Genomic DNA, 70891 nt, shown 5'->3' with positions numbered 1-70891 from the left:
CTAGACCCGTGGGAGCCAAGCCAATTCCGGAGTCTAATTATAGTTGTGCCCCTAAGAGAGGGCGCAAGGAGCGAAACCCTAAGGAAAGGGATAATTATGGACGTTCTGGTCCATATTCTCACCCTAAAGAGGAAGGAAACCGCCAAGATAGGCGTGCACGGAACCATAGAGGTAAACGTGTGAAGAGAGAGAGAGAGGCCAAGCCTTCGACTATGGTGGTGACGCCACCAAAGAAAGAATCAGTCCCCAAAGCGCTCTTAAAGCGCCTCGATCAAGGGAACCTGACCATAAAGATGCTTGTCTTAGGTGTGGACTACCCGGACATTGGGCAAGGGCGTGTAAGGCATCCCAGAATGTTGCAAACGCGTACAAGATGTATCGTGAAGCAAGGGAGGCACGTTACATGGAACAAGAAGATCAAGATGGCGATCTCGATCTAAGGGTGGAAGACTTCAAGGATCAAGACCCAAAAACTGGCGATTTTGATTAAGTCTTTTTTATTTTCCAAGAGATGTAGGCAATTGCCATATTATTTTTGTAGTAAATGCCAATGGTTTAGTTTTTCTTCAAAGTAGGCTCACCCAAAGTAAGTGTGATGTCTAGGAAGGTTTTGAGATAAGTGGTACTTAAGCGAGCCTTGCTCCACCGACATCTCTCTACTCACCTGGTCACATTTGCTTTGGAGCTACCGAAAGAAGTTAGACGACTACCATTGTTTTGCATTAGCTAGTTTTTTTTGGATTAGATTCTCTCAAGTGAAAAAGACAATGATGTAATTCCGTTGGCTTATTAATAAAAGTTGAGTTCTTTTCTTTATGACTCCTTTTTAATTATGAGATTTTTCTTTTAGGAATGGATTCTGGAGAACTGCAATGTCTTGCGGATAGTGCGACTACGCACACCATTCTCCGCCATAGGCAATTATTCTTGGAGATGTTGCCTATATATTCCTCTATGACTACGATGGCTGGGCCATCAGGGTTAATTCAAGGACATGAAATGACCAAATTCTTTTTGCCAAATGGCACCTTGATTAATGTCGCAGAAGCTCTCTACGCTCCTAAGGCAAATCTAAACTTATTGATCTTTAAAGATATCCGAGCCAACAGATTCCATGTGGAAACGCATACTGGGAACGGAAAAGAGTTCCTTTGCATTACCTCTAATGACTGCGGACGAAAGCGCATCTTAGATAATGGACACCTTGAATCCTTCACTAAAGCACTTTGGAGCCTAGCCTTTTGCAACACTGTTTGGTGCATCTGGACATTCGAGAAACAAGGTAAGATTTGATCAAGTTGTTTTCTCTTTTGAACGTTTTAAGCAGATTTTCTTATCTCTCTCATGGAATTTGCTGCGCTTTGCTTTAAACCTTGTTCTCAATCAAGGGGTTCCCTTCCAATTTTTGCTTTACTGGGACTTTTACCTTTGAGATTGCAGGCCCCTAGTTTCACTAGGGTAACCTGGCAACCCTCACCGTGGCTTTGGATCAAATTAAACACTGATGGTTCTTTCAGAGACCTTAACACAACAAGCTTTGGTGGTATTTTTCATGATTATGAGGGGCTTTTTCTAGGTGCCTTGGCTCATAGGGTGGAAGTTCTTAGTGCACTAAAGCTTCAAGGATTGCTTGCGCTTGCAGTTGGACTCACATCTGGCTTGAAACTGACTCATCCCTTATGATGCATTATTTTCATATGCCAATCCTAATTCCTTGGTGTATGAGAATAGCTTGGCTTAATTGTTTATATATTATATGTAATATGCACTTTCGGGTCACTCATATATATTGTGAAGGTAAGAGTTGAGCAAACAAATTGGCAAACTATGGTGCTTCTCATGAGGGTTCCATATGGTGGAATACGCTACCATCTTTTCTGGAGAGTGATGTAGGATTGAGTGGTCAACTACCACTAGACCTGCAATTAAGGCAATTAACTCTGCAATCAGTATGGCGATAAATGTCGGTCATAAAAGCGGCGATTATTACGACTTTAACTACGATAATAACTACGCACAATGATTACGACTATAAATGCGCGATGATGATCGTCGTAAATGTGTCATGATTAATCGTTATTAATGCATTATTAATCATCGTCATAAGTATATATGTAAGTAATTGCAGCCATAGAGGCGGAAATAATGACAGTTTGTCCCCCAAGTAAGTCATCGCCTATATAAAGGCGGTCCGACGTCCAGGTAAACCATCTCATTCCGACTATTCCTATTCCACTTGACTAAGAAACGTACTAACTTAGGCATCAGAGGGTTTTCTACAGGTACCCCCCCTTCGAGCCGATGGTCAAACTCCAAGTCAATGCTCCGAGGAACCTTCTCGATCATTCCTGGTTAGCTCTCGCTCCAATTCGCATTCATTGGTGAGTCAAAATTCTCTTCGGAATTTTTCGTCACCTACAAGTGATTACGGGAGAGACTTGTACTATATCCTTTCGTATAGGTTCTAGTTCCCATTTGTTGTTTTGTTCTTTATTTTTGGTGCTTTATTGTTTCAGTTTGTACATGAAGAGGCTTGTCTCTTCCATGGTTATTTTTTGGTTGTTGTCCCCCTAATCTTATGTACTTTTGCTTTTTCATCTATCAATAAAATGGATCTAAGGGACGGGCAGTGGGCTCCCAAAGAGTGGCAGACCCTTCGCCTTCTAGCTTGAAGTGGCCTTGTGCCCTATAGTGTTTGCATTTGAGGAGCTAATATCGTCTAATTATTAAACCTATTAACTTTCAATAAATGCAAATTACTCACAGATTGACTAGGAAAGCTCTGCATATGGTGCAAGCTATGTATTGTCAAGAAGTAGGACCTCCATGGCTCCACGAGATTATTGTGAATGGAGAGTAACTTTGATAATGAGATTTTCCCAATGGTTGTATTACACTATTACTTTTGAGTTAATATAGTTCATATTGCAAATAATAAAAAAAAAACTTCCAATAAACGCAAATTTCTCTCCATCTTCTGTGAGTTGTTCTCTTTTGAAATTCAATTTTTGTTATATGTGGATGGAAAATGGTCAACTATCCCAAAATTATTTTGCAACACTTTCGCATTTAGAACCGCTTTTGGGTTTATACTTTATCCTATTCCTAATGACATCCCCGATATTTACTATTGTTCTAAAATCATTACACGTGTCCAGAATTGTAAAAGAGGCTAGCTTACACTTTTTCACCTTAATTATCTTTGTTCGATCAACTCTTGCTATAAATACATGTTGAAGTTCTTAAATGAAATCATTGCTCTTTATAGGCTCTAGTAGCACCATACATATAGTCATAGTATGGCTCTTCGATGGTTTCTCCTTCTTAGCCTCATTGGAAGTATTCTACTTGTTGATGTTACTCAGTCAGCTGCTCAGGATGCCCGAAAGGTATATCTCCCAGGTTCTATTAGTCATATTCAACTAAATTAACTGATCTTCGCTTATACATTTGATATGTAAAGTTTCGATAAGATCAATTTGCCTTTTGTAAAGCTTTATATCACTTAAAGTCAATCAATCTTGCAATTGGATGCAGACTTATATTGTGTATATGGGTGACAAGCCAAAGAACGGGGTGCCAGTAACACCTGATTTTCATGTGAATATTCTAAGAGACGTAGTTGACAGCAGCATTAATAATGATATTGCACATGAATCTCTGCTTCTTCATAGCTACAAGAGAAGTTTCCATGGTTTTGCTGCAATGCTCACTGAACAAGAAGCACAAAAACTGGCTGGTATTCCTGCAACCCTACCTTTGCTTTGAATAAATATTACTAGTACTCGTATGCGAATAGATGACTTAGTGTACGTACACATAAATATTATAATTTATATATGCATGTGTTAAAATATATGATCGAATGTATGTATACAGGAATGGAGGGTGTAGTGTCTGTCTTCCCAAGCAAAAAGAGGAGCATCAAAACAACAAAGTCACTGTGTTCGCTTGGCAATCGAATGTGTTAAAATATATCATCACTTGAACGTATATATATGTTCTGCCAAGATCTACCACTAGTGTATATGTAAATAACTTCATATAATTATGTGCGTACTCAAAAGATGTTTTTATTTAATTAATAGTACGTATACATATAAATCAACAAATATAGACTTAAGGCACTCTCCAAATTTAGCATTTGCTTTTGCTTACATTTTTAATACTCACACCCCTAGCCTATTAGTTAAACTGCAACATAGACAATGATGGGGCTCCTGACTTAGAAAGCATCATCATCCCAACCAAAGGCGCAGAGACTATATTTGATTTCTCAATCGGCCCTTTTACTATGACAACAAAAGATTTCTTCTGCCCGAGAGATGTGAACGACAACATACTTGGATTCACACTGATTTTGAGTCTAGATGGAGCCACCACTTTAGCACTGTATGTGGAATCCGACGATCCAAAATTAGTGACAGTCCTATGGAAGACCCCATTGACGAATTTCGGATCCTTGATAGAAAGAGCAAAAGAAGATAGTTCAGGTTATTGGCTGTTTCTTTATTAGATTTTGATGAGCAGCTACTCTTGTCCCTAGCTATGGTTTTCAATAGTTTGCCACTGTATCCTTGTGAACACAAAAAATATACGTAGTCTTTTCCATCAAGATCGTATATCAAACTATAATATGGAGCCCTAGAAGGGTTTATTAGGCCAGCTCCGTATGCAAATTTAGCGTCGGGGCTGATATTGGCACTCATAGGTTTAGCTGCAAAAGAATGAAAATACAGAACAATGGTTAGTTTTTTTTTTCTTGGTCCTAACTAGTCTAATATTTTGCAACATGACACTACTATCCCACAGGAGATCGAAAACTCTTCTTTGCAAATTATACAAATAAACCAGTAGTGATGAGAGCCGACTGGATAACAGCCGGTGACCATTTAGGATGAAATGATTTGACATATGCAGCTACGGCCGTAGCATGAAGACACGCCATTGATGTCCCAGTTTCTAAATAGTATCATTGAAGCCAGCTATAATGCTACCACCAATTCGGTGATATGCTGCTAGAATGTTGGTTCCTGGAGCTGCTAAATCTGCCCGCAAGGCCAAGGCTATATAAAACTATTAAACATGTTCTACTTTATCATCTACAATATCATTCCTCTTGGTAGAGCCTAGATATACAATTAAGATTTCATTTTGATCGAATCAAGCTAGTCACCTTGAGAATGTTGGGATTCACCGGATTTGGACCCCTTAATTAGTAGGAGGGCACATATAGAGCCAATACATCATTAGTATCTTCACTTTTTCAAATAGTTACAGTTGCGTCCCTATAAAAATAAAGATTAGTTAACATGCATATCTTAATATCTACGTTAATTAAGCTTCTTCTTAGTTTCTTAATTACTTTGTTTTGTTTATGTATATTTGTAAATGTTGCTATTTTCTTTCAATTTGACGTGAGATGCGGGCACACGTATAGAGGGCCAACCAGTACATCGAAATTTTTTTGGCCCATCAGAACAACTCCGGTTGCACCACCCAATATGGCCCCACCCCATCCCCATCCGTATCGAGACCGTGATCACAAGACACAGTTTTATCTTTGATCAAATCTTCTTCTAATTAGCTATTTATGTAACAAAACCTGTAATTAATTTAGTAACATCAAATATCAAATATGATACACCATATGCAGTTTTGTGAGCAATTCTGTGGCCAACTTTCTTCAATGTATTCAAGAATGACAACGGACTCGATCACTGCCGACTCAGGAATGGGTTTGCTGCCATACATGGAGAAGCACTGGTACCCCGCCTTCTTGTAAACTGCAGTAGCAGTTCACTCGTTGGAAACGACGTCGTCTTCTACAAATATAATCATATTTTACACCCTTCAGTTTGAGATCCCAGATCACCCTGTAAACGAAGGGGCTTGGCCAGAATACTAGCTAGTAGCTTCACTTGATCTTCCATTGTTTGAAACTTTGAATCAAAGTTGAGTCTTATGGACTTTTGGTGCCAGGCAAAGTTAATATTTGTAGCATTATATTTGTATTTTTTGGCTTGGGCGATAAGATTCGAGGGTTTGTAGATCAAAAGTTTTAATAAAAGTTTTAATCTTTTTGAATCTTAATTATATTAAATATACATGATCATTCCACAACACAGGAATTCTTTAAACCTCCCATTTCTTTTCTTGAAAAGCAGGAAAGATGTGATTGAATGCAAATTGATGCTGACTAATTGAATACTAATTTGTATGTGGAATTTGCACAATGGCGTGGCAAATCAAATTGTTTATGAACGTCACAGCTTCGAGGACGGTGGAATGGGAACCAATTAAAACGAAGTTTAAGAGATCAAAGGAAGGTTTCATTTTACTTTTTTATTCTCATTCTGGACTTTTCATTGCTTTGTTTTGCACTTAGTCTGAAAATGTGTGTACCTTTAATGTATTATGAGTGACAACTCTTTTAAATGACCTTAATTTTATAAGCAAGTCGTTCTTACTAAATTGTATAATGAATGATATTTTTAACTCAAAAAATTAAAAACACATATACGAAACCCTGTTAACGAGTTTTTTGTGGCAACACGTACACATTTTCCCAAGAAAGGGTTTGGAGATGAGCTCCAACTTCCAATTTTGATTCTTATCTCTCTCTCTAGCCATTTGATTAAACATAAAAGATAAAATAATAATTTGTCGACAAATTTCTTAATTCCATCGTGATTGATAGAATCCACCTTCTCTAAAGTGCAAGAAGTGTGAATTAAGTATTGTAAAGGCATATTAGAAGGGGGATGCATGAGCCAAGTACGTTAGTACCTCTTACCACATATGATCTTCAATAATATAGATGATTTATTCAAAAAAATAAGTAGTAGTAGTAGTAGTACTAGTAGACGTACATAAACGATTTATTCCATTTTTTTTTGTAATAATAGTAGTAGCAGTACTAGTAAAAATAACCCAGACTGAAAGGTAGCCAAGTATTATGACATACTACTGACTAGATAGAACTTGCAGCCAATAGCAATTTCTCTCTTGAATGTTTGTAATGGGCAAGCAGTTTTCCACGATCGGGAAGGTTGTCTTTCACCACAGGCACTTGCTTGAAATTCTGAGCCCATGCGTGCAAGCGAGGCAAACTGCTGGCCTCTAAAACCTTCACTCCTACGACTTCTTCAATGCACTCAAGCCAGTAGGCTAGCATTCCAAATGCAATGTCCACCAAACCTATAGTATTGTCACCACCAAAAAATTTCTGGTCTCCAAGGCCTTGTTCTTCCATGATTTTCAGGACTTCATGGAACTCTTTTGCCTTTTCGGCTTCTTCTCCGATAGCTCTGACATATGCAAAGATAGCGGGCCTTATCTACAGAAAACCGAAAGAGGAATATAAACAGAGGAGATAGTATGCATTGTATATAACCAGATTTTTATTTTTAATTTTTTAATTTGAGGGATAACATGTAAGACTCATTATATGGTTTTGTTTCGATGATCTAAATCATTCAGACGAATTGGAGTTCATTTAACTATTATTTAGAAATTATCCTGATTAACGATTAGTATTTGACAAATTGTGTTCGTCTATTTTGATCAGTCAACTCGATTGCATAGTGGGTGCTCTGTTCATTCATATAAGAGATAAATTTACCTTATCTACTCCAAATTGCATCCAAAAACGAGCCAAGGCTTTTTCATGAGGATCTTTTGGAAGCAAGGGATTTTGTGGCCAAGTTTCTTCAATGTATTCGAGGATGACAAGGGACTCAGCAATTGATTTGCCGCCATGGACAAGCACTGGGACATTCTTGCGGACTGGGTTGTACTGCAGTAGCAGTTCACTCTTGTTGGAAAGATCTTCTTCTATATAATCGAATTTCACACCCTTCAGTTTGAGAGCCCAGATCACTCTGTAAACGAAGGAGCTTGGCCAGAATCCCAGTAGCTTCACTTCTTCCATTGTCGAATGTCGATCAATAATGTTCGAATCAAACTTGGTGTGTTTTGGTGTGAGGCAATTATTAAAGTCAATTTATAGCAACATGTTAGTACTTAGTTGCTTGGGCAGTAAGATTCAAGTTTCAAAATGTTAATAATGTATGACAAATCTGATAGGAGCATTTTAATGTGGTATTTTAATAGTTAATTCCTCACATTTTGCTTAGTTAATTCCTTAACGAATCGATTTTTAACTCAATTTCTATTTTCTTACGTACATTGGAGTAAATGATGGTGAAATGAGCATTAGGTCCACACTTACCTATAAATGGTGGAGAAAAATGGAAATGTACTAAAATGTCAATTTTACACATTTTCCTACTCCGGCTAGGAGAAACCAAGCCAAGCAAGGAAGAAGGAGCGGCCGCCGGACCAAATGAACTTCAAATGAGCTGAAACTTTCCAGATCCATTCTAGACAGCCCAAGGATCATTTCTTATGAAGAGTGCAAGAACTTTTGTTGAGTGGAAGGCCTTCAAACAATCAGCCCAATTTTCTACAGAAGCAAAACTGGAAAACTGGACCTGTAAGAGGTCCAGCAGCATTTTCGGCCCAACCACATGGAATAAAAATATGAAATTTTACCAGGGTGATCTACACTCATAATGGAACATTTTTTATGAAGAGGTCATAGTGAAATTGGGAATGCTTGTTGGAGAAATAATTGAAGGAATAAAAGGGCAGAAACTGATCTAAAAACAGCTCAACACCACATGTTCATGTTTCCTACCCACATGAAGAAAGCTAGATGCTTTTCTCTTTTTCCTTGGATATATTTTTCTGCTCCAATAGATCATCATCACTTCCATACTTCTGCACATTCATGCCTTACTTTCATTTCATCATTACTCCATCTTTTCCATATTTTACAAACCACTTTCATTATTTTTCTTCCATTTATCATTTCACTCTTCTTTTTCTTCCCTATATAAACACCTTCTCCTCTCACTCTAAAAAGAATTCCTTCATCCATTTCATCTTCTTTGTCTCTCCATTTCCATTCCATTTTTCTCTCCATTCTCTAGTTGCAAAATTCTGCGTTTTCAAGTAAGAAGAAGAAGAAGAAGAAGGAGCCGGGAATATCATATCCTCCATCGTCCACCTTGAAGGCTTGCTTCCAAGATTCAAGATTTCAACGTTTCAAGCACTCCATCTCCATCTCCAACTCACGGTGTAATTCATTCTTTTTCCTTATTTAATTTCGTAGGAATTTGTTTCTAGTTAACAATAACATTAAGGGCAAAGTTTAAGCCCAATTTCTATGTTTGAATATAAATTGTGATTTCTTTATGTTGATTTTTATGTTGCTTATGTGAGATTGCTTAATTGATCTTGGATTATGGAAAACTTTTATATGTATGTGTTCTTTGATGGCCAACTTAGGATATATGCATGTAATTGGTGCTAGATTTAAGTAGTAAAGGCTTTGGACAAAAGTCGAAATCAATTAAGGAGGATTGCAAATAGATGGACTTTTTCATACTAGGTTGTGCACTTTGGTTGACATCCTTTCTTTGTTCTTCATGCATTGAATGTGTTCTTGATTAGCTAGCTTTCTAGACTATGATTGCATGTTCAATAGGTTTAATTTAGGTGCTTTCACTTAGATTAAATATTCAAGGAAAGTAAAATATGGGAAATCATTTGCTTCGAATGTTTCACATGGTCAACTTATTTCTCATGACATAGATAATCAACTATAGGAATTGTAATTGGATTTCATTCATATGATTGTAGTTTTGATCTTTGTTTCTTGTGTTCCTCCCTTGTATATGTGTTTTTACACTTTCTTTATTTCATTTAATTTTAATTCCAATTCTATAATCTCAAAACCCCCCTTTTTATATTAACTTGTATATATTTTTATTCTTTATTTTATTTTTGTACATAATACTTTTTACTTTATTATTTTAATTCTTTATTTGTTTTTGACAATGACAGGTGTACCCTCAATCCCCGGAATAGAACGATCCCTATTTGCTTATACTACTAACGATGTTTTCAGGGTTAAATTATGCGCTTGCTTTGAGCGTATCAATTTTTGGCGCCGTTGCCGGGGAATTGAAAAATCACTTGTTTTTGTTTATAATTGTTGTATATAAACTGTTTGATACTTAGTTTAAATTAACTAGGTTGTTTTTTTTATTGTTGAATACGAGTTTAATTGTGAGTTGTAAATTAAAGAAGGAATAGGTGAAGTCGTGTTTATTAATATTGGCCTAAACCCCTTATTGGTACCTAGTTCAGGTCCCTTAAGGTTGAGGGCGGCCTTTATTAACATTCATTGAACTGTCTAACACACTTAGGACCTTTTACATCCTAGTAAGAATATCCTATGTGAGATGGTGTCTAGGAAGGGGACAACGTTCATGACGGGTTTTTGAATCCAGAAGTGCTTATAAATGGGCTTAGCTCATGCCAAAATGGATTTTTCCTCTCGTGTTCACCCTCCCCTACCTGGCCATTTCAGTAAGGTTGCCCAACGGATGTAGGAGGGACTTTGTGTCTAGACGACTATACTTGGGCCGCACGTCCACTTGATTTACCGCTTGGAATTAGATTTGATATCAATAATGTTTATAACAAAAGAAATACTTGTGCATACTCTTTACGTGTAAATTATTTTGTTGTTTCACACTTTATACTTGTAAAAATACTTTTTACGTTTTATACTCACTTGTGTACTTAACTTGTGTCTTATGTACAAAATACTTGTTAATTATACTTGTAGTTTGTAATTCATAGTTACTTGTTTATTTTTTTTGTATTTCTTTGTTAATATTAAGTTACTAACTTTATTTAATGTAGGTACCGTCTGGCTGCAAGACGTAAAATACAAGCGCTGCTTGGGAGGCAACCCAATTCAGAATATAATCAGATTTGCTTTCTCTTCCCCTTTTACTCCTCCATTTTCTTTTTGTTTTAGTAGTTATTTTCGTAAATTCCATCCCTATATGCTTACTTATTTCATTGCATGCTTTTAATTGATTACATTGAGGATAATGCAATATTTAAGTGTGGGGGAAGGGATTTATATTTTTGTCTTTCATTTTGAATCCTATAAATATTTTTGTCTTTCATTTTGTGTCCTATAAATATTTTTGAGTCCTATATTTTTTAATAATAATAAAAAAAAATAAAAATAAAATAAAAATAAAAATAAAAATAAAATAAAATGCATTCATTCAGTCTTATTAAATTCAGCTTTTTACAAAAAAAAAAAAAATAATAATAAAAAAAAAAAATTTAAAAAAAAAATAATAATAATAAAAAAAAAAAAAAATGCATTCATTCAGTCTTATTAATTTCAGCTATTTACAAAAAAAAAAAAAAAAAAAAAAAATAATAATAATAATAATAATAATACTCTATACTAAGCCATGTCTGCATCTCTGTAGGAGTTGAGGCTGAGCTCAAGGGAAATGTGAGAGCCACCGCCATAACCGCTACCTCCCTCGGAAGTAGTCTTCATGATGCCCAAGATGTCCTCACCATGCATGGGGAACAATGGAAGGGTTTCAATCTCCTGGTGATCTCCTCCTCGTTGTTGCTGGGATGTTTGTCCTCCTGTTGTGCCAAAAGAGTTGTACTGGTATTAGTGTTGAAGTGTGAGGAAGAATATGAAACAAAATTTAAATCAAGAAATCATTCATTACCAGTAGAATCGGTGGAACCAAAGTTGAGATTAATGGATCTACCATCATCAGTAGAACTAGTGGACCCAAAATTGATGTCAATGGATCCACCAGCTGGCCCAAAATTGATGTCGATGGATCCACCAGCACCAGTAGAACCAGTGGACCCAAAATTGAGATCAATGGATCCACCAGTACCAGGAGAACTAGTTCCCATGGGCACTTGAGCAGCCTGATTGCACCTCTTCATCTGCTTCTCTCGAGCCCTGACATTCTGGAACCAAAAATAAATGTTCTTGCCCTCAACATGTCCATACTGGTTCAGCTGGAGACAGATCTCGTGAATATGCTCTGTAGTTGGGCGCTTAACTCCCTTGTCGTAGTAAAGATCCTTGAGGATCCTTATTTGATCTGGAGTAGGAACCCACCTGGCACGGCTTCGCCAGAAATCTGTGTTGGCACTACTCCCGGCTACTTGGTTGTTTCCTCCATCCTCGATTTGTTGCTGGGTTTGTAGCTCCATCAGTTGCAGAGTTCGTGGTTCCATGGTGATGGGTTGAGGGGATGTGAAGATCGAAGAGTAAAGTTGTCAAGTGTTTGAAGGAGTTGTTGTTAAAGGGATTAAGGATGATGATGGTGTGTTGGAGATCTGAAAGTTCAGAGGAAAGATGGGATTGAATCAATTAGATGGGAGAGAAGATCAGAAGAGAAGGATTGAATCGAAGAAGAAATATTTTGAGTTTTGAAAGAAGAGGAAAAGCTGAAGAGTTGGGAGAGAGGGGCTGGAACTCAGGAGAGATTTTCGTTCCTTTGGAGTGAACAGTTGCGCCCTCAGAATGCACCTATTTATAGAGCGAGGTGAGCAGATCTCCACCGTTGGATGGACGATTCCTGTGATTCATTCTACGCGTTGGATTAAAGTCGCCCTGAAACCCGGAAAAGTTGTTGGCGCGTGGAGAGCGTGTAAGGGGACCGAGGGAATCTCGAGGCGCTGTGGCGGACAGCTGTAGCCGAAAGCAGATTTGACTGTCGTAAATCACGGAAGGGATAAGCCGTGACACAAGTGGGCCGTACTTGGGCCTGTCTCGGATCAAGGCATCACTGTAGCTGTGGGTGGAGGCCTGATGGGCCGAGTTTCTGAAACAGTTTTGGATGAGTTGGGCCGGATTTCTGTAACAGTTTTGGATACGTTGGGCCGAGTTTCTGAAACAGTCTTGGATGTTTTGTGCCGAATTGTTGAAACAGTTGAAACAGTTGGTTTAAATAAAAGGATTGGTATGGATAATAACGTGAGCAGCCGTGCTCGAGTGGTTGAGTGTAAAGTTCGTGTACAAGAGGTCTGAGGTTCGAACCTTGCCTCTCGTTTATTTTTATTATGTTCGTTTATGACATAATAAGTATAAAATTTGTACACATTATATTAAGCACAGCTTGTGCTCCAGTGGTTGGGGACAAAGGTTTCGTGTAGCAAGTTAAGGTTTCGAACCTTGCCTCCCCCGTTTTTTTTTTTTTTTTTATTTATGTCACTCCATCAGAACCCTCCTCCGAAGGCTGAAACCAGCAAGAAGGCTGCCACTCGCCCGCATACCGCTCCTCCAAAGGAGTAAATGGAGGTACAAGTCTAGGCTGAAAGACTTTAAACATTAAGCGCTGCATGGGAGGCAACCCATTTCAACCGTAGCTGTGGAGGAGCCATCAACGCAGATTTGCTCTCTTAAACTCTATCTCCTCTATTACTATTTTCTGATTGTATCTTTGTTATTTGCGTTTTTAGTTTTTGTTTTTAGGTTTTCTTGAGTTAATCATTCCATTCACATGATAATTGTTCATTGCATGCTCTAACTTGTTTAACATTGAGGACAATGTATGATTTAAGTGTGGGGGGAAGGATTAATGCTTGTAGTTAGTTTTTGTCATAAAAAGAAAACAAAACAAAAAAATCGAAAAATGTCAGAAATATAAAAAATTTCGTTGCTTTTGTTTTTGTTTTGAGTCTTAGGATGCCTTTCAACTGTCTGGGATGATTCTATATCTCTGAAATCATGACTAAAAGAGGATCACAACATTGAGATGATTTTAAACATGGTATTCTTTGGTTAATTGAGATATATGAAAAATGTGTGCCTTGTAGTGGATATGGATTGCATGACCTTGGTACAGAATATGAGCATGTTAAGATGAGTTGTGATTCATAAAGCCATGTGAGATAATTGAACCATGTCCCTTTTTCTTGGAGTGAAATGAAAAATATATTCTTAATTTCTTGGCGATGTTTTGATGATCTCATTATTCTTTCATCTTGATTGACTGCTTGCCATAGATTAAGTTTAATGGACTAGAGAATGCTAGAATTCGCTCTTGTGCTTGTTGAGACGTGATATCAATACATGGCCCTGATTTTGGAAGGGATAGAGGTTCTCTAGGAATTACCACCATTGCCAAATAAACTTGTGTCCCCATTTGTGCCCGTCGTGGGACCCCCCTAGATAAGCCCCTTTGAGCCTACTTTGAGCCTTTTCGTTCATCACCCTTAAAATCCTTAACCATGAAGCTTAGTATAGTTACAACCCTACCCTTTGTTCTAAGGACTTAGTGGAGCTATCTTTTGAGACATACTACATGGGTTTGGTGCTAAGGATGAAGATTGAGAAGAGGTGAAAGTTCAAGTGTGGGGATAGACTTGTCCATAAAGAAAAAGATATGTTGAAGCCGTGAAAAATGAAAAGAAAAGAGAAAAATTGTGTACGGCTAAAAAGAAAAAGAAAAAAAATATATATATATGTTTATGGACTTTCATCCCCCATACTTAGTGATTTTGGAGTTTGCTTTGAATTGAAGGCCCACTACAGAAAAATTTGGCCTTTGTCCATTTCACTAGAGTTCAAGGGAAGTTTATATTGAAGATTGGGCCCAACATGAAGACATTTGGCCCTCTTATATTACCTCTATGGGGAAGTGACGTTTTTGCAATGCCTTGGTGAAATATTTCGAGATCTCTACATTCATATGAGCTCTAATAGGTTTTTAGGACACTTTGATAATCCTTACCTTTCATTTCTTTAAACCTTGAGCCTTAGCCCCATTACAACCTTTGAGAGGACCTTCTTGATCCTTAAGATGGGACAGCCTTTGATGTGGAGATGAGTTACAAGAGTTGAACCTATGGCTTGGGTCCATTCGTGCAAGTAGTTGATATCCTTCATGAGATCTTTTGAAAAAAAAAAAAAAAAATTATATTCACAAAGTGCTTTTCGTTTCTTATATATGTGAGCTATTTGACTGCCTTAAAATATGTTCTCTCACATATAAATGAGTGATTATAAGCTTTTAAGCATTGCCTTGATCTGAGAGAAGAAAAAGTGGATATACCTTGTGAGGATATGAATCATACTTGTCTGAAGCATGCTAAGCTAAACCCCAATCACCATTATTACAACCAAGTCCTACTTGTGTATGTGTGGATCATATGTTTTAATTAACTCTCGAATGCTTAACATTGATTCTTGGTTGAGTGCTAATCTTGGTGTTGTGAAAGTAAGAGATTTCTGAGACAATATGTTAAAGGGCAATAGAGGTCTTTGTGATGTCAACATCTTGGTCTTTGTCTTTGAATTTACTCTTTTATGTGTGACGTTTTTTTTTTTTCTTTGTGTTTTGCTTTGTGTTTTACGTTTTTGGTTTCTTTGAGTCTTTGTGTTTTTGTTTCCATACTTAGTCATTTTTTTCGTTGGTTTCTTTGTTTTGTGTCATAGTCTTTTTGGTTTGTTAGTTTTTGATTTTGCTAAGGGACTAGCAAAAGCTAAGTGTGGGGGAATTTGATAGGAGCATTTTAATGTGGTATTTTAATAGTTAATTCCTCACATTTTGCTTAGTTAATTCCTTAACGAATCGATTTTTAACTCAATTTCTATTTTCTTACGTACATTGGAGTAAATGATGGTGAAATGAGCATTAGGTCCACACTTACCTATAAATGGTGGAGAAAAATGGAAATGTACTAAAATGTCAATTTTACACATTTTCCTACTCCGGCTAGGAGAAACCAAGCCAAGCAAGGAAGAAGGAGCGGCCGCCGGACCAAATGAACTTCAAATGAGCTGAAACTTTCCAGATCCATTCTAGACAGCCCAAGGATCATTTCTTATGAAGAGTGCAAGAACTTTTGTTGAGTGGAAGGCCTTCAAACAATCAGCCCAATTTTCTACAGAAGCAAAACTGGAAAACTGGACCTGTAAGAGGTCCAGCAGCATTTTCGGCCCAACCACATGGAATAAAAATATGAAATTTTACCAGGGTGATCTACACTCATAATGGAACATTTTTTATGAAGAGGTCATAGTGAAATTGGGAATGCTTGTTGGAGAAATAATTGAAGGAATAAAAGGGCAGAAACTGATCTAAAAACAGCTCAACACCACATGTTCATGTTTCCTACCCACATGAAGAAAGCTAGATGCTTTTCTCTTTTTCCTTGGATATATTTTTCTGCTCCAATAGATCATCATCACTTCCATACTTCTGCACATTCATGCCTTGCTTTCATTTCATCATTACTCCATCTTTTCCATATTTTACAAACCACTTTCATTATTTTTCTTCCATTTATCATTTCACTCTTCTTTTTCTTCCCTATATAAACACCTTCTCCTCTCACTCTAAAAAGAATTCCTTCATCCATTTCATCTTCTTTGTCTCTCCATTTCCATTCCATTTTTCTCTCCATTCTCTAGTTGCAAAATTCTGCGTTTTCAAGTAAGAAGAAGAAGAAGAAGAAGGAGCCGGGAATATCATATCCTCCATCGTCCACCTTGAAGGCTTGCTTCCAAGATTCAAGATTTCAACGTTTCAAGCACTCCATCTCCATCTCCAACTCACGGTGTAATTCATTCTTTTTCCTTATTTAATTTCGTAGGAATTTGTTTCTAGTTAACAATAACATTAAGGGCAAAGTTTAAGCCCAATTTCTATGTTTGAATATAAATTGTGATTTCTTTATGTTGATTTTTATGTTGCTTATGTGAGATTGCTTAATTGATCTTGGATTATGGAAAACTTTTATATGTATGTGTTCTTTGATGGCCAACTTAGGATATATGCATGTAATTGGTGCTAGATTTAAGTAGTAAAGGCTTTGGACAAAAGTCGAAATCAATTAAGGAGGATTGCAAATAGATGGACTTTTTCATACTAGGTTGTGCACTTTGGTTGACATCCTTTCTTTGTTCTTCATGCATTGAATGTGTTCTTGATTAGCTAGCTTTCTAGACTATGATTGCATGTTCAATAGGTTTAATTTAGGTGCTTTCACTTAGATTAAATATTCAAGGAAAGTAAAATATGGGAAATCATTTGCTTCGAATGTTTCACATGGTCAACTTATTTCTCATGACATAGATAATCAACTATAGGAATTGTAATTGGATTTCATTCATATGATTGTAGTTTTGATCTTTGTTTCTTGTGTTCCTCCCTTGTATATGTGTTTTTACACTTTCTTTATTTCATTTAATTTTAATTCCAATTCTATAATCTCAAAACCCCCCTTTTTATATTAACTTGTATATATTTTTATTCTTTATTTTATTTTTGTACATAATACTTTTTACTTTATTATTTTAATTCTTTATTTGTTTTTGACAATGACAGGTGTACCCTCAATCCCCGGAATAGAACGATCCCTATTTGCTTATACTACTAACGATGTTTTCAGGGTTAAATTATGCGCTTGCTTTGAGCGTATCAAAATCGAACGACCAATAAGGAACGAACTGTAAGTGGGAGGCTAGGCGAAGTATGACAGGTTAGTATTTTTAACCTCCTCTATCATTTCTTTTCTTAGAAGGCAGGAAATTAATAATTCAAACTGATGCATCCTCTATCATTTCTATCATTCCCTAAATTGTCTGCCATCGTATAGCTGATATCGCCTAATTTCTATTTAGATTATTAAAAAAATAGCTTGTGGATGAGCCTATACTCTATATGTTGATTAATTAAGCATAACCTACGCATACACAGAAACACATGCATACAGATATACCTCACCGTATGAACATATACATGTACAATTAATTACCCAAGGCAAATAACTAGCTAGGTAACATTATACATGAATAGTGAGTAATGACTAGTAATTTTGGCGGAAACCAATTTCTCCCTTGAAGTTTGTAATAGGCAATCAGTTTTTCATGATCAGGCCGGAAGACTACATTAATCACAGGCACTTGCTTGTAGTTTTGAGCCCGTGCATGCAAGCGAGGCAAATTGTTGGGGCTCTATTAATTTCACCCCCATGGCTTCTTCCATGAACTCAAACCAGTATTTGGTAGGCAAATTGTAATTACTCTATAACAATTATTAGTTCTTTGAAAGTGAAACCATAGATTTTGTCAAACAGTAAACTTCGGTTCGCTATGATTTTCTCCATTTTTGTATCACTCGGTCTACCACATAAGTTGGTAGGGTTCACCATAAGTCCATAAGCAATTGTCACATAAAATAGTTTTCAAGTGATATTTAAAAATATAATTTACCTAACATTTATTTGTTTATCTTTTTAAATTTATTTTCTGTTGAATGTTACTCATCTCATTTAAAGCCACTATAAGGGAGTGGTCAGGTATATGCATAAAGCCAAGAAAGTAAGAACCCTCTTATTGCATTTGATCTTCAATAATACACACTATTTATTCATAAAAAGAAAAAGCACAAAACATTAGACTTAAAACATAAAGAACAAAACTAGCTAGCATCGTGATTACTGGGAGTGGGTAGAGTACTACGGGCTGAAACCAATTTCTCTCTTAAAGTTTTGTAATAGGCAAGCAGTTTTCCATGATGAGGAAGGTTATCTTTAATCACAGACACTTGCTTGAAGTTGTTAACCCATGCATGCAAGCGAGGCAAAATGCTGGGCTCTATAACTTTCACCCCCACCGCTTCTTCCATGCACTCAAACCAGTAAGCTAGCATTCCATATACTATATCCACCATACCTATAGTTTCACCACCGAAGAACCTCTGGTCTCCGAGGCATTGATCTTCCACGATTTTCAAAACTTCTTGATACTGTTTTGCTGCCTTTTCACGTTCTTCTCCAATAGCTGGGAAATATGCCTGATGAATGGGCCTCATCTAGAGAACAAACCGAAAGAGCAAAAACGATTAATACAGAGGAGATGATATGCTTATAACCAGATATCAGAACAAACTAATAGTTTCATAAATTAAAGTTAGCTGAACCATCTGGTTTTGGACCCAAATTATAATCTTCTAGTTAGCTAAACACAGCTTTTAAATATTAGCATGCAATTATGGTACGTCCGTTTGCCTTTCTTTCTGATTTGAAAGAAGATAAAGAAGAGACTAGCTTCGCATTAACGATATTCATCTTTCTTTCTCTAAATCATTTATACTAACTTAAACTGTGTAATAAAAATGAAGATGAGCAGAGGACTTGCTGAAATGTTGGTCCTTTCTCGTTCGCGATCGAGTTTGTTAGGCTCACTATTTTCCACATAGGGAATTGAGGGTTTGCCTCCCCAAGACATTGTTCACTCTAAACTACTCTAAAACATTATATAAACCCTCAAATTATTAATTAAGCAGTTATGAGATAGACTAATTAACAATATATATATATATATATATATATATATATATATATATATATATATATATATATATATTTTTTTTGGCAAAGAGCAAACAACTAACATTAAAATTTAAAATGAAGAAATGGGTACTGGGTTGGAACAACAAACAAACAGGAACAAGAAAGAACAAAGCAACATAAAGCAAACCCAAACTACAACACAAGAGCCGCCCAAGGAGTATCTCAGCAAGGAGGACAGCACCGTGACATCGACTGCATCGCTGCCATGGAGAGAATACCAAGCTACACGACCAAGAAGATCGAGATATCTCAGAACGCACCAACAAAGAAAGACAACGGGGCCTAAACCAGGCAGACCAACAGCAAACCAGATTCAAAGAGAAGAAACCCAAATCTCAAACCATCTCCGAAACGGAGAACATCTTCTGCCAACAGATCAACCAGAAAAACCAGTTGAAAAGAGAGGGAGGTGAGATCCACAAAGGGATCGAAGGGACAGGCATCCATAGGATGTTCAGACCCTTGTAGCATCAGCAGGTGCACTAATGGGCAGACCCCGTTTTGAAACGAGCTCCAAGGAGCATATATACAAGTCAGGGCAGAAGGAAAGGGATAAGAATCGCTGAAGAGAGCGACACACAGGGACAGCAACCGGTTTGAGAGGAAGAAGAAGAAGAGATCTGGAAATTTGGGGATTTGAGTCCTGAGGAACAGATCGAGGAGAAGACGAAAAAGGGGGGCAATCAACATAAAGGGAAAGGAGAGGCACAGGACCTCAGATCGGAGACGAGCTCCGGGCAAAAGCGCCCATGGTGGGCGAGATGAGCGCCACCGACTCTCAATTTCTAGAGAGAAAACCCAGGGCGGAGGGTGAAACGGAACTTATTCTATCTTATTGAACTAGCCTGCTATATATATCAAGCTCAGAGGATACAGATTAAGGATAAAATTACCTTCTCAAGACCAAATTGAATCCAAAATCGAGCCAAGGCTTTTTCATGTGGATCTTTTGGAAGCAAGGGATTCTGTGGCCAAGTCTCTTCAATGTATTCAAGGATGACAAGGGACTCGGCAATTGCTTTGCCGCCATGGATAAGCACCGGGACTTTTTTCAAAACTGGGTTGTACCGCAGTAGCAGTTCACTCTTGTTGGAAAGGTCTTCTTCTATGTAATCAAATTGCACATCCTTTAGTTTGAGAGCCCATATCACCCTATAAACAAAGGGGCTTGGCCAAAATCCTAGTAGCTTCACTTCTTCCATATATTGCAAATTGATGTTTTAAAATCAAAGTTGGAGTGCTTTAATTTGCAGTCTTTTGGTGCAAGGCAAGGTCAATTTATAGCAACATAGATGGTGCGTTAAGATTCTAAAGTGAGAAAATGGTATATTCAAATCGAGAATTTTAAAATATGAAATTAAATTATACCATGTAATATGTCTGCCTGAGAAGGGGACCAAGAAATATGCCAAAACATAGTTGGTGCATGTTTAAATACATAGGTTTAGTTGAGCCTCCTGTTATTATTCGGGATGTTCTCTCGGCACTTATTATAAGTTGGGGTTTAGGTTTTCCGTCCCCCCCATTGTATTCAGCAGTTTCATTAATGAAGGCTTGAGGGCAGTTGCACTAGCCCTTATTTCAAAAAAAATAAAAAAATAAAAACTCCAGTTTCTACTTTGTTTTCTTCGAAAGCATCATGAGGAAAGAGTTCATACAAATGAATGCTTCTTTCAGTTCTTTGGAGTATTTGAATGCCAAGACTTAACTTGGAGGAGGGTGAATTAAAAGTAAAAGAAAATGAAAAACAATGAGTAAGTTCTCATTTTAGTAATTAAGTCCTAAAAATGATAATTGTATGCATGTTATATGTTAACATATTGTAGAATTTTCTCAATTTATTAAGCCAATTTGCATTTTATAATTTTACAACAGAAAACAGATTGATAGAGACTCTAAGGGGGGTGTATTCATTTAAGAGTCTACAAGATTTTTTTGTATTTTGAAAATCTATAGGTATTCAATTTAGATTTTAAACAATCTTTTAAAATCTTGATGTATTCAATTAAGATTTAAAATTATCCATTCAAATCTGCAAATATTCAAAAGTATACGGATTTTTAAGGATTTCATTAAATGCTGGATTTTGAAGGATTTTATAGTGCTTTTTATACTTATCAAAACTCAAAAACAATCCAACCATTTTCCAAGAGATTTTGATGGATTCTTTCTCACTCAAAAAATGAAGAAGCTCTTCACCAAAAAAAAAAAAACAAAAAAAGAAGAAGAAGAAAAAGAAGAACAAGAACAAGAAGCAGCTCTCAATAGGTGACACTCATCATTTTGTCTTAAACCTATCTTCCCACTATCCTCCTCTGCCTGTGCCTCTGCTCTCATCTAATAATTTATTTTTATTTTTATCACTATAGCTCTGGAAGCCTTAATCCTTCTAGCTAATTAAGCTCACTTTCAATGGTATTGTTAAGATGATACATACACACATGTTTCTTTTTTTTCAATCAAACCCGAAGCCGGGTGCCAATATATATACATATATTCATCTAAAACCAGAATAGGCCGTTACATACACACATGTTTCTTTTGTAAATTAGATATGAAATAAATTATGTCAAATTTTTTGTGTAACATTTTGGTTGATTAGTTTTCTCTTATTATTCATATATCATTATACACAACATAAAGAAGGGTAGATTGCCATATATATATATATATATATATATATATATATATATATATATATATATATATAGACACACATGCACTTTTTTGTCACTGATCTAGCATTATAGTTGGATCCATACATCCATTGCTTTTAAAGAAGAAGAAAAAAAATAACCTACCAAAAACATCATAAGAACTTGTAAAATCTAAACAAATACTAGTAAATCAATCCATTAGAATCAATCAGAGTCCATATAGAATTTAAAAAATCCGTGGATTAAGTAAATCCATGGATTATAAAAACTCAAACAAAATCTTTTAAAATCTGAATTGAATACACCCCCCTAAGTTGTTTGATTTTTATGAATGACAATATAATTCAAAAAATATAAATATCTATAGTTACAAAAGATAAACGTAATATTTTCAAATAGGAATTACAATAAATGCACAATTTGATTACAATGATGATTAAATTGTCCAATTATTCATCATTCATTCACTTGAAGGTTTATTCATTGGATATTCAAGACGTAGAAGTCCTAGCCATTTTTAAAAAAAATTAAATAGAGGATTAGGTGATATTAGTTCCTCTGCGACAGCTGATTTGGGGTGACTAGCACCCACCCACAATCTCGAAAGAAAAAGGGTCATCGCAACTGGGAACCCACCTCCAATTTTAAGAAGTCCTAGCCATTAATTAGAAAAGAGGTTCGAATTTCTCCAAAAATACAAATTCCTTTAATACATGAAAAAAAGGCTAGGATTCCTCTAGAATTAAGAACATGCTAGGTTTATTGGAGACTCCCGCTATCATTCGAGATCGATGTACTTCAATTTTTATTGTAATATGAGGTTTAGGCACTATATTTCTATCATTGTATTCTACAATTTCATTAATCAAGATATGAGAGGAGCCCAACTGACCCTTTCTTCTAAAAAAATTATAGAAAAAAAAAAAGAAACAAGACATGCCACACCAATTAGCCAATCAGCCGATGTGACTAATCCACTAGCTAGCTAGCGTTTCAAGCCGAAACAAACTTCTGTCTTGCTTGTTTGGTTTGACTGACCATATAACCTAATTTTCTAGTGACCTCAAGTCTTGCTTGGGCAACAAGTTCGAAGATAATATTTCTTCATCTTAATTACCCACCAACTACCTTAATAATCAAAGCTTCAGTAATTTATTAAACGTTGAACATGGACTACGCATAAAAAAATACGTTGAACATGGACTATAGCTATGTGTTTCGTTCCTGGAAATTTCATCTTTTATCAACTTCGATCAGTTCCATCGACTATGTACAAAGAACAAATAAAATAAAGAGATCTGTAATTGGGTTCGCTCGCTGGCAGGGCTGGGCGTTTAAGCCTGAAAACCCGCAAATCCGGACTGACCTGTCAAAACCCGGTCCGAACGGTCCGGGCCCTATTTTTTTATAATCGAAACGGGCCGGGCCCGGGCCCGGGCCCTGACTTTCAAACAAACGGTTCGGGCCGGGCCCTGTCTTTCAAAATTGGAAAAGCCCGTTAGGCCTGTCATATATTAAAAGGGACAGATGTCCATGTATTATTGGTCCTAAAATAAGGCTCAAAATCCTTATCATAGGACGGGACACACAAGATTCTACTCTTTACTCAAATGCGGTCTAAACCTAATATTCAATTCTTCAGCCTTCATTTCTAAACGACTAACCCGATCTAGAACGACTGAACGGAGCCGCCACCTTCACACCTCGATCAGCCGCGTCCATCTCCTCTCCTCTGCCATAGCCGTGACGCAGAGACGCCGTGACTCGATGACGCCGTGACGCGGAGATGCCGTGAGCCCGTGACGCGAAGTTGCCGTGACGTGGAGAGGCTCGAAATCCCGATCTGAAGTTCTGAACCATATCGGCCTCAGCAACCTAATCAGTCTCAGCCTTCAATTCATCAATTGTTCCCAAACTCGATCTGAACCTTCAGTTAGCATACTCGATCTGAGCTTTCAGTTCCCAAACTCAATTTGAACCTTCAGTCTCAGCCTTCAGGTAGCATATTGTTTCAGAAATTTGTGGGTTTCTGTTTCAGAGCTTAGTATTTGTGGGTTTCTATTTCAGAAATTATTTTGGGAGCTTAATATTTGTGGGTTTCTGTTTCAAAAATTCTTTCCAGGTTCCAATGGACGAATGACCACTATGGGTGTATATGTGCGTGATTTGCTACTTGGGCAGGTTAGTTTCTTTCTTCAGTTTCTCTTTGTTGCAGAAATTCTCTTTGTTCAGTTTCTCTTTGTTGCAGAAATTCTCTTCACTGCTTCTTCTTCTTCTTTATTTATTTATTTATTTTTTCAACGAACAATATGTTCCTCTGACCATTTACTGTGGGATGAAGAGTTTATACAATCACGTAATATGTAAGAGATTTTTTTTTTTTTTTTTTTTTTTTTTTTTTTTTAAACGGGGTTTGGAACCCAGTCTAACTGAGAGGCTCAGCCCTGTTTGGCTCCAAAACCAGTTGGCGTGCAAACTGTCTCTTTTGAGCGTGTACGCATGCCTGCTAGCACCGTGGGGTGCAGTCATCGAGGAGTCCCTTGACCTGACTTTTGGATCAAACAATGTGGACGAGGAGAGCACCAACCTCGTCACAAGGTTCTTCTCTAGCCTTTCGGAAAAGGACTTTTTGCCTTGCTGATAAGGACTTTGGTTGTGATCTCTTCGCGACACCTTAATCGATACTTAGTGTTGTAGACTAAGCAGAGCAATCACTGGGAGGTTGGACAAACACGAGTTTGCTAAAGCGTATCTTTAGCTTAGCTGGGTTGCGAGGGCGTTACCCTTGCTTCGCTGGTTTGCAACGGGGTTGCAGGTAGGTTTGCTCCGGAGAGGCTTGATAATCTGTTTGATTGAGTTGAGAGTTGTGTTGATTTCGTCCTTGAAACCTAGTATTTATACCTTAGGGTTTCGACTGTTCCTTTCCTTAGAAGGATTATTGATTGAAGATTACTAATCAATCTCTGCTACTTGACTCCAATAAGGGCTCGTTTTCCTTATGGATCACAGAATGGGGGAAGCTGTAACCCAAACTCAAATAGTCTTAACTTTGGGCCGCAGGTATCGGCCCGCTATGCTAAATCCCCTAAAGGGATCTTGCCAAAAATACTTTTGGGCTTAAACATTGCCCCCCAGGCCCCGAGATCGGGCCCGCGAAAATAGTAACTGATCGAATGGGACTTAAACGACACGCTTAATGATTGAAGTGAGGTCATTTATGAAGGCTTGCGTCTATTTGCTTGTTGAACATCTTTTCGTCGCATCGTTTCCCTCACAAAATCCTCTATTTAAACTTTGTCGCCATCAGTCTGTCACATCAAAACTCTTTCTATCTCTTAAAACTCAGAAAAGCCCTCTTCGTTCCAAAACCCTTTTCTCCACAGCAACCCAGAAATGGCTCTTGCGAAGAAAATCATCATCGACCAAGAGGAAGAACTCAACGAAAAGGCTGCGCACACCTGGGGATCCAGCATCGGTGCCCGCATTCGCATTCATACCAACGTCTAGAGACCCTTGCTCCTCAGACTCCTAAATCACCATGTCAGATTAGGTCCCACACCACCCATGCAGACGCTCTCGCCCTCTATGGTCTGCCCATCTGGCACCCATCCCTGTCCTTAGAAGGACTCCTGGAGATTTTAGCAGTTGGAGCTCGAACCCGCAAGGGGCTAAGATAGGATTCTGGCCCACTAGCACCGCAGCGGAGGTTTCCTGGTATCGCGAAGCGCGATCCCGAGATCTGGCTCGATGGAACGCTGCTGGGATTGCTGACACCATCGATCTTTAGCTTCCGCGCGGCGGTAATCGTGCTCCGATGGCCGCCATCCTTGGTTTCTGGAACACTGCCACCAACACCTTCGATTTCCAGTTTGGTCAAATGAGTATCACCTTGCTGGGCATCCTCACCATCACCGGTCTCCCTATCGACGGCGAGCCCTATGTGCATGGCCAATTCGACTCCATCACATTCACCTCCAAAATGGCCCAAGCCGGCCGCGACACCTACATCGGTTCATACCCACGGTGGCTGGGTCACTATCGTAGAGAGCACAACGTGACTGGTGGCATTGCCTTCCTGGAGTATTGGCTCTGTAAGTACATTTTCTGCTCTTCTTCCAACAAGCCCACTGGTCCTTGGACTTCTTTGGCCACGACCCTCTACAATGGCCGTCGCGTTGGGCTCGGACAACCTGTTCTTGGCGCGCTCTATCACACCCTGTACCAGGCCACTATGCATCCTTTCGAGACTGGCATTTTTGGCCCTTTTTGGATTCTTGATTTCTGGCTGCAAATCTACTTTCCCCAATTTCGCCGCGATGACATTCCACCACTTCCACCAGCAGATAGGCTTCTCGGCCGCTGGCTCTGCAGTAATGAACGGTACATATCTCCGCCTTATTCTGAGTGCTTTATATATCTGTACCTTTTGGACGAGATGCCCTACTTCGACCTGGTTCTTGGAAGAAGATACTCATCCCCACTTGAGAATGGATTCCTCCCTAGGGATCCGAACTATAGCGATCGCGCGCGCTTGGCTTTTCGCTGCGCGATCTCCTGTTCTGACATTAGGCTCGCTGCTAAAGAGTTCAGCTACGAGCTTTACGCTCCCAACCACTTCGCGCGACAGTTTGGCCCAATCCAGTTAGTGCCTTTCCCCCTCTACGACGCATGGAACTACAACACCTCATGGCGAAGAATTGTCCCTCCATCAGGACCTCCGCCAGCACAAAGCATGCTCGCATTGGTTGATCTCTTAGACTGGGCCAAGGAAATCGATGTAGTCGATGGCACTGCTGAGGATTATGACCAATGGTGGTCAGAGGTCTCTGTTAACTGCTGGCGACAGCGAGACGATAAGCTTTTCGCGACTCTTTTCCAAGACTTGAGGTATCCTCAAGAAGCTGATGCTGATATGCTCGCCCACTTCCCTGAAGATGAAGCGCAGTCTCGGCGTCCTGTTCCGGCCCCGCGACCCGCGCCGGCCCGTCGCCCTGCTCAAGCTGGAATTGTAATTTGCGAACCGTCGCAAGAGGTACTGCCTCTTTGCACCTTTTCCTTTTCTCTTTCTTAGCTTTCATCTTTCTAATTAGTGTTCTTCTTTAGCCAAGAAACCCGCCGCCTTCTGGCAGACAAGCAGCTACTACCCCTCCGGCCACTGCTAAGGCAGGAAAACAGAAAGCGATCGCAAAAGAACCAGCAGGTGAAGACTCCTCAGATGACGACGATCCTCAAACAGTAAGTAGTCCTTTACCGCGCGAACCATTGTGATATTTATTTTAGGAAATTTAACTCATCCCTCTTCCTTTTAACAGCTCGCAGCTCTCATGGCTCGGAAGCGCAGTCGCTCCGACCCTCGGACCAACGCTTGGGAGGGAGATGAACCCCTCGCTGATCGACTGGTATGATTTCCTTGCAAAGACATGGTTTTCTTATTAGTGCCCAAGTCCAACTTATAAACGCCCCTCTTTTACAGGTACGCCATAGATCGGTAGGCCCCTCTGGGCATCGCGGAGAAGGTTCCTCCGCCGCTATTGGCGAAGGGTCCTCTACTCAAGCTCAAACACCCCCTACTTCCGCGGAGGCTCCAACACAGGCTGGGGTGGCGAACAACCTCTCGCTGGCTCTAGTACCAGTGCAGGTTATAGACAATAGTTCTCCTAATGCTGAGGAAAAAATAGCACTTCCAGACGCTCCTCGCGAGCAGCCAACTGCACCACTTATCCTGGAAAAAGTCGCGCCTGACTCGGTTCCAGACCCTGATGATGCTATCGAAGACACGGCAGCCACATGGGCCTTAGTGGTGATCCGCGAAGTTCCAGAACCTACTCGCGAGCCAATCCCTGAAGAGGTAAGTCTTTAAACCACCTTCCCATTATCTTCTGCCTTATTATTTTGAAATTCTAACACTTCTTTTAGGATCAGAACCCTGCTCCCAATGAGACAGAAGACATCGCGGCTGCGGAGATCGTTGACGAGAAACCTGCTGGCCATGTTGGTGATAATGTGGCTGTCCAGGAACCTGTTCCCAATGCCCCCTAAGCACCTGAAGTAGAGGAAGGAGACAATCCTGAACCAGAGCCTTAGGTCGTGCCTGTTGCAGAGCCACTTGAGGCCCCTTTATTGCTACCAGCACCCCCCTCCCGCTTAGAGAGGTTATCGCGTCTTCTTGAAGAAACTCCATCTGGAGTTGTAGATGATGTTAAGGAGAATCTCCAACGTCTCCTCGGTCCTGATATCCTTCTGCCCGGCGTGACTGCGAGGGCATTTGAATATCTCCGGGTACTTCGCCGCGAACGCGCCATCACTGAAGCCGAGTTCGTCAAAATCGACAAGCTGTTGGAAGATCTTCTTGATTTAATTGACCAGAGGGCGGCCGCGAACACCCGCGCTAGGCAGGCCCAAGCTCAGCACCAAGCCCTTCTGCAGCAAATGGACAACCGGCGAGGCTTCCTGGGTGACCTGTCCATCCTCATCAGGGATCTGGGGATCGCGAAGACTCACCTTCAATCCCAGATTTAGGATCTTCAGGCCCAGTTAGCCAATGTGAGGGCTAGACTTGCTCACTCGGTGGCCCAAGTAGATCAGCCCCTCGCAGCCTCTGAAGTATTATCCCAAAACCTGGCCCAGGCCCGCGAAACGGCCCGTCAAGCGGAACAAGATGCAGCTGATGCCAGCTTTCGCTTGGATGAACATTTCCTTCGTTTAACATATGCGGGCCGCGGTCTTTAGGCTCCTAAATTTAGGCCCGTTTAGTATGTATTTTGAACAATATTAATATTAATATTATGTTAATTTATTTAGCCCACTTCTATTGGCCCAAATATTTTCTTTCGCGATTCGCGTGGCGGTCAAATCCGCCCTAACTGCAAATTAAAGCAGTTTTGAAAAGATAATCTCAAAAATTAGTGGTTATCTCCTTGGAGACTGCTCCATTACCCACGCGTCTTTAACCGTTATCCTTCCCGAGATATTTGCATTTACTCCTCTTGATGACCATTGATGGCGTCGAAACCATTTGAACTTCCCATCAAAGGGTTGAGGCCACTGATGGTGGCCCTATATATACTTGTACTTGGTGAAGATCACATTGCACACAAACAATGGATTACCCAGAAATCACTCTGAAATTCCTTTTGATCTTTCTCCTTTTCTTGAAATCTTCCCCACATGATATCCCCTTCAGCCTCTAACTCTTAGGCCTTATGGCGAAATCTCAATCCCTGAGTAGGCCTTATGGCTTAATCTCAGGCAGCCTCGTGTCTTTGGTTTATGAAAGCCTGGATGGAACATCCTAGGTTTCAGATAGGCTGAAGAACACGAGGAGCTCCTAGCGCGGGGAATCCAGTCCTGGGGAATCCCTCTCCTCAGATTTCCCTACGCAGAGCAAACCCATGAAAGGTGTGAGGCCACCCAAGGCCTTGCACTCTTCTTGGGAGCCTTACCTCAGGGGTCTGACTAGCAGACTTCTGGTTTCCCCCTGAGGAAAAAAAGGAAACTGAGCCGAGCCAACCCACTGATTGCCACCTCCATCCCGGAGGATAACCAATTGGGAAGGCTGCGATGGATTATTTCCTTCCCTTTCCCCAGCACAGACGATAGCAGCTGCAGACCTGGCCGGGGAGAGATGACGAGATGAAACATGAGAGGGATCATCGCGTTGATTCATCCTCACCAAAAGCCCAGAAGATGGAGATCCAGAAACTCTTGACAGATCTGAAGTCCTGTTCTTTTCAGCCACTTTTGGCTTTGCAATGTAAAATTAGGATTTCGCGAAATGTTTTGTAATGCTCTTGGCTGCAAAGCCACTTTATGAATGAAATATTTCTTTCGCGAACTCTCATTTAAGATGTTTAATAAAAAGGCCTCTGGTTTAGGCCATGTTACAAATACTTTTAACACATATTGTCAAAAGAGAGAAAATCCCAGAAATTGCAGAAAATAATCTGATATGATAATATAATCTGAAATAATGAGTACATAATCTGAAAGCCACAAATACAAGGCCCCTTATTGCATAGCGTGTTTCCCCTAGTCTGACTGAGTGAGGCGAAGACAGGAGAGCGAGGCCACTAAGAGGCCTAAGTGTGCTGGAGGACGCAGACAAAGGAGGACTAAGTATGCCCCCTGTATTCGAAACAGGAGTGTCTGGTGGATCTTCAAATTCCCAGACACTGGGGTAATATTTCTTGAGGAAACACCCGTTGATAGGGTTGCGGTGGATCTCGCCATCCAAATCTTTGAGGTGAAAAACCCCACGTTCTAAAATTCTGTGAATGACAAAGGGTCCTTCCCAGGGTGGAGTCCATTTGCCGCGACCGGTCAATTTCTCGCCAAGGGGCAAAACAACTTTCCATACAATGTCTCATTCTTTGTAGCTGCGTCCTCGCGACCTCTTATCGTAGGCCAAGCGATCCGCTGTTTTTCCATCACCAAGTTATCCAATGCTTCCAAGCGCTTCTCGCTAAGATCCTCATGCTCTTGCCACATAGCCTGGACGTAATCTTCCCCGATCAAATGATGTTGATCCTGAACGCGTAGGGATTGAACATTGAGTTCCAAAGGCAATACTGCATCATGGCCAAACATCAAAGCATAAGGAGTAGTGGCTGTCGGGTTCCGCTTGGAAGTGCGATAAGCCCACAAAGTCTCATACAATGTTTCGTGCCACTGGCGAGGGTTCTCGACAAGCATCTTCTTCATTAAAGTGATGATAATCTTGTTACTCGCCTCTGCTTGACCGTTGGATTGAGCATAATAAGGGGTAGAATGGATGAACTGGATGCCCAACTCATCGACAAGCTTCTCAACGTCACCTCCCATGAATGCTGGCCCCCTGTCAGAAACCAATACCTCAGGAATGCCAAACCTGCAAATAATATTGCGAAAGATGAAATGGCGAATGGTGGCACCGGACGCCTCATTCAAAGGTTCAGCTTCCACCCACTTAGTGAAGAAGTTAGTAGCGACAATGATGAACTTGTGCTGGAGTGAAGAATGAGGATCAATCATTCCAATCAAGTCTAGAGCCGAGCCTCGCGCAGGCCATGGTTTTATTATAGGCTGCATAGGGATATTGGGAATGTGCTGGACAGGTCCTTGAGCTTGGCAGTCCTGACAACCCTTTGCGAATACAATACAGTCCTTCAAGATACTAGGCCAGTAATACCCATGCCGCCGCATCAACCACTGCATCTTAGGCCCTGCTTGATGGATTCCACACACACCGGCTTGCGCCTCGTGCATTAGTCTCTTGGCCTCGCGACCATATACACATCTGAAATCGATGCCATCCTCACCGCGCCGCCTTAGCTCATTATCTCGGAGGAAGAAGTTAAGCGCAAGAAAGCGGATTTTTTGGTCAGTAGAAGAATCTAGCTGTTTAAGGTATTCCACTAAGGGAATCCGCCAATCCACATCGATAGGATCCAGGACAGCCACTGTTGGTTCTTCAGGTGGGTCAGGCCTCGTGAGCCACGAAGGCAAAGTGTGGCGCTCGACCTTCAGTATACGCTCGCGAATGACATATTTCAGAGTAATGCCTGTAGCCAACTGAGCAAGCTCATTGGCCGCAAAGTTTCGTTCGCGAGGAATGTGCTCAAGGTCCACGTCAGTAAATTGGTGCAGCAATTCTAGAGCACGATCCAAATATGGTGCTAGCAGGTCGCTGGTGCATCTGAATTTCTCGCGAAGTTGGTTGATCACTAGCAAAGAATCCCCCCGAACCTGTACATCAAGCACACCTAGTTCCAATAACACTTCTAGGCCTATAATGAGGGCCTCATATTCTGCTTGGTTGTTAGTGCAACGGAACTCTAACTGGAAAGAATAGGAGAATCGATCGCCAGCCGGATTTTCCAACACTACACCTGCCCCTGCCATGGTGTCAGTTCACGAACCAACAAAATATAATACCCAGGGTTGGAGTGAGATTGTAGCTTGGTAGAGTGTAGCATATTCTGGTATGCAAGCTAAATCCTGGCGGTCCAAAGTCTCGGCAGCAACCTCCAAATCGCGCACTGCAGGTACCTCCAACATGGGGTGATGGGCCAGAAAGTCAGCGATAGCCTGTCCCTTCACTGCTTTCTGGGGAACGTACTGCAGCAAGAACTCCGACATAGCAAGTACCCACTTGCCAATGCGACCTCTCAGAATAGGTCGCGATAACATGTACTTAACGACATCCGTTTGCACAAAAATGCAAGTAGTGAAGGATAACATGTAGTGTCGTAGCTTGCATGTTGAGAAGTACAATGTTAGACATAACTTTTCCATAGGGGTGTACCTGGTCTCGCAGTCGGTGAGTGTTCTGCTGAGCTAGAATATGGAATGCTCGACGCCCTTCTCATCGTCTTGAGCGAGCAAGCTACCAATGGAGGCCTCAGCAGCAGAAATATATAGTTTTAATGGAAACCCGGCCCGAGGAGGAACAAGCACTGGCGGGCTCGCTAAATAGGCCTTAATTATGTCAAAAGCCTCTTGGTGTTTAGGCTCCCGCACAAACTCTGTCTGCCCTTGCAGCTTCAATAATGGAGAGAAAGGTTGGATCTTACCGGCAGAGTTTGAGATGAAGCGTCGCAGGAAGTTGATCTTGCCCAGAAGGCGCTGGAGTTCTTTCTTCGTCCGCGGAGGGGAAGCGTTGATGACGGCATTGGCTTTATCCTTAGGAACCTCTATACCACGCTGGTGAACTATAAAGCCCAAAAAGTCACCTGCTTGTACTTGATAGGAGCATTTTAATGTTGTATTTTAATAGTTAATTCCTCATATTTTGCTTAGTTAATTCCTTAACGAATCGTTTTTTTAACTCAATTTCTATTTTTTAGGTACATTGGAGTAGATGATGATGGAATAAGTGTTAGATCCATAAAATGATGGAGAAAAATGGAAATGCACTAAAAAGGTCAACTTTACACATTTTCCTACTTCGGCTAGGAGAAACCAAGCCAAGCAAGGAAGAAGGAGCGAACACCTGACCAAATGAACTTCAAATGAGCGGAAACCTTCCATATATATTCTAGACATCCTAAGAAACATTTCTTATGAAGAGTGCAAGAGCCAAATAGAAGTGGAAGACCTTCAAATAGTCAGCCCAATTTTCTGCAGAAGCAAAATTGGAAAATTGGACCTGTAAGGAGTCCAGCAGCGATTCCGGCCCAAAGACATGGAAAAAAGTGCTGAAAATTTGATAGCATGATATACACTCATGGTGGATCATTTCATATTATTAAGTCATGGGTAAAATCTAAAGTCTTAGTGGAGAATTAATTGATGGAAAAATGAGCAAAAAGTGACTCAAACCTAACAAATTTCATGAAGTGTTTAAGTATTCAAACCTAACAAATTCCATTAGTGTTTAAATATTCAAACCTAACAAATTCCATTAATGTTTAAATGCTCAAACCTAACCCATCATCATTTGTTTAAGGCCAAATAGTTTTGCTTGGTAGCCTATAAATAGAGGCTACAACAAAGAAGAAAAAAGACATTCCTTCATCCATTTCATCTTCTTTGTCTCTCCATTTCCTCTCCATTTTTCTCTAGTTCTTAGTTTCATTTCTTTTCATTCTCTAGCCTTCTAGTTCTGCATTTTCAAGTAAAGAGGAGAAGAAGAAGGAGCCGTGAAGATCATATCCTTCATCGTCCACCTTGAAGGCTTGCTTCCAAGATTCAAGATTCCAACATTTCAAGCTCTCCATCTCCATCTCCAACTCACGGTGTAATTTAATCTTTTTCCTTGTAACTTCTTTTGGTTTTCTTTGTTTGAATTTGTAGAACTATGAATTTTAGTTAACAAATAATGTTAAGGGCAAAGTTTAAAGCCCGTCTCTATGTTTGGATAAAAGTTGTGATTTCTTTGTGTTGGTTTTTATGTTGCTTATGTGAGATTGCTTAATTGATTTTGGATTATAGAAAACTTTTATATGTATGTGTTCTTTGGCGGCCAACTTAGGATATATGCATGTAATTGAAGCTAGATTTAAGTAGTAAAGACTTTGGACAAAAGTCGAAATCAATTAAGGAGGATTGCAAATAGGTGAACTTATTCATAACTAGGTTGTGCACTTTGGTTGACATCCTTTCTTTGTTCTTCATGCATTGAATGTGTTCTTGATTAGCTAGCTTTTTAGACTATGATTGCATGTTTAATAGATTTAATTTAGGTGCTTTCACTTAGATTAAATATTCAAGGAAAGTAAAATATGGGAAATCGTTTGCTTACTAACGTTTCACATGGTCAACTTATTTCTCATGACATAGATAATCAACTATAGGAATTGTAATTGGATTTCATTTATATAATTGTCGTTTTGATATTTGTTCCTTGCATTCCACCCTTGTATATGTGTTTTTACATTCTCTTTATTTCATTTAATTTTAATTCCGATTCTATAATCCTAATTCCCCCTTTTTACATTAACATGTATATATTTCTATTCTTTATATTATTTTTGTACATAATACTTTTTACTTTATTATTTTAATTCTTTATTTATTTTTGCAATTACAGGTGTACCCTCAATCCCCGGCTAGAACGATCCCTACTTATTCTATACTAACAACTACATTTTGCACGCTTAAATTGCGCGCTTGCTTTTAGCGTATCAGTGTACTCCGAAAACACATTTCACGGGATTCATCTTGAGCTTGTGAAGTCTCATGCACTCAAATACTTTCCTGAGGTCAGTTATGTGATCCCCTCGCTTTTTGGATTTCACTACCACGTCATCAATGTAAACCTCCAAAATCTTCCCCAGAATGTCATGGAAGATCAGGTTCATAGCTCTCTGATAGGTGGCACCTACATTCTTCAGTCCAAAGGGCATGATGACATATTCAAAAACTCCCGCGAAACCTGGGCAGCGGAACGCCGTCTTTGTCTATCCTCCTCCACGACCGGAATCTGGTGATATCCTGCGGTTCCGTCCATAAAGGACAACAATTCATGACCTGCGACTGCACCTACCAACATGGGGTAAACATCTTTAGGAGTGGCTAGATTAAGGTCTCTGTAGTCAACACAGACCCTCATCTTACCATTCTTTTGCGAACAGGCACTATGTTGGATAGCCACTAATTGTACTTGGCCACCCTGATGATGCGAGATTTGTGCATCTTTTCCACTTCTTCCTTGACCAGGACTTGGGTCTCAGAATTCATCCTTCGCGGTTCTTGCTTCACAGGCCTCTTATCAGGCAGTGTTGGTAGCTGATGGCATACCAAGTCTGGTGATAGGCCTGACATATCTTCGTATTTTTCTGCGAAGCAGTCCTTGTATTCGAGTAATAAGTCAATGAGCCTCTGCTTTTCGCTAGGCTCCAAATAAGCGCTGATAGCCACTTCCATAGGCTCTTCACTTGTTCCAAGATTGACCTTTTCAATAGGGTCTCTGACCTTTGGAGGCGTATCATCCAATGCTGCTGGGGCTAGTTGAATCTCTACTTCTTCCTCTTCATGGTCAGAAAAGTCTTCATTTATAATTTCCAAGGTCGCGATCTGATTGTAGGCCTCTCTTTCAGCCAAGTACGAGGAAAGTCTCTCGTACAAAGAATGGAAGGCCTCTACCCTTTCCGCTGGAAGGTCGTAATCCATTAATTATTGGAGAAGTTGGGCACAGCGTGGCCAGGCCTTTCCAGGTCTAGCTTCCTTCGCGAGTGTGAGCCCCCACTGTGCCAATTCTGAGGCCGTCACCCTTGTGGGGCGACCCTTGTGATCGATGCCACTGACCTGCAATGGAGCAATCGGCTCCAAGTAGTACCTGCATCTACATAGTTCGCGGAGACAGGGAAAGGGCGAGGATCAACCTTGATTACCTCGGGCTTGTCAGTAACCCTGTTCCACATAAACAATTCTTGATGGAGAGTCGACGGAACACAATAGCTCTGGTGGATCCAATCCCGGCCAAGAATGGCACGGTATGTTGCATAGCAATCCGTGACATAGCAATCCGTGACAAAGAAAGCATAAACCCCCTCTGCAGGCCCAACCTTGATTCGCAGGAACAACAGGCCTAATGTCTTTGTCACTGTCCCCGCGAAGTTTTTGAGCGTGAGTGACGTGGACTAGATCTGTTCTTTCTTCATTCCAAGCAGCTGCATAGTCCTAGTAGTGAGGACATTAACCGCGGCTCCTGTATCCACCATGATCTTGCTAACTTTGGTGCCGCCAATCTCGGCTGTGATATACAGTGGTCGCATGTGATGAACCATGGCAGGTGTTGGTCTTGTGAAGCTCATGAACAGACTCTTGTTATTAGCATCTTCTATCTCGAGGAACACCGCTTCTTCCATTGGAGTTGTAGCAGCTGAGGTGATCTGGAGAGGCTGTTCGCTGCTGCTCTCAGCTTCTGTACACTCCTGTGCGGCAACTGGCAGAGCGTACTTCGCGGGAAGCACATACACCATATTGTAGGTAGTGTCGACCATCTCTGTGTCATCTACATCCTCTTCGAGGTCAAGCTGGGGTTCGTCAGCCGGGATTTCTGTATTGAACTGTTTGGTCACGAATACAACCAACGAACCCTCTGTGACCTGAACCTTGATATCATCCTAGTTGACCTTGTCCTCCATGGCGACCTGTGTTATTGCATCTCCAAACCTTCGCTGTAGCTTCCTTTTCTTGAAAGGGCTAATCTTCACCGCTTTTCCTTTCTCCCTTGTATACCACTTACCTTCTTTGATGGAGGAAGTTGAAGCAGGTGGAATGTAGGGTTTGGTGAGGATGTCCTTGCTTCCGCCTTTGCCCTTTTCCTCTTGCCTCCTTTCAACCTGAGCGGTTTTCAGCTTCCTGAACAAGTTAGAATCTGTTGGAGACAATGGCGATGATGTTCTCTCTCTTGTTCTGGGGTTGGAAGGCTGGTAAATTCGCGAGGACGAAGCCCACTTGATCGGCGGGAATGAGCCAAAGCGAAAGGTTTGCTCGACCTCCTCATGCGACACTTGGATGCCACACTCTTCTTTGCATCGCGAGCATAGGACAACTGGTGAGGCCTCGCTGGTAGGCCTAACTTTCTTCTTAGTTGGTACCTCCTCTACCTCTTTGTTCCCTTCCTGGCTAGTAGTGGTTAGGTCTAGGGTTTGCTTCCTTTGGTTTTTCTTGGGCCAATTCACATCGACCATGTTGATCCCAGTGTCAGGAAAAGGGTTCAGGTCTACTAATGCCGCAGAGGTTGTTGGAGCTTCCACCTACAGACTACCATTATTGAGCCATACCTGAATCTGATCCTTCAATTTGACACAGTCAGATGTGTTATGATTCCACAGATTGTGAAATTTACAATACTTCTTTCCTTTAAGCTGATCTGGTCGAGGAAAGGGTCCGAAATCTATCTTCACCATCTTCGTAGTGATCTTCTCATCTAAAATCTCATGCGCCTTATTGGCATCGATCATATGTGTATGTCGCGAATTCAGGCTTGGTGAAAGCCACCGACTTGAGTTTAACAGGCTCCTTGGATATTTTTAACTGCTTCAAGGCTGGATTCTTCTTTCCTGTCAGCTCAAATGCCGAGACATCATTCTCGTCCTCATCCTTTTCATCTTGGAAGGCCTCTTCACCTTGATAATAGGGATCATAGGCGGCCGAATGGTAGCTTAGGGCAGCCACTGAAAGATGTTTCCCGGGGACATAGGTACCTTTAGATGCATTTTTCCTCACGTCAGTTTATCTGAGAAGATGCTCAAAGCTACCCACCTATGTGATCAGCTCACCCATTGATTGGATCATGCTTCCATGCTGCTTCTTTCGCTAGCGTGGCTCCAGGCCCTTGATCGCCAACTTAACCAGCTCTTTTTCAGGTAGAATCACGCTCAGTTTAGCCTTCTGGATTTGGAAGCGTTGGAGATAAGCAACAGCCGACTCTGTAGGTTGTTGGGCCATTTGAGTGAGCGAAGCCAAATCAACTTCAGGTTCAATGGCTCCGAAAGTTTCTCGGAATAGCTTTTCCATTGTTGGCCAATCTGCTACTGATCCTGGCCGGAGCTTAGAAAACCATCTGAAAGCAGCCCCAGACAGCGATGTGCCAAAGATCCTGCACTTAAGGACGTCATCATTTTGGTACTGGCCGCATTGCACTCTAAACTTGGCCAGATGAGTTGCCGCGTTCTCAGTATCTTCCCCTGAAAAGGTAGAAAATATGATATTCTTGTAGCCTCTAGGAAAAGCCGCGAGCATTATATGCGGCGGGAAGGCCCCTCATAAACTCCATCGAGGTGGGCCTTAGGGTTAGCCAACCAGATCATCTCCTCTACCTCCTCGCGCCTCACATAGTCTGGGCCAGGAGGAGGAGGTGGCGCCGCCATGACACGCTAAAAGTAAGCGCACAATTTAACCCTATAAAATGTCATCGTTAGCATATGGTAAATAGGGATCGTTCAAACTGGGGATTGAGGGTACACCTATAATTGTGTGAACAAATAAAGAATTAAAATAATAAATTATTATTTACAAAAATAATATAAAGAATATAAATATATACAAGTGAATGTAAAAAGGGGGATTAGGATTTTTAAAATCAAAAATTAAAATAAATAAAATAAAGAAAATGTAAAAACACATTTACAAGGGTGGAACGCAAGGAACAAAGATCAAAGCCACAACCATATGCAAGAAATTCAATTACAATTCCAATAGTTGATTATCTAATGTCATGAGAAAGAAATTGACTATGTGAAACATTCGAAGCAAATGGTTTCCCATAATTTACTTTCCTTGAATATTTAATCTAAGTGAAACCACCTAAATTAAATCTATTGAACATGCAATCATAGTCTAGAAGGCTAGCTAATCAAGAACACATTTAATGCATGAAGAACAAAGAAAGGATGTCAACCAAAGTGCACAACCTAGTATGAAAAAGTTTATCTATTTGCAATCCTCCTTAATTGATCTCGACTTTTGTCCAAAGCCTTTACTACTTAAATCTAGCTCCAATTACATGCATATATCCTAAGTTGGCCACCAAAGAACACATACATATAAAAGTTTTCTATAATCCAAAATCAATTAAGCAATCTCACATAAGCCACATAAAAATCAACATAAAGAAATCACAATTTTTATTCAAACATAAGAATGGGCTTAAACTTTGTCCTTAACGTTATTTGTTAATTATAATTCATAGTTCTACAAATCTAAACAAAGAAAACCAAAAGAAGTTACAAGGAAAAAGATTGAATTACACCGTGAGTTGGAGATGGAGATGGAGATGGAGATGGAGAGCTTGAAACGTTGGAATCTTGAATCTTAGAAGCAAGCCTTCAAGGTGGACGATGGAGGATATGATCTTCACGACTCCTTCTTGAAAATGCAGAACTTAGAAGGCTAGAGAATGAAAAGGAAAATGGAAAGAAAATGGAGAGACAAAGAAGATGAAATGGATGAAAGAATTTTTTTGAGAGTGAGAGGAGAAGGTGTTTATATAGGGAAGAAAAAGAAGAGTGAAATGATGAATGGAAGAAAAATAATGAAAGTGGTTTGTAAAATATAGAAAAGATGGAGTAATGATGAAATGAAAACAAAACATGAAGGTGCAGAAATATGGAAGTGATGATGATCTATTAAAGGGATTGGAGTAGAAAAATATATCTAAGAAAAAAGAGAAAGTATCTAGCTTTCTTCATGTGGGTAGGAAACATGAACATGATGGATGTTGAGCTGGTTTTAGGTCAGTTTCTGCCCCTTTATTCCTTCAATTATTTCTCCACCAAGACTTCAGATTTTGCCGTGACTTCTTCATAACAAATGTTCCTTTATGAATGTAGATCACCGTGGTCAAATTTCAGAGCTAATACCATGTGGATGGGCCGGAAACGCTGCTGGACTCCTTACAGGTCCAGTTTTCCAGCTTTGCTTCTGCAGAAAATTGGACTGACTGTTTGAAGACTTTCCACTCAAATCTAGCTCTGGCACTCTTCATAACAAATGATCCTTAGGATGTCTAGAATGGATGTGGAAGGTTTCAGCTCATTTGGAATTCATTTGGTCAGGCGGCCGCTCCTCTCTCCTTGCTTGACTTGGTTTCTCCTAGCCGGAGTAGGAAAATGTGTAAAATTGACCTTTTAGTGCATTTCCATTTTTCTTGATCATTTCTAGGTAATTATGGACCTAACGCTCATTTCATCTTCATATACTCCAATGTACCTAAAAATAGAAATTGAGTTAAAAATCGATTCGGTTAAGGAATTAACTAAGCAAAATGTGAGGAATTTACTACTAAAATATCACATTAAAATGCTCCTATCAAATTCCCCCACACTTAGCTTTTGCTAGTCCCTTAGCAAAATCAAAACACAGACACAACTAAGACTCAACGAAATTTTAAAGAAAGAAAGACTCAAATGTTACAACATACAAAGACTCTATTGCCCTTCAACATTTTGTCTAAGAAATCTCACAACATAAAGATTAGCACTCAACCAAGAATCAATGTTTAGGCATTCGAGAGTTAATTAAAACACATTAGGGTCACCCAACACCTTATCCAGCACTTCCTTCGCCTGGTTCAACTAGGCTCTCTACATGGCGACCTAGGTCGCGAGATTGGACCCGTCTTTCCGCATGGCCGTGATTTCGGCCGCAGTTTCCTTGCTCTGAGCGTTGGCTGTGTTGACAGCACTCAAGAGCCCTTGGTAGTGATTGCGGCTTGCATCAGCAACTTTGTCTGCATGCACTATGGCCACATCGGCGAGATTTTGTGCATGTGTTTTAGCGTCCTAGGTATTCTAGGTCATTCGTTGATCGAATTCGCGCATTTGCTGCTCCGTCTTCGCTATCGAAGTAGCTAGATACCTCCAATAATTCTCATGGTTGACTGTAAGGATGAAAAGCCTCTCATCCAAGCTAGCATCCTGTGGAATAACGAGAGCTACGTACTCGTCAACCTCAGCTGTCTCGCCAACAGTGGCAGTCACGGTAGTCGCACGTGCCTTGACTACCTCGTTCGTCGACACAGGCGCCGACTTCTCACCCTCAGTAATGGGCGGCTGACTTCCTCCCTGTTCAATCGACATCTCAGATGATGATGAAGGGTTGAGAGAAAATCTTTGAAGCACTTGTTCTTCAGAAAGACCACGACATTCTGCACGAGTATGAGGGCTGTAGCTGGAGGTCTTGTGTTTTGGGCAGTTAGCGTAAACCTTTTGGTAAGGGTTTTCGCTTGATTTCCCAATGGCTGCGATCGCAAAGAAACGCTAATGGTCCCACTGGGCGTGCCAAAATGTTTGGCTCCAAAACCAGTTGGCGTGCAAACTGTCTCTTTTGAGCGTGTGCGCATGCGTGCCAGCCCCGTGGGGTGCAGTCGTCGGGGGGTCCCTTGACCTGACATATGGATCAAACGATGTGGGCGAGGAGAGCACCAACCTCGTCACAAGGTTCTTCTCTAGCCTTTCGGAAAAGGACTTTCTGCCTTACGGATAAGGACTTTGGTTGTGATCTCTTCGTGACACCTTAATCGATACTTAGTGTTGTAGACTAAGCAGAGCAATCACTGGGAAGTTGGAGAAACACGAGTTTGCTAAAGCGTATCTTTAGCTTCGTTGGGTTGCGAGGGCATTACCCTTGCTTTGCTGGTTTGCAACGGGGTTGCAAGTAGGTTTGCTCTAGAGAAGCTTGATAATCTGTTTGATTGAGTTGAGAGTTGTGTTGATTTCATCCTTGAAACCTAGTATTTATACCTTAGGGTTTCGACTGTTCCTTTCCTTAGAAGGATTATTGATTGAAGATTCCTAATCAATCTCTGCTACTTGACTCCAATAAGGGCTCGTTTTCCTTATGGACCATGGAATGGGCGAATGACTTGGATACACATTTACGCAAGCGTACGTATCGTTGTCAAGATAGGGAAATATTGAGCCCAAAGTTTATCGTACCACGGGGATTAGTGGCTAACCCACAATCCTTGGGTGGTCGGAACTAAAGTCACTAAGCAAACAAAAGCAAAAGAAAAAGAAAACAAATAAAAATGCTACTCTAAGGCACCAAGCCTTAGTAATGCTCGGCTTTGATCGCACCAAAGCCTAATCAAAGCTATGAGCCTAGTGATGGCTATTTACAATGAGGTAGAAATTGTCATTCAAAATTGTGATTTTAATTTATCTAAAAGACTACGTCAAAAACTAAATTAACAACAACAATTAAAAATGAAGAAAAATAAAAGAGAGATAGATTTTGGGTGCTAGGAATCACTCTCTATCAATTTCAATGCAACGAACACATTTCAAGCAAACAAACATATTTTCATGAGAACCAAATCCCGTACTTAATGCCGGTCAATGCCACTAAGCCGAATTTCCTTAAGGGTATTCACATTTTCGGTTAGGACAAATATGAACTCTCTAATTCATGAGTTAGTACCTTAGTAGGGCTACCAAAACATGAACTAAAGGCCTAGAGCTCTAGAAATTAGGGATTTAAGCATGCAATAGTTACAACCTAAAATTTAACGATTGCTTAGTTCTCTACCTAATGCCGGTTAAGGCCACTAAGTCAATTTCTTTTATTTGGTATCCATTCTCCGGTTAAGGCAAGAATGAACTCTCTAACCCTAATCATTATGCCTTGTTAGGGCCACAACGTCTAGGATTAAAGGCGAATGGCACAAGAAAATAGAAACTTAGACAATCATTCATTCTCGATTAAGTAACTACTTGACACACCACACTAATTACATGAAGCTAGTGAACAAAAGAACCACCAATTGTATCACACATCACAAATCTCAACACATAACAAAGAGAGTGGTCAATTCCCTAAATTCATGCATCAAGAATCAATTAACATAGTAATTAGAGTGCACCCATATGAAAATACATTATTCATCACTTGAAAAATATGTTCATTACATCAAAATTGAGCTAGAGTTAGAAACCCTAGCTCCCAAAAGTAACTACTCACAACCCATATTCATGAACATCAAAATTACAAAATTCAAATAGCAAAGAGTAGAGAAGTGTAGGAGAAAACAAGGATAGTCACAAATAGCTAGGAAGCTAGCATGACTAGCCTTGAATTACAACTCCCACAAAATATCCAAATCTTGAATCTTGTAGAGATTGAGCCCCTTGATGGATCCTTGATGCTTTGTGTGAGTAGTTCTTCAAATCTCAAAAGAAATTATAAAGAAAAGAAGAAAAAAATGGGGGGAAAGGAGGGAGAGTGAGAGCAGCCCAAGGCTGCCCCCTGTTTTGGTGCGGCGCTGTAGAAGGGTTCTTGAGGAGAATAGGTCGTGGGATATATATATTCGAGAGAGAGGAGAGAATGGTTAATTATTGAAGTGGGTGGCTGTTGGTCTTCCAAGAGGAAGAAATGGATAAGCTACACGTGCTGAGTATGTGAGGAAGAGAAAAAAAATCATGCTGATGGCCAGCCACACGTTGGCTCTTAATTGTTGCATGTTGGCTGGAGGCTAACGTGATTAATTAATATAACTTTTTCTCTTTTATGCAATTTTCTTCTTCTTCTTTTCTATTTTTCTTTCTTCCCCACATTCCACAATCTCGAATATTTCCATATATATTGTCAAGGGACTAGTCGGGTTTCGCTCTCAAACTTGCATTGACCATGGTTGACTGTGTCAACAATTTTCGTCCTTTTGTCGAAATACTCCGATTTGCATAATTTCCCACCTTTTTATCTCGATTTCCGTAATTCCGCTTATTTCCTACATAATAAATAAAAATGGATTAATTACATCATAATTGACTTAAGGATTAGCTTATTTCTAGTGCTTTAGATACAATTACATGCATAGAAATGCGTGTAATCAGCGAAGCTGTAACCCAAACCCAAGTAGTCTTAACTTTGGGCCGCAGGTATCGGTCCGCTATGCTAAATCCCCTAAAGGGATATTGCCAAAAATACTTTTGGGCTCAAACAAGCCCCACGCCCAGAAATATTATTAATAATAGATGGATAATTGTATAGCGAAGAGGACATATTACCTAAACCTCGAGTACTAGTACAAGCATTCTCCTCGAGAACATCCTGGATAATCACGGGGGTCTCATCTAACCAATAATCATCTAAGTAATCAACACTAACAAGATGGGCCAATTTATGTGCCACTCAATTTGCTTCACGATAAATAGAGCTGAGTGATGAAGAAGGAATTGAACGCAAATAAGTTTTACAATCCTCTACAATACATCCCACCTCAGATAAATCTTCTGTGTCTCTATCAAGTGCATCAATCACCATGGTACAGTCTGTTTCAATGTCCACGTTATCCATATCTTGGTGAATGAGAAGTAAGAGTCCCGCTCTCATAGTTTCAAATTCCATCTGAAGAGCAAATAGAACATGGAAAAAGGGATGAGCAATAGTAGCTACGCACACACCGTTCTCATCTCTGATGATTGCCCCAATTCCGCCTTTACCTGCAGTCTCACTAAAGACCTGCTTGGACTTGATCCCACCAAATTGAGGCAGGGATGAGTACGGAATCTCTAGAATTATGGTACAATGTAGGGTTCACCTTAATTTTATATGTACCTGACTACGTCGCTTTTCTACCAGCACCATAGCAAATCCAAACGTGGAAACGAAATGTTTTTTTTTTTCTGTCCCAAATTTGATCAGGTTTATTACCATTTCTGACCGTAGACTATATACAAAGATCAAATTAATTTAAAAGTAACAACAAGGTGAAGTAATTGGGTTGCTTGCACTTTATTTCTTTTCGAAGCACAATCTGTGCCTTTAGCTACTTATTTTGAGGTGAAGGGTGGTACAATCACCCAACATATATGAATTTCTCATCGCAACATGTATGAATTTCTCATTTGTTAGAGATTGCATGGGATGAGCATTTTAAGCACTATGCGAAACCAAGTGCCACACAGTATATTGTTTTTGTAGCTTTGTCTATTTTCTAAAGGCACCAAATTTGAAACAAAAACATAGTGAAAAAAATTTATATTCTCATAATTAAGAAAATTAATTTATGCTATTATATATATTGACTGATACCCCATATAAAGGCTAGCTGCACTATATTACCAGTACTGGGTGCAGCCTGCAGATTACACTCACAGTTAACATGAGCAAATTAACCATCTCACGACTAGATTATTGTCACGCCCCGGATTTTTGAATGATAAATTCAAATCCGAAACCTGAATAATTACAATTACAAAATCCAAATATTGAAACTTCGAGTTCATTATTACCATTCACTCTCACAATATATTATAAAGCTCAAATGAGCATAACACACCTCACAACTTACAATTGTTGTAAAACTCTAACAATTGCTCTAACCGCACGATCACCGTCCTGGTTCTCCTGTCCTGTAGGATTACCCGCTACACAATTTGAATAGTGTACCGGGAGTTGCAACAACACAAAACCCGGTAAGCTTTTTACAGCCAGTATGAGTAAACAAGAAAGAATTGTTGATTTATTTCCTTACAATTATTATAACTCAACACGATCACCATAAAATGAAGGATACTCTTGAGGCTCTCTTTTAAGAACTCATTCTTAAAAGCCTCAAGTATCCTCAACACTTCTCACATAAGACCCCTCACAGTCTCAAGTAACCTCAACATTACCCTCACATCACTACTCAACAATTGGCAGACAGACTCATTATATATATATAGACCCTTATGAGTTACTCTCAATTTCCCTCATAGGGTTACCACATATATATAGACACTTATGAGTTACTCTCAATTTCACTCATAAGGTCACTCCACATTTGGCAGACAGACTAATTATATATATATAGACCGTTATGAGTTACTCTCAATTTCCCTCATAAGGTTACCACATATATATAGACACTTATGAGTTACTCTCAATTTCACTCATAAGGTCACTCCACATTTGGCAGACAGACTAATTATATATATATAGACCGTTATGAGTTACTCTCAATTTCCCTCATAAGGTTACCACATATATATAGACACTTATGAGTTACTCTCAATTTCACTCATAAGGTCACTCCACATTTGGCAGACAGACTAATTATATATATATAGACCGTTATGAGTTACTCTCAATTTCCCTCATAAGGTTACCACATATATATAGACACTTATGAGTTACTCTCAATTTCACTCATAAGGTCACTCCACATTTGGCAGACAGACTAGAGCTCTAACTGAACGTAACCACTCGTCCGGCCACAGACGTGATTACGATTTAATACTATTAATAACCACCAGCCCGGTACGAGAGCGTGATTCACTAATAGATGCCATGGTCACCTCGTGACCTAGTGATCTCCACAGATCACAACAATTTATTGTTCCTCAACAATAAAACTCAACACCTCTCACAATATATTGTTTCTCAACAATAAACTCAATACTTCTCACAATATATTGTTTCTCAACAATAACTCAACACAACTCCAACAATACATATTATTTCACGTAATAATATATATACAGACATTCACACAGGAATGTCTAATACACCAACAATAGTTCATATGATTGCAAAATAAAGCAATTAAATATATTGGGTTCGTAATATGAACCACGTGAGGTTTACTCACCTCTAATCCAGCTGCGTCTTCTTCACAGCTCCATTAACAATCTCACGAATCGTCCGCCAAATAAATCCATCGATCACCTAATCCAATAATGATCTTAACTTAGCCAACAACTCAAAAGCACACATATACGGAAATCCACGGTCGGATTCTAATTTAATGATGATCCAACGGTCAGATTGAAATTATACGATGATCCAACGGTCGGATCCTCACGGATCGCCCTTAGGATCATCCTCCAAAATTATCATAAAGACTCAGATCTTCTTGAATCACTCTAACAAACATCTCCATAAAATTATATGAAAATCCGACGGTCAGATTCTCACGAATCGCCTTCCGAATCACTATTTCTCAATTATACGAAGATCCAACGGTCGGATCTTCGCCCGTGGCCTCACAAAGTCATCGGGACAGTCATACGATCAACATATCGAATCTACCATTCCATCAGACGGTCTGATCTTCACAGATCACAAATCGAACTATCGAAATCGATCGAAACTTAAAAATTCATAACTTAATCATACGATATCCAAAAATTATGAATTATATATGCAAACGATCGTATCGACACGTAGAACACAAAAATGGACAGAAACTGTCCTTGGGGTGGCCGGAGGTCGCCGGAAACCACCATCACAGTGGCGGCACCGCCACCCATCCAAAGTCAAAATTAGACAAAACTCCCAACATGAAAGTTCTTTATCTTAACTCGAATTGAAACTTTCATAACTACACCAAAGTCAGATTATGAGCCAAAAAGTAGAATTTTACCTCGCAAGTTTTGAAACCCGAAGAACCCTAGTTTCCCAATCTTCAAAATTCGATCACCCCGGATCAAATCGCTGCAAGCCTTGTTGGGGATAGCTTCTACTTCCTCTGGGCTAGAAAAGCCCTCAAAGAACTCGAGCTATAGTGGCCGGAGCTGGGAGAACCAAGGTGGCGAAGGAAGACGATTTCCAGCTCGGGCTGTGCGGCTTCTCGGTCTTCTAGCGGCCACCACGATGGTTATCTCAAGTCGATGTCTTCTGGAAAGTTGTAGAAAACTTCACGGTGAGAAAAATTGCTTTTGGAATCAGGTCGATCGGAGGCCTGTAGAGGAAGATATGGCCAGACAAAGTAGAGCCCAGAAAAAGTGGGGAAGAGCGATTTCGTCTCCGACGAGGCTCTCTTCTCGACCTTGTAGAGCCTCATACAGCTCGTATTTCACTTCGATTTCTTCTACAAACTCGTAAAGGGGGTCGAGACCAGAAAAACCCACTTTGTTTCACATCAATCGGTGGCCGGATGAGGAAGAACGAAGGTGACGAAGGGAGGGGGTCGCGGCTGGGCTCGGGAGAGAAATGGGGAGAAATTTCTGGAGTTCCAGAAATTCTGTCCTCATTTGCAATATTCGGATTTTTTTTCATATTTATAGAAAATCCCAATTTTCAAATATTCGTAACTTATTCATACGAACTCCGAATATTGCGTTCCATATGTCCACGAACTCGTATCGACGCGCTCTACAACTTTCATGAAGGAAGTTTTCCCAATTTCCCAATGTATAAAAAGTCAACTCCTTTGACCCCCCTAAAACGTTCAGTTTTCAAAATAAAATCGTTCGAACTAATTCCACACTCCTCCAAGCTTCGTACTCGTGTCCACGACCACGAAATCATTTCCAAAACGTCATCGGAAATTAACTTGAATTTTTCGGGTATTACAATTATGTTCTACTTATTTTGGCCCTATGGGCCAATGTGTAGATTTCTTATTTATTTATCAAGTACATTATTTAATGAAGCTCTCCCTTGTCTTTTTGAAAAATTCCATTACTCTATCCATATCAGGCAAGTTCTCTTTGATTGCAGGACTTTCAGAAAAATTTTCCAACCATAAATGCAAAGAAGGAAATGTTTCCGCTTCTATAAGCTTGATTCCAGTAATAGTTTCCATAGGCAACAATATGTGGATGACCCACCCCAAAATAAGATCAGCCAATCCGATTGCGTCACCACCACACAGTCCATGCTCTTCTATGGTCTTCAGAATCTCCAAACATGTTTTGGTCGCCTTTTCTTGTTCTTCCCCAACTTTGATGAAAAAATCCCACATCCGTGGACTCTGTAAAAAAAGAAAACCTGTTAACTACTTCTTTTCCCTTTCCATAAATTACAATTAATCAGTTACAAAAGAGTAAGGTGTATTATGTATATACGTTGATTATAATAGGTAGAGTGAACGAACAGGTTCACTCCAGGAAAAACCTAAAGATTATTAGGAATCAGTGTCGCAGTAATCAAATGAAGGGAGACTTGCATCACTAGCTCATAGAATATAGAGTAATTTACCTGATAAATAAAATTCGTCAGAAATGAAAAAGTAGTTGGTATGCATATAACATACTATAAGATATATTAAATATTTATCTAACATTGAAATATGAAATGAAAACTCAAAACTTGATGTTTTATTATATAATATCTGAAAGTCATCTAATAACTGAAATACACAACAACCACTTACAAATGGAGTCACCTATTAGTGCAAATGGTACTAAATGACAACTCAAAACTTCAAAGCCAAACAAGTTAAAACATAACGAAGAAAGAAAAAAAGTAACTGAAAATGTAATAGATGATCGCCGTTTGGGTTGAATTCAGGGTAGGGTATTTGTTCCATCCATCCCTACGTTCAAGAAACATATTCACGGTTAAGCAACTCATAAATGTCTTGCGAGTTGCAAGGGTCGATCAGGAAGAAGCCAGCAAGCTTTCCCTGAATGGCTTATAGAAGGCAACCATTCTGTCATGATCAGGAAGGTTTCCTTTGATTGCAGGCACGTCTTTGAAGTTGTTCGTCCATGCATGAACGTGAGGAAAGGCATGGGGTTCAAGTAGCTCCATCCCAACTACTTCTTCAATGACTCCAAACCATCGAGCAATCTGTCCAAAGGCTATGTCCACAATTCCAATGTTGTCTCCTCCGAAAAATCTCTTCTTATCAAGACCTGCGTGCTCTTCAATGGTTCTCAGCATCTCCAAAACCTCTTTCTTGGCTTTCTCATGCTCCTCGCCTGTAGTTCGAAAGACCATCCAAATTGCAGGAGCCTACAAAAATTAGAGACGATATTTGGTTCTTGGTCCGATTTGGTCTTCGTAGCTCAGTTTCATTTCCAGACTTTATCCAGTATTTTAAATTTTTGAAGATTTCAAGTATATATATGTAAACTGCTAAGATTGTAACCATTAGAAAATGATATGACTGCAATTGCTCAAATTGAAACTACAGTAACGAATTGAAGTAGATACCGGACTTAAGTTACGGAAATCACAAGTGTAATTTAGTCTATAATTTGGTGAACCACATTTTGGTGAACCCATTTAGGGCTGTCAATTCCGACACAACCCGATAACACGACTCGAAACCCGCACGAAATAAAGCGGGTTGAACCCGCACGATTAAAAAGTAGGTTTGGCGGTGGGTCAACCCGCCATGACCCATTTAATAAATGGATCGGCCACGGGTCAACCTGCCAACACGAAGTGAACCCGTCTAACCCGATTGTGCTATGTTTCTTCTTGAAATTTTGGACGTTCGGAGTATTTGATCATAATATTAGACAATTTGAAATATTTCACTTTTTAATTATTGGATTTAATTATTTATGAATTATATATAATTATTTATATTCTTTGTTTTGTTGAGTTTTTAGTGAATTTAATTAATTTATGCATATTTTTAGTTAAATGAGTCATTTTGTCTAACAAGGCACGACTTATTTATTAAATGGGTTAAGCGGGTTGAAAACGGGTAACCCGTTTAATAAACAGGTTGGGTTTGAGTTTAAATTTTTGACACGATTATTAAATGGGTTGAATTTGGGTTTATATCTTGCGACACGACAAATACCTTGACCCGACACGAACCCAACCCGACACGACCCATTGACAGCTCTAAACCCATTTATAGCCCCTCCTAGCATTACTCTTATATAAATATGATAAATTAAATTTTAGTCAACTGAATCTTTAGATCTGAATAGAGTTGTTGAAACTTGAATGCATAGGCATACGTACCGTATCTTCAGCAAACTTAACCCAGAACCTGGCCATGGCTCTCTCGTAAGGGTCACTGGGCAGCAAAGGGTTCTGCAGCCATGTTTCTTCTATATATTCAACGATGACCATGGACTCGCAAATCGGCTTTTCTCCATGAACAAGAACTGGGATCTTCTTATGCACTGGGTTGTACTTGAGAAGTTGAGCACTTTTCTTGTAGGGAAGATCTTCCTCAATGTAATCATATGGAATCCCTTTCAGCTTCAGAGCCCATATAACCCGTGTACTAAATGGACTACACCATGTTCCAAATAGCCTCACCTGATCAGCCATGTCGATTGAAGAGATCTAAGATTAGCACTGTCTGTGTGAGAGCTTGTTGGATCCCCAAATCATTTTATGCAGAAGTGGAAAACTCGATTAGAAATTGTCAATTGCTTGCGCGCCAAGCATTGCAATTTTAATTAAACAATCAAAGGGGGTTGAATTCAAATAGCGTGTCATCCACCTTTCTTTTCTATATTATTACTTACGTACTGATTTCAAATTCCTAATATGATAAACCAGCATTTACATAGAAGTCTAAGGTGGTTGTTATATTATATGTAATACTTAAAATGCCCCTTTAAACCCAAAAGCACTACATTTCCAATTTCAACTCAACGAAGGTCAAACCTAATTTTTTAACATTTCCCCCTTTCCTTTAATTCCTGTCGTTAATTGTATGACTTTCAAGTTTCAATTAAGGCGCGGAAGGTGCTAATGGAAAGATCTGAGGATGAACAAGTAATTAAGAGTGCAAATTAGTATTAATCATCCCCATTAGTTAAGAAAATAATTAAGTGGTTAAAATTAAATTTTTAATAATTTAAAATTACGCTTTGCTTAATTAATTCCCTAAGAATAATAATCCAATACATAAATACATATGTTAGCATGGTAGATTGAAACATAATTCAAAAACACGAATAAACAAAAGAAATTAGCAAAATAAGGGTGGTGTCCACATGGTCATCAGGTGACCAATTGCTAGATTTTTTGATTATCTCCTTACAGAAAATGTCAGTCCTGAAAAAATAGCATACATCCTCATAAAATGTGACATCTATGGCCGGTAGCATAGAACTTATGAGTTGGAGGATGAAAACACATGTATCCTAATGAGACCCATATCCAATAACACACACTTAATGGCACGAGCTTCCAACTAAGAGAGCTGGTTCTTAAGAACATACACAAAGGCTACAAAACCACAGACTCTAGCAAGAAGAAAATGAAAATTAAGAAGTTATAGAGACACAAGTGGATAAAACCTCAAAGAGAATACGATCTTGAAGAACACTGGAAGGGAGAGAATTTATGAGATAGATGAGAGACAGTGAGAACGACTTCTCCCCACAATTACGTTGACATATGAGCACTAATTAAAGAGAAGAGACCTAACTACGTCAAGGAGATAAAGGTTCTTATGTTCCAAAACTCCTTTTTTTTTTTTTTTTTTAAGTATTTGTGGGCAGATAAGGAGGAAAAATGTTAGGGATCACAAATTTTTATACCAAAAAGTACCGAGAAATTTTTCCATACTACGGTCACACCACTTCATTCGTGTGACATTCCTATAAAACAATGACACGTGGACCCTTACTGTTTAGTCATCTATATCTTTTTTGCCGTCTTACGGCACGTTTTCTTCTTTATCTTTCTCTGTTAATGCAAATCTTGAAGGACTGAAACACCAAGCTCTTCTACTTCCAGCATGGTTCTTCTACTGTTCTTAACTCTACCATTAGTCTTTATTTTAGAAACCTTTTGCTCTCCATGAACACCACATTTCTATCAATTGTTAATCTAAAGGTCCATAAATGGGTTTGCATCGAGGTGTAAATTACTTGTGATTGTAGAAGATGATGGGATCTGCTAACACAAATTTTTAAATCCACCAAAGCCGTGTTTTAATTCCCGGTGGGTGGGTTGGGGTCGGTTGGTCACTATGGCCATGAGTCGAAGTGATCCAATTCATGCTGATGTTGTTCTCCAAATCGTCGCTTATGAGGCTGGAGATTTCTCCCATGTTTATATGGAAGAATTAGTTTGATTTTCAAGTAAAAGCTGCTGACTGTTTTGGGCTCAAACACTGACCATGGGGTTTTCCCAAATATAGTTATGACCTAATGATGGAAAAAACATTCATCCATCATTGAATTAATTAGATAACAAAATATAACATGTTTGCTGGGCAGAGTTGCAGACTTCGTTGATAGGCATGCAATGGAAGAATAGGAGGACAAATGTAGACGACAAAAAAAAAAAGAAAAAAAAATTTGACGGCAAAAGTGAAAACGTTAGGTGACTACACTTAGGTTTCCATGTGTCGTTTTATTATAGGGACGTCACACAAATGAGATGGTGTAACCGTAGTATGGAAAAATTTCTCAGCAAATGAAGTAGAATCTGACATGGAATTATTTTTGACTCATTAATTTTCACTATGTTTTTACATCAAATTAAATAAAACTATTAATTACAAAAAATAAAAATAAAAACACCTCCCTCTCATCATCGCTCCAAGATGTCGACTTTCTCAATCCTTGTGCAGACTCCATTGCTGCATTATGAAGAATCAACAGCCTAAGGTTCTTTTCTTTTTCTTATTCCCTTAAGCATAAACTTTTATCCTCCCTCTCATCCACTTTCACCTTCCTTGCTCTTTCTCTATCTCTTCTCTTCTTTCACCTTTTCATAGCTTCCCAGATACTAGTCAATTAAAGCAAAAAAATATAGAACACTGAGATGATGTGAGGCTTACTAATCCAAATATATAGTCCTTAATCATCCAAATATAAGAATACCTGTTTAGAAAAGCTAAACAATAGGGAAAAAGGTTGGCTGATCTGATGTAGGAGAACGACGGCATTTTCCTCCTTAAGATGAGTTTTAGGGCTTCCATGTTTCCTTCTTTTTTTTTGGGAGAAAAATTTAGTTGCACTAGAACAAATTAATTTAGTTTAAATATACTAGCCTTCCTGCACGCGCCGATGAGCGTGCGGAAGGGCTGCGCTCGCGCGTGCGTATTTTGTTTTTGGAAAACATATTTCGCATATGTATATTGGCATTCCTCTCTTGTTACGCATGTTTGAAATGTTACTCATGAATGTAATATAATTTCTGTGCTGCATATGATGATGAGGATTTAAGCTACCCTCCCTGCACTTTGAAGAAGAAGTAGAAAAAGGAATAAATATAGTGATAATTTGATTCTTCGTCGCCATAGTAAATAGGCAAGAAAATAGAATTTGTTTCTTCATCTTAAAAAAAAATAAAAATAAAACAAAAATATATGGGCGAACGACCGGAATTGAACCCGCGCGTGGTGGATTCACAATCCACTGCCTTGATCCACTTGGCTACATCTGCCCGACATTAAAGAAAAGATAGGAAATCTGTCTTTTCAAAGTTACCGGCCTACTAAAAAAAATATTCTTGTGATAGGTCATGTTCTTAGTCAGAAATATAGTGAAATCACCTTTCCTATTCTTTCCCCGGACCCCGCTACTAAGAAAGATGTTCACTTCTTAAAATATCCCATATACGTAGGTCGCGCTAAAAATTCGGGTTCCCGAAACACGTACGCGTGTGAGGAAGGGCCGCGCTCGCGTTTGCGTAATGTTATTTTGGAAGAGATACAATTCAAATATGCAATAAGGTCCATTATAATTCGATCTATCAAGATTTTATCAAAGTACCAATTTGACATCTTTGCCCGTGTAAAATATCGAATTTTTTGTTGTTATACAATTTTAGCTAGAAATATTTTATTATTCCTCAACTTTTGTTCCTATCAAATATGTTTCAAGTAGTTTTCTTATAGTCCATAATGCATAACGGTGAAGCAATTGAAGGGCTACGCCGCTACGGTATTGCTTTCAAATTGGCCTTATAGCTTCCATGCGCGTGCGAAATTCTTTTTTTTTTTTTTTACACATTTTTTTCTTTTTTTAAACCACTAAACAGAAGGCACTCATCTTTGGAATAGTGGCAAATCAACACACATTAAGGACTAAATTCCAAGTGAAAATCCTTTTACACCCCAATAGATATATACTCAAGGATTGAGTAGTATACATCTAAATTCTTAACTGATAAATCCTTGAGCAGGTAAATCCTTGAGTACACATCTATATGGATTGAAATTCAATATTTATACCACAACCACAATTCACAATTTACCCATGAATCTCGCCAGTAAATCAGTAACCAACAGAACAGCTATACAAAAAGAAGTTCAAATCCAAGATAAAAGTAAGAGTAATAATACTAACATAAGACATAAAAAGTCAAAATGGATTTGGTTTGTGCATAAACAAATCAATTGAAATTCGTTGCTCATTCTATGGAGGAGCAAAGTAGAGAATGCAAGTCATCCATCCAGTTAATACCATTCCCCAGGTGATTAGGGACATCTGCAAGAGTGCAAGGCAAATGAAGTATGTCACCTCTGAAAATGTGCTTGAATCGCCACTCAAAAGCATGGAGATTTTTGGCATGGCAACTGCAAAAAGAAGACATGACATGTGATGAAAGGATATAGACATAAAGATCAACATCAGAGAAATAATGAGACATCAAAAATCGTTCACAACAAAAAGGTAGAAACTGGAATGAAAAAAATTCCAGTGGAGGAAGGCAATCAGCAGTGAAATGTAGTTGTTATATCCTTCTAGAACTTAGTGGTAGAAACAATGTCAAACTGAAAGAAGCGCAGCTGTCATAATCCTAAAGGCTATAACACATTAAACCGATCTAATAATAGGCGAGTACAAATTATAAATCATTCGAAAATCACTTTAAATAAAAGTAAGGAGAAAATGCATTGTGATCCTCACTGCCATCTCGTTTCATGGTATTGATAAAAACTTCCCATTATGCAATTCAAAAGATTGGCAAGAGAAAGAAGCAAACTTGATTCAAGTTAATACCTGGTAATTAACACAACCTATAAAATATATACGAAAACAAAAAAATAAAAAACAACCATAAACAAAAAACAGGGAGTTGCAACGGAGACATCGTGACAACTCGAACACAAAAGAGACTGTATATTACAGAGAGTTTTGTTAAAAGGCTTCAAAAACGTTCGCACAATTAGCTTTAAGCCTATGGGTAACTGAACATGAAACTGATCTAAAATGTACATGAATTAGAAGAAAGACACCTTGAAACTAAGAAACCCTTGTTGGATGATCTGAAAGGGACACATCGCCTGGCAATCAACCTTCATCGTTTGTGGATTTCCTAGAACTATTCTGCAAATAATAAGAAGAATAATCAGACCAAACAACGTATAAGATAAAAGAACAGAAATAGATATGCCAAGAATTCCTATAGGCTAACAAAGAAGAACCATACCCTAATATATACACACAAAAAAGAACCCATCAACCAATATATACTCCATCTACCATTCTCAGAATCAAAATCATTCAAAAACACACACAAAAAAAAAAAAAAAAAATCATTCATTATTAACTTAGCATTGCTCATCAATCGGAATCTCATTGTACTTCTGACTAAAGTAATCGTCTTAAACCTCGCTCTCCTACTTTACTTTTTTCTTCCCTACTGGCAGTCCACCCCAGTTTCTCCGTAATCACAGGTTTTCCTTTATCCACCAAGCATCCTTGATCCTCTTCATAATGGATCATTCTTGTGTACATAGCCTCCTAAATGATCCACTCTTGCAAGACAAAATTATTCCATGTTCAATTTTCTTCCAATACACAAAGAACCCCAAAATTGGTTGGATGAGATTGACGCACATAATTGACAACCATTTCAATATATACAGAAAAAGCATACCTTATTGGTCGAATCGTAGAGTAACAATTAAAGAGATCACTCTCATTCTTGGTTCTCTGATTGCAGTTGCAGAAGTGAGGAATCGATTTAGTGGGCAAAAGCATAACTGCTGGGCGGTTTGGCACTCTTCCTATTATACGTGTCGCGTCCTCCTTTTTCTGTTTTTATGTTTGTTTTTCCTTTTATGTCCTTCAGGTATTAAAATTCGCTGGTAGTAGGTTAATATAAAGGGAGGGCAATTTTCGGGATTATCAAAAATTTAACCATAAGCTTTATTGGCTTAATTAATACTGATATTGAAAATTACTAGTTAATGATGTGGCATGCAAAGCTAATGATATGGCATATGCCACATCATTTGGTATTCTAATTTGTAAAAAAATTTGGTGTCTCTAGCATCACTCATAAGTTTAGTGGACAATCCATGTTGTTTAGAAAAATCAAAAAACCGTTTTTTTTTTTATAACAAAAATAAAACACTGTTAAGGAATTCCACTTACAGTAGAGAGGTGATTGTGGCACAAAATTGATTGACGAATTCAAAGAGACCATAATGGCTAACATAAAGGAAACCAAAACATAAAAACAAGGGTGCCAAGATTCAAATTTCAAACCCTCATTCTTTGTCTCTCTTGCGAGATTTGGAATTCTCTTTATAATTTTCTTTCCGCTAGTCTGTTATGTAATTCTTAAACCACTGCCGCTGCCGCAGCCACCATGAAAAATTATCAAAACCCTAATTCTGAAAATCTCAGCCCATATCCACCATCGCCATGAAATTTCCAAAACTCCAACTTGAGAATCTCAGGTCGACCACCAATACTAACGCCATGAAATCCCTAAAACGTACTCTCTTGAAAACTCCACTCAAACCACCATCATCATTACCGTGGAAGCCCCAAAAACCCCAACCTGATTCTGGGAGAGCGGCCGTGGAAGAACGAATCTTCGTTCTCAATCATGACTAAGATATCAATTCGTCACTTATGTACGGTCATGGGGTGGGAATGGTAGCCACCATATCTCAGGGGGAGGACATCTATCTCATCAGCCAATCAGCCAGAAGAGCCTGTTTCCACAATAACATGAAGCACAAGTTCTTAGTTTGGAACATCACAAACCAGGCTCATAAGGCAAAGATTAAAGAGTTCCCTGGTCTTCACCGAGGAGAAGCTATGGTTTCGGATTTTCTTAATTACACCGTTAGAGGTGATTATATCTATGTTATGCTGATATGAATCCTAGTGTGAAAGAATCGCAAAATAGATACATCTGTCTTGACCAAATGCTAGGTCCATTACTATTAGATCGATGAGAATCTTTAGATTGATTCGACCATCAATTTCACGGACCGATGAGAACGTTTGGATTGATTCGACCATTGACTGCGAAGGTCCATTTCATCTATACCCAATATCGATGCTTGCAGCCCTTGGAAAGGTTTAGTCTATTCCAAAAGTATCATCCCTCAACTTTTATTTCCAAAATACCTAGTTGCGATAATTGAAGCTATCAAAGCCCAAAAAGGAAAGCTCGACTTTAAAAGTTTGTAGATGAATTTTGGGTACACAAGTGAGGTAGTGGTGTTTAGGGAGTCCACCAGAGATAAAAGAGAAAACTCTCAATTTTAATTGATAATATGATAAAAGATAGTTCTGCAGCCGTTTAAGGTTGCTTATATATGAGAAAAGAAACCCTAGGGCGACTAACAATGAAACCCTAAAGCCCACGGATTAAAACAAAACAAATCCAAAATAAACTAGAAAACCTAAAATAAAAAAGAATGTAAAACTAGCCTAAAAATACTAAATCACGAATCGGATAATTAAGACGATACATTTTGGCCTAAATCTGATAGGACTCACTAAAGTGAGTCTTGAAGATCTCGTCGTTCCCATTCTGGAAATGTATCATGCGTTTCAAACGGACATTCTGGCAAAAAGTTAGTCAAATCTGATTCAAAATCAAAACCTGACTTTTCGCACGAGAAACCCGAAAAGTCCAAAACCTAATCTTCTTGAATATTCCAGCAGCTAATAACCTCATTATGCGTGAGTTACCTATTTTCCAATCACTCTTCTTGATTCTACGCCGCTTCTTTATTTTTCTAACTTAATTTCCGGCTAAACCAAGCCCATTCTCGTCCTACATCATTCTCCTCCACTATGAAAGAACTCGCCCTCGAGTTCATCTTGAATAAAAAACAAGAATAGGCAGACAAGAGACCTAAGAAAAAATTAGACATTTGAACTTGTGGATTATTGGCTAGATCTTCTGCATATTCTGATGGCACAATCATGAACCCAACACCATAGATGAGTCTGTCATATGCATTTTGGCTTTCAGAAGCATCCTTAGTAGATTCTTCTCGGCTCTCAAGGTTGCATGCTTGAATGACATTTGGTTCTGAATGATTAATTTCAGGCTCCAAGACTTCTTCATTATTAATAACCATGTCTACATGAACAATTTCATCTTTAACCTCTTCTTGGTTATCATGGATGATTTCTTGTGGAGCTGCTTCCATTAGAAATTCTTCTGGCTTTTCTTCAATTAAACTATTAATCTCAACCGGCAAAGAAAACTTGGACTCTAACTTCTTCTCGAAAACCTTAGGAGGATAATTCTTGATGCTTTTCCTTCCAGGCTTGATTTTAATTTTGTGTGACTCCCACCTAAATAAATATGTGTCATCTTTGCAATAACCACCTTTGACGCTTTCATGCCATGGCCTTCCAAAAAGCACATTAGTGTCATCCATGTCAATCACATGACAAGTAATCTCTTCTTTATAAAATTTTCCCATAGAGACAGGAACTTTACAAACCTCTGTTACTTGTGCATATTCATTCTCTCCAAATGGAATCCAGTATGGATTACCCAGCTTCACTGTCGGCAATTGAAAATAATCCACAATTTTGTTTGCTACAAAATTCTCTCGTAGACCACTGTCAATTATTACAGAGCATACATTGTCTTTGATGACACATGTAGTTCGGAAGTCGTCGTAATCTGGCGTTGTGAATATCCAATGGTCCATGTTTCTTCTTTCTTCTTCTTTTTTTTTCCTTTTTTTTTTGATTGATGAGGTTGTCCTAGGGCAAATCTCTTGGTATGTTCCTCTTCAACGAAACTTTCTTTGATAGATACTCTACGACCAGCGTCGTTGAGGTTGGTGGTAGTGAACTTCTCCCTTGGATCGTCGTCTGCTAAGAAGCGGGCGAAACCTGGCTCTGATACCAACTGACGCGGGCGGAAGTAACCCTAGGTTTACAAGCAATAAACCTAAAACAAAGATTCTGGAGTCCACCAGAGATAAAAGAGAAAACTCTCAATTTTAATTGATAATATGATAAAAGATAGTTCTGCAGCCGTTTAAGGTTGCTTATATATGAGAAAAGAAACCCTAGGGCGACTAACAATGAAACCCTAAAGCCCACGGATTAAAACAAAACAAATCCAAAATAAACTAGAAAACCTAAAATAAAAAAGAATGTAAAACTAGCCTAAAAATACTAAATCACGAATCGGATAATTAAGACGATACATTTTGGCCTAAATCTGATAGGGCTCACTAAAGTGAGTCTTGAAGATCTCGTCGTTCCCATTCGTATCATGCGTTTCAAACGGACATTCTGGCAAAAAGTTAGTCAAATCTGATTCAAAATCAAAACCTGACTTTTCGCACGAGAAACCCGAAAAGTCCAAAACCTAATCTTCTTGAATATTCCAGCAGCTAATAACCTCATTATGCGTGAGTTACCTATTTTCTAATCACTCTTCTTGATTCTACGCCGCTTCTTTATTTTTCTAACTTTCCAGCTAAACCAAGCCCATTCTCGTCCTACATCATTTACCAGCAATAAACCTAAAACAAAGATTCTGGAGTCCACCAGAGATAAAAGAGAAAACTCTCAATTTTAATTGATAATATGATAAAAGATAGTTCTGCAGCCGTTTAAGGTTGCTTATATATGAGAAAAGAAACCCTAGGGCGACTAACAATGAAACCCTAAAGTCCACGGATTAAAACAAAACAAATCCAAAATAAACTAGAAAACCTAAAATAAAAAAGAATGTAAAACTAGCCTAAAAATACTAAATCACGAATCGGATAATTAAGACGATACATTTTGGCCTAAATCTGATAGGGCTCACTTAAGTGAGTGTTGAAGATCTCGTCGTTCCCATTCTGGAAAGGTATCATGCGTTTCAAACGGACATTCTGGCAAAAAGTTAGTCAAATCTGATTCAAAATCAAAACCTGACTTTTCGCACGAGAAACCCGAAAAGTCCAAAACCTAATCTTCTTGAATATTCCAGCAGCTATGTAATGAACTAACTGTTCTTGTCGTTAGTCAATAGTTAGAGGCATCTGAACAGAATTCCCCCATGTCAGACCGGGCTACGAAGGAGCGTCAGTTTGGCTATTATGCCAGAGTTTTAGTAGATGTGGATCTTGCCAGGGAATTACCATCTTCGTTGATGATCGAGCGTGAAAATCATTGTTTTCCCATTGAAGTGGTCTATGAAAATTTGTGCACCCATTGTGGTTTGGTTGGCCATACTGCTGATCGTTGTAAGCAACTAAACGACAAGGAACAAAGGAACAAGAAACAGCGTGGGAAGCCTTCTCAGCCTTTGACTACTGTAGTGCGTCAAGAGTACAGGGTAAAGCGTAATGTGGTCACTTCTGATATTAGGCATGATATGCAGATGGTCTATGCTTCTCCACCAAATATGACTAATGAAATTGTTACAAAGGATCAACATGCTGCTCCAACTCTGACAGTTGATGACGACTCTCCTAGGGTCCAATCTTCTGAAAGGGAATTGGTAGAAATTGCTCAGTTTGCACAAACCGTTATTGAAGAGGCGGCTTTGGGTGAAATGGAGACTATTGCCCAGCGAGTAATAGAGGAGCCATTGGAAGCAACTATTGAAGTTGCTAATGCAAGGAAGGATGACTTGAGCTCCTCGGAAACGACTGAACAAGTTCTTGAGGAGCATTTTTCTCTGGAAAATGCAGCAGGTGAGTTGACAAAAGGGAAAACTAGTGGCCATGACTTAACTGAGGAAGACCAGTGCACAACTGGTATTGATGGAACCCCGCCTAGGGGGCAATTTGAAATGCAAGCAGTGAATTCTATGATGGGGGGTGATACAGGCCTTAAGAATATGACCCTTGTTCTTTCTAAAGGGCAGAAAAAGAGACTCCGCAAACAGCAAAGAGAGGAAAAGCAGCCAGAAGAGGGCACTGTGGATCGTTACCCCGCAAGAAATAGGGGTCCTCCTCATAAGCTTAATTTATGAAGATTATTTTTTGGAATATTCGGGGATTAGCTAATGCTCCTACAAGAACTGCTCTTCGTAGTTTGATTAGAAAGCACTCCCCTGATTTCCTTTGTTTATCGGAACCAATGACATCTTTGACTCGTGTTCCTGATTCTTTTTGGAGATCTATTGGTATGTAATTGGTCGGTGTCAATGATAGAGGTCAGTTATTTCCTAATATTTGGGTTTTTCATTCAACAAACATATCCTCTCCTACTATGATATCTTCTTCTAGTCAACATATGTTTGTGCAATTTTCTGTTGGTGGTATTGCTCATGGTCTGATATTTGTCTATGCGGCAACAACTAGTGTGGCACGTCGTCCTTTATGGTCTGCAATTGAGCAAATAAAGACAAGCTTCTCGGGTCCTTTGCTGTTAGTTGGTGATTTCAATGCGATTTTAGGAGCCCATGAAAAGACGGGTGGTAGACTACCTACTCGTGTTTCTTGTGATGACTTTCAGCATATGGTGGATGTGTGTCATTTGACACAAATTGATCTTAAAGGGTCACCGTTTACATGGACAAATGGTCGAGGAGTTGGCTCACATATTGAAATGTTGTTGGACAGGTGCTTTTGTTCTATTCCATGGTTAGACTATTGGCCGATGACTAGTTGTTCCACTTTGGTTCGACACTCTTCTGATCATAATCCTCTCTTGATTTCATTCACTAAATACATTGCACAAGGTCCAATTCCATTCCGTTTTCAGAAGCTTTGGTTGGGGCACTCAGATTTTCTTAAAATTGTTCAAGTAGCATGGCAATCCTTTGAGGTATGTGGTTGTCCTATGTTTATTCTACAAAGGAAGCTTAAGCTTTTAAAACCTATTCTGAAGGAGTGAAATCTTAATGTCTTCGGTAATGTTCATACTGCTGTGGATAGTGCACGCGCTGCCCTTGAAAAAATTCAACTAGCCATATCTCTTGATGGGTTTACTGATGTGCGTCATGTTGAGGAGCTTTTAGCCCAGGATGCTTTATCAAATGCTTTATTGGTTCAGGAAAAATTCTGGGCGGAGAAGGCAAGGGTGAGATGGGTTAGGGAAGGTGACAGAAATACTGGCTATTTTCATACTTTGGCAAAAATTCGAAGAGCACGCTCCTCTATCACTTCTCTTCGCATTGGGAATGGCTTGGTGGATGATGTTAATATTTTGCGTGATCATGTTGTTCAGCATTTTACAAGTGCCTTTTCAGATGATGGAAATATTGCTGATACAGGTTTGGTTGAAAATATTATTCCTTCAATGGTTTCAGATTCAGAAAATGGCTCTTTACTTGCTATTCCTTCTGCTGAAGATGTCAAAAATGTTGTATTTTCCATGAATGCTGATAGTGCCCCAGGTCCGGATGGTTATTCTGGTCACTTTTTTCAGGCTTGTTGGGATGTAGTTGGGTTGGATGTGGTCCGTGCTGTTAGATCTTTCTTTCAGTCAGGTTATATACTGCCTAATCTAAATTCCAGCTTTGTGGCGCTTATTCCCAAGGTTCAAGAAGCTGATGTTATCACTCAATTTCGGCCCATTGCTATGGCTAATTTTTCTTTTAAAATTATTACTCGCATACTGGCAGACCGTCTTGCTCCTATTGCTTCCAGGATTATATTGCCGAATCAATTTGGTTTTTTGAAAGGAAGACAAATCTCTGATTGCATTTTTCTGACTTCTGAGTGTGTTAACTTGTTGGATAATAAATGTCGTGGCGGGAATGTTGCCATTAAGTTTGATGTAGCAAAGGCATTTGATACTCTGAATTGGGACTTCCTTCGAAGGGTTCTTAATGCTTTTGGTTTTCATGCAACTTTTGTTGAATGGATTAGTTCTATATTGGCATCAGCTCGGCTCTCTATATTATTTAATGGCTCTCCAGTGGGATTTTTTAGTTGTAGCCGTGGAGTTCGACAAGGTGATCCACTGTCTCCTCTTCTTTTTTGCCTTGCTGAAGAGGTTCTTAGCCGTGGTATCTTGCGTCTGGCTGATATGGGGCATGTCCAAGTTATATCCTCTCCTCGTGCTGTGAAAGTCCGTTCTCATGTTTTATTTGCTGATGATATAATGGTTTTTTGTAAGGGAGATAAAAGAAGCCTACTAAATCTTATGGCTTTCTTTGAGGAGTACGGACTCAACTCGGGTCAATTGGTGAACAAAACCAAGTCTCATGTTTATTTGGGGAAGTCAGCTCTTCATCGTCGTACTCTAATATATTCTTGGTTGGGTGTTTCAGTGGGTAAATTGCCTTTCATGTACCTTGGTGTGCCAATTTTTGTTGGCCGTCCAAAGCGAATTTACTTCCAAGTCTTGGCTGATCGAATTCGTAATGTTATGTCTAATTGGAGAGGGCATTCTCTTTCCATGGCAGGACGGGTAACTCTGGTCAATTCTGTGGTGGTTAGTATGCTTTCCCATAGTTTCACAATTTATGCTTGGCCAAGGACTGTATTGCAACAAGTTCGAAATTGGATGAGGAATTTTATTTGGACCGGCAATGTGTCTTCTAGAGCCTATTATCCAGTCTTTTGGAAAAAGTGTTGTGCTCCATTGAAGGAGGGTGGTCTTGGAGTTCGTAATATTATGGCTCTTAATAAGGCTTTCCTCCTAAAAAAAATTTGGGATTTCTTAACTAAGTCTACACCAGCGGCTGCTTTTTTTTTCTGCTCGGTTTCTTCAACGTTCAGGTCAGCCATGTTCTTACTATAAAAAATCATCTATTTGGCCTGGCATGCGACCCTTGTTTATGGATATTTTCTACAACTCTAAATGGTTAGTGGGCAATGGTCGATCAATTAATTTTTGGCATGGTAATTGGCTTAATGGTTCAGTTGTTGATAGATTGGGTATTGTGCATCCGCTTGGCAAATTATTATGTGCCAAAGTTTCTGATTTCATCAGAGATGGCTCTTGGTATTGCTCTACAAATTTGATTGCTGATCTTTCTGCACTTTGGTCAGAAATTTCAGCTGTTAGACTTCCTTATTCAGACATGGAGGATAAGCTGGTGTGGTTGGATTCTTCTGATGGGAGTTTATCTTTATCTATAGCCTATGAGTTCAAGAGGAGTAAACAGGCAATTGTTCTTTGGGATAGATGGGTTTGGCGTCAATGCTTTCGTCCTCGAAACTCTGTTACTCTATGGAAATTTCTTCATGGTAAGGTTTTAACAGTTGATCTCTTACTTCAGCGAGGCTTTTCTTTTGCTTCTATGTGCTCTCTCTGTCATGCATCTGCTGAGACTGCCCACCACCTTTTTTTTGAGTGCTCTTTCTCTATGAAGGTATGGTCTGCAGTTTTATCTTGGTTTAAAGTCAGTATTCATTTCCTGGATATATATGATTTCTTCTCTTACCCACTGCAACATGGTTTTGGTACTCAATTGCAATTGCTATGGTGGGGAATGATGGGAGCTGGCTTCTACTCTCTTTGGGAGGCTAGAAATTCTATCCGTTTTGATGAGCGTCGCTTAACTACTGATTATTTGATTCGCTCTATCAAGCAGCAAATTCGAGAGGTTGATTCTTGGGGTTTAGGAATTATGCGTAACTCAGTCGATGAGCTTTGTATTTTCAGTGCTCTTAGAATCAGCGGTAGAGCCTCAAGATCACATCAAATTCGTGAGGTAAATTGGCATGCTCCTTGTGCTTTTCAATTAAAGGTTAATACAGATGGTGCTGCTCGTGGGACGCCTGGACTCGCGGGCTATGGAGGTATTTTTCGTGATCACTTGGGTAATTGTATGGGTTGTTTTGCTGGTTCCTTGGGTATTGCTACTGCCCTAGAAGCAGAGCTTCAAGCCATTATTCATGCAGTTTCAATAGCATCAGGAAAAGGATGGACTTCTCTCTGGATTGAGTGTGATTCAGCGGTAGCAATTCACTTTCTTGCCAATAAAAATTACTCAGTCCCTTGGCATCTAAGTGTTGATTGGGTCAATTGTTGTACCATTCTCTCCTCTATGCAGATTCAGTTTTCACATATTTATCGAGAAGGGAATCAAGTGGCTGATTGCTTAGCTAACTATGGGGTGGATCATGAGGGGCATTATTGGTGGGACTCTTGCCCTCCTTGTGCATCAGCTGCCTTTGTTCACAATCTGCAAGGGTTACCGAATTTCCGTATTAGCTAATTCTGAAGTGCTTGATTGCTTTCATGCAACGGTGGTTTCTGCTGCATGATTGCTCTATTCATTAGTTCGTAACTATTTTAGCTCAGTGCTCACTTTGAGTACTTTATTTCATTTTGTTTTCAGAGAGGTTTTGGTTCTTGTCCCCCTCTCTCCTCTTGTGTTTTCTTTTCCTTTTTTAATAAAATAAAATAGAGGGATGGGCGGTGGGTTCCCGGTTGCGATGGTCCCCTTTCTTTCGAGATTGTGGGTGGGTGCCAGTCACCCCATATCGGCTGTCGCAGAGGAACTAATATCGCCTAATCCTCTATTTAATTGATAAAAAAAAAAAAGAATATTCCAGCAGCTAATAACCTCATTATGCGTGAGTTACCTATTTTCCAATCACTCTTCTTGATTCTACGCCGCTTCTTTATTTTTCTAACTTTCCGGCTAAACCAAGCCCATTCTCGTCCTACATCATATCTATACCCAATATCGACGCTTGCAGCCCTTGGAAAGGTTTAGTCTATTCCAAAAGTATCATCCCTCAACTTTTATTTCCAAAATACCTAGTTGCGATAATTGAAGCTATCAAAGCCCAAAAAGGAAAGCTTGACTTTAAAAGTTTGTAGATGAATTTTGGGTACACAAGTGAGGTAGTGGTGTCCAGTGTCCACCTATCTGGCTCCCACTATAGATGAACCAGTCGGGAAGCTAAGGTTGTGGCAATTAGACACAAGACTATGGACATGTACTTAATTGCCAGATGTAATTTTTCATGGTTATCGAATAGGACTATTTTTTTATCTTCAGAAATGAGGTTGACATCTTTGAATTCAAGTCCAAAGGGAAGGAATGTGGGACTTTAGACAAGTACATCCTACACTATAGTGCCTCTTGGTTTTAGATTAGGTATTATTGAATTTCTTTTATTTGTTATTAAAAAAAGTCACATTTGGATATAGGTCCCGACTTTAATTAACTCACCAAACCCCTCATTTTTGACAAATGTCAGTTTCGTGCTTGTTAAATAACTAGTAGTTTATATATCCCGAAAAACAAAAGTTGTATTTTTTTTTTTTGAAAAAAAACATCTGTACTCATTAAGAACCTAAGCCTTTTCTATAGATTTCTGGTAGTTATCAAAATCCGTCTTCAACAAGCGAAAGGTCCAATACTATCGACGCGATGTGGATCTTTGGATTGATTTAACCATCGACTGCGATGGTCTGTTTCATCCATATCTAGAACCGATGCTTGCGGTTGATGGGTTCATGTTGTGGAAATGCTCTATCTTTTCGAGAAATATCATCCTCAAATTCGATTTCCAGAACACCCAATTGGGAAAATTGGAGCGGCCCCGGGCAGAAAATGGAAAGCTGGACTTTAAAAGTTTGCGCTTGAGTTTTGTATGCAGAGGTGCAGTGGTGCTGTTTACATATCTTGCTCCTACTGTGGTTGAAATGGACGGGAAACTTAGATTGTGGTAGTTTGATATACGATTATGGATGTGGAATCATTTGCAAAGATATCAAATTTAAACCCCAACGTGGCACCCATAAGTTTCTTCCTCTGGTCTTTATTCAAAACTATGGAATATGACTACCAACTTTTCGTCAAAAACAAGGTTGATAATTGATATATAGTGACACACTCAAAGTGAGTGCTCAAGATATAATTCTGTATCGTAGTAAAAATAAGTAGAGATCGTTCTAAACCGGGTTACAAATCCTATAAAAAAATGTTAGAAACATAAGTATAAAATAAATTAAATCTATATATAAACATTATCTAAGAAATTACAAGAGATTTGGGGGGATTTAAAGAGCCTATATTTTAATCTAACTAAACTAATCTAATTATCAAACAAATCTCTGAATCAAGGTAGAAGTAGATGAATGGAGAAGTAGAGATGCAATTAACTACCACTAACATGTTAACAAGGTTTCAAAACACAAATTACGAATCAAACATGTCATAGAGAGAAATCAATCATGAACAAAGATGAATTGATACAAAGTTCTTATTACTTTCCTTAATTAATTAACTAGATGAATGCATCATAATTAATCCTATTAAACATGAAACTACTAGTGATATTACTCACTAATAAGAAGACAATTGACGCATAAAGATCAATGAAAGGTTGATTGATTTAAGAAGAACACACAAGTTGGAACGTCATAAAAGCATCACTATGCCAATAACCTCATCAAACGACAGAGCTCAGACGACAGACATGTTGTTTTCTGTCGTCTGATATATTTTAACGACAGACAGTCCAAAAACTGTCGTCTGAATATAACAACATACCATACAAAGTTGGTCTTGAGAATTAAGTTTGTTTTCAGACAACAGTTATCTGTCGTCTACTCAAAGGAGATAAATTGATTTTGGTTCGTGTCGTAAGCTATTTTTTTTAGTTTGTGGTCAGACAACATTTATCTGTCGTCTCTTTAAAAGAGATAAATTGACTTTGAATTTTGTCGTAGCTGTTTTTTTTTTTGGCACAACGTGAAGGGATTTTAAGACAAGCTTTTAATGATTCTCTCTCCTCGACAAATTTATCAAACTCAAAAACCCCGACAAATTTATCAGACCCAAAACTTCACACAACAGCTCTCTCAAACTGAATCCAAATTTCTTGCCATGCAAATCAAAAGTCCTCACCCAGAATCAAAAATCCAGCTGAATCCAAATTTCTTGCCATTCCAAACTGAAAACCCAAAACAACCTAACCCCCCAATCCATACCCCATCTCTCTTCGAGAAAGACAGAAAACCTCATTCCGCATCTGAGACTTTGTTTCATATAGCGAAATTGTCCAAACCTCATCACTCATTTCATGGCTAGCTCTTTATCTATGCTGGTAAGCCCTTAGATCTAGTGTTCATCTATTTAGGGGTTTTGTTGGAATGGGGATTTAGGGCTTTTATATGAAATTTCCTTTGAAATCTGATTTGTTTTTGCTGGGTTATGTTCGAATTGGGGATGCGGGGTTATCAAAGCAGATTTAAGTGTTCGGCTCCGTTCTTCCCAATGGCACAGTCGACATCAGAAACTCGTACACTGTTCCTCACAGCGAGAACTCCGAGCAGGTCCTCCCATCGGCCTTTTATCAGCATCTTAAGTAATCCTATGTATACTTTAAACTTTAAAGGCTTCAATTTACATGTCATGTTTGCGTCTGTGTTTCTTCATTGTAGGGTTTCTTTGTTGGTTGTTTTTTGGATTTACAGTTCGTCAAATTTGATTGGTGTTGAAAGAGTGGGTTTTGGTGATGAGTTAAATTTTGGGTTTCAATGCACCAAAAAAAAAAAAATTTGGGTTTCACGTAATCTGTTTTCTCAAGCTGATAGACACGATATATTTATTTTTTTTTCTCTTTGTTCTTGGCTGAGCTTTGTGTTTCTGTTGTTGATAGAGTGAAAGAGAGGGAGAGAATTCCATAGAATATGCATGTTCTGCATGTTCTCTGTGTGTGTGTTTTTCTGTTCTCTGATAATAGTAATAATCAAGAAACACGGAGAATGAAAGAATTTGTGGTTTTTTTGAAACAATTTTGATTTGGGGTTTTGGTGATGTCAGGGGTTTCTGGGTTATTGGCTTAACCTTGAGGTGGAGGTGTGTGAGAGCTGCTGAGGTGTGGCTTCAAATATCCAATTCCAGAGTTATTGTTCATGCTTGGAGACATAGATTGCTTCTACGTTCAAGGTTCCTTAATTCTCCTCTCTCAATTTTGTCCATTGTAATTGTAAATTGTTCCTATTTAATGTTAAACTGTGATTGGTTTTGTATGCAGGTTTCATATGCTACTGTTGTAAGAAATTGGTCTGCAAGGTCTGAAGAGAAGGAGAAGGTTGAATCTGTAAATCAAGGTAAATGGAAGAGAATACATGTTAAGCAATTTTTGAAATCATGCTCAACTTTAAATTTTTAGAAATTTTTTGATAAGGTTTTTTTTTTTTCCTGAGATCTATAGAGGATGAATTTTTTGAAGTTGTAACCTTTGAACATTTTAGTACAATTTTAAAGCCATAGCCCGAGAGTAGAGAAGAAAATTGATATGGGGTGGTCTGCTGGTGTGAGATTATATGCTGTTGAGGAACTCTTCTTATGCTTGAAAGATGGTATATGAAACAGGATTTTGGTTAGATTGCTCTATGGGTTTGATTTCTGCATGTCTGACGATCTCCCAAATCAATCTTTGCCTTTCAAGTATTTTAATTAATTTAAGTGTGGATTTTGTAGAGTTATCTGTATGGGATTTTGTATCTATTCAGAAAAGAATCATAAGCACTTGCTAATCTAATTCATAGAAGCTTGGAAGCTTATTGCATCTTTGTTTTGTTCAGTTTCCATTTCTTTAAAAATACATTGACTACAAATGGTTGAAACAAAAACTTTTGACTCACTGTTTACTCTGCACTTTTACAAATCTATGAAACGAAATCTTAATTACAAAGAAAGAGAAGAGGGAAAAAAGAAAAAAGCACTACAAATTCACTTGGAAAAACAACAATGATAAAAGAGAGTGCTGTTATGAAAAATTGCATGTGATTCAGATTCCTAAATTGTTTGTGCTCAATAATAACCACATGCATGGTATTTGGGAGGAAACAGAAATTTGAATTTCAGTTTTGAACTTTTGTGCCTTGCAATGATTCTATCTAATTCTTCTTTGATTGCTTGTCTTGCTAATATTAGTCACTCTTTTTTTCTTCTATTCAGATTAGGACAAGGATGATTGAGATGGTATCTCAAGGCTCGGCTACCTTGGAGGTAAGGGATTTTCATGAGCTCTTTATTATTTTGTAAAAATTACATTACTTTGTGCATTGAGATACCATTGTTGACTTTTAACTAATTACTCTTTCCTAAGAGTTGCAGATCCTACAGTTGGTTCCTCGATTGTTGTATTGAATATTAATAAACTTTTGGTTCCCATAAAAGATTTGGAGTTATTTATAACCTAATTTTGATCTGTAATGACCAAAAGAATCTTCAGGGAGATTTATTGATTATGATCCTTTTTGCAGGTTTCACTTAAACACTCGGGGTCACTTTTTATGTACGCTGGTAATGAGGGTGGTGCTTATGCCAAAAACAGCTTTGGT

The 70891-nt window shown here is 39.1% G+C and overlaps 6 protein-coding genes and 3 long non-coding RNA genes across 9 annotated transcripts in view; 3 read left to right on the top strand and 6 right to left on the bottom strand.

Annotated features, from left to right (window-relative positions):
- The first annotated feature begins 3231 nt into the window (after positions 1 to 3231).
- LOC133713151 (subtilisin-like protease SBT4.2) lies at positions 3232 to 4112 on the top strand. The gene is made up of 3 exons (XM_062139268.1): positions 3232 to 3389; positions 3538 to 3739; positions 3880 to 4112. Exons 1-3 carry the CDS (start codon positions 3300 to 3302, stop codon positions 3969 to 3971), a joined length of 384 nt encoding a protein of 127 aa, XP_061995252.1. The 5' UTR covers positions 3232 to 3299; the 3' UTR covers positions 3972 to 4112.
- A 2744-nt stretch (positions 4113 to 6856) lies between these two features.
- On the bottom strand, positions 6857 to 7933 carry LOC133713150 (probable glutathione S-transferase). The gene is made up of 2 exons (XM_062139266.1): positions 7625 to 7933; positions 6857 to 7339 (listed from the first exon to the last, which is right to left on the bottom strand). The coding sequence occupies exons 1-2, from the start codon at positions 7931 to 7933 to the stop codon at positions 6974 to 6976; spliced, it is 675 nt and encodes a 224-aa protein (XP_061995250.1). The 3' UTR covers positions 6857 to 6973.
- Positions 7934 to 18243: 10310 nt separating this feature from the next.
- On the bottom strand, positions 18244 to 20577 carry LOC133710828 (glutathione transferase GST 23-like). Its single transcript, XM_062136970.1, has 2 exons — positions 20175 to 20577; positions 18244 to 18740 (listed from the first exon to the last, which is right to left on the bottom strand). Exons 1-2 carry the CDS (start codon positions 20481 to 20483, stop codon positions 18348 to 18350), a joined length of 702 nt encoding a protein of 233 aa, XP_061992954.1. The 5' UTR covers positions 20484 to 20577; the 3' UTR covers positions 18244 to 18347.
- Positions 20578 to 44863: 24286 nt separating this feature from the next.
- Positions 44864 to 48152, bottom strand: LOC133708051 (uncharacterized). The gene is made up of 3 exons (XR_009845539.1): positions 47215 to 48152; positions 46441 to 46517; positions 44864 to 45235 (listed from the first exon to the last, which is right to left on the bottom strand). It is a non-coding gene; the product is annotated as an uncharacterized LOC133708051 (long non-coding RNA).
- A 61-nt stretch (positions 48153 to 48213) lies between these two features.
- Positions 48214 to 48537, bottom strand: LOC133711763 (glutathione transferase GST 23-like). Its single transcript, XM_062137858.1, has one exon. It carries the CDS (start codon positions 48535 to 48537, stop codon positions 48214 to 48216), a length of 324 nt encoding a protein of 107 aa, XP_061993842.1.
- On the bottom strand, positions 48325 to 50909 carry LOC133708050 (probable glutathione S-transferase). Its single transcript, XM_062133499.1, has 2 exons — positions 50502 to 50909; positions 48325 to 49532 (listed from the first exon to the last, which is right to left on the bottom strand). The coding sequence occupies exons 1-2, from the start codon at positions 50814 to 50816 to the stop codon at positions 49176 to 49178; spliced, it is 672 nt and encodes a 223-aa protein (XP_061989483.1). The 5' UTR covers positions 50817 to 50909; the 3' UTR covers positions 48325 to 49175.
- Positions 50910 to 54693: 3784 nt separating this feature from the next.
- LOC133708197 (uncharacterized) lies at positions 54694 to 56426 on the bottom strand. Its single transcript, XR_009845653.1, has 3 exons — positions 56340 to 56426; positions 55696 to 55786; positions 54694 to 55032 (listed from the first exon to the last, which is right to left on the bottom strand). It is a non-coding gene; the product is annotated as an uncharacterized LOC133708197 (long non-coding RNA).
- A 4305-nt stretch (positions 56427 to 60731) lies between these two features.
- LOC133711762 (uncharacterized) lies at positions 60732 to 61652 on the top strand. The gene has a single exon (XM_062137857.1). The coding sequence runs from the start codon at positions 60732 to 60734 to the stop codon at positions 61650 to 61652; it is 921 nt and encodes a 306-aa protein (XP_061993841.1).
- Positions 61653 to 68386: 6734 nt separating this feature from the next.
- Positions 68387 to 70891, top strand: part of LOC133712366 (uncharacterized) — a 3932-nt gene continuing 1427 nt past the window's right edge. Inside the window, exons 1-6 of the long non-coding RNA XR_009847328.1 lie at positions 68387 to 68643; positions 68783 to 68872; positions 69363 to 69488; positions 69577 to 69652; positions 70506 to 70556; positions 70814 to 70891. The exon at positions 70814 to 70891 is cut by the window's right edge and continues 5 nt beyond it. This is a non-coding gene — a long non-coding RNA (uncharacterized LOC133712366). The remainder of the gene's footprint in view (positions 68644 to 68782; positions 68873 to 69362; positions 69489 to 69576; positions 69653 to 70505; positions 70557 to 70813) is intronic.

The sequence above is a fragment of the Rosa rugosa genome, chromosome 5 (assembly GCF_958449725.1).
Source record: "Rosa rugosa chromosome 5, drRosRugo1.1, whole genome shotgun sequence".
In the NCBI taxonomy this organism is placed as follows: Eukaryota; Viridiplantae; Streptophyta; class Magnoliopsida; order Rosales; family Rosaceae; genus Rosa; species Rosa rugosa.
Note: the sequence above shows the minus strand (reverse complement) of the source record. Positions and strands in the feature narration are given on the sequence as shown.

Excerpts from the sequence above, each read along its gene's own strand:
- LOC133711763 (XM_062137858.1), bottom strand. The coding sequence starts at position 48,537 with ATGTGGGATTTTTTCATCAAAGTTGGGGAAGAACAAGAAAAGGCGACC.
- LOC133708050 (XM_062133499.1), bottom strand. The coding sequence starts at position 50,816 with ATGGCTGATCAGGTGAGGCTATTTGGAACATGGTGTAGTCCATTTAGT. Across the intron at positions 49,533-50,501 it reads TTAAGTTTGCTGAAGATACG|GCTCCTGCAATTTGGATGGT; the intron begins GTACGTATGCCT and ends TAATTTTTGTAG.
- LOC133713150 (XM_062139266.1), bottom strand. The coding sequence starts at position 7,933 with ATGGAAGAAGTGAAGCTACTGGGATTCTGGCCAAGCTCCTTCGTTTAC. Across the intron at positions 7,340-7,624 it reads TGCAATTTGGAGTAGATAAG|ATAAGGCCCGCTATCTTTGC; the intron begins GTAAATTTATCT and ends GGTTTTCTGTAG.
- LOC133710828 (XM_062136970.1), bottom strand. The coding sequence starts at position 20,483 with ATGGAAGAAGTGAAGCTACTAGGATTTTGGCCAAGCCCCTTTGTTTAT. Across the intron at positions 18,741-20,174 it reads TTCAATTTGGTCTTGAGAAG|ATGAGGCCCATTCATCAGGC; the intron begins GTAATTTTATCC and ends TTTGTTCTCTAG.
- LOC133711762 (XM_062137857.1), top strand. The coding sequence starts at position 60,732 with ATGTCAGACCGGGCTACGAAGGAGCGTCAGTTTGGCTATTATGCCAGA.
- LOC133713151 (XM_062139268.1), top strand. The coding sequence starts at position 3,300 with ATGGCTCTTCGATGGTTTCTCCTTCTTAGCCTCATTGGAAGTATTCTA. Across the intron at positions 3,390-3,537 it reads CTGCTCAGGATGCCCGAAAG|ACTTATATTGTGTATATGGG; the intron begins GTATATCTCCCA and ends AATTGGATGCAG. Across the intron at positions 3,740-3,879 it reads AGAAGCACAAAAACTGGCTG|GAATGGAGGGTGTAGTGTCT; the intron begins GTATTCCTGCAA and ends GTATGTATACAG.